Below are 72,089 nucleotides of genomic sequence, written 5' to 3' on the forward strand. Positions count from 1 at the left end.
TTGTTTCACTGTTAGCACCCTTATTGTAATTGTAACACATTTTATAAGCTCCACTGCCCAACGCGAGACTGTAAATGTTCATCACAGGTGTCCTGTTGTCTGTTCGTACTGTTCTAACTGCCTTTAGGCCTCACTGTGTACCATCTTATTTGCTAAACCAGTGAATTGATTTGCCAGCCAGTATTCCTTGATTGTATCTGTAGACTAAAGCAATAGGGTTGGCATTGCAGAGAGATGAGTTTATTCGCCATTCATCGATCAAGCAGTCTGAGCGAGATAAGGCCTGGATGCTGAGCGGCGCAGAGTTTCCCACCAAGAGGAGACACTGACCCGGTTATAAGCACAGCAGTCCTGCTGACCACAGGGTAGCCTGTTTTGAAACTATTATGCAAAACCTGACAGGAAAAAACACAATATTAAGTCACAGTCACTGTGTTATGCACACAGCACTCTTTTCTTGTTGTTCACTAGCAAACCACTGCAAAGCTTTTCTAAAGAAGCGACGACAAGTGCAGCAGCTGTCAAAAAAAAGGTATAAACATTGCAAGATGAAGATGGAGTGTAATGATGCTTTTTTTTTTGGGTTTTTTTCTTTTGTTTTATCAGGATCCTCATTAGCATGATGAGGATGAGCTGTTAGCATTTTAAACAGGTGCCATAGAAAGAATACTAAAAGGACAAAGCATGTTGGACTGAGTTGTTCGGGCTGTGTTTGCGAGGGACCTTTAATCTCTACATATAAGTGAATGAGAATTAATATGGTTTTAATGAACTTTTTCATTTAGGGTGAAACAAACCTAAAAATTGTTCCGGAACAATTCTCTGGATGGTCCTGGGACAGGGAAGATGAGGAGCACTCTATTATTTTACAAATATAGTTGGTAGAGATTTAGTGGTTTAGATTTCTTGAAAATGCGGAACACTGAATAAACATAATCTTTCACTGTACAGTTGTCCCTCGCTATATCGCGGTTCGCTTATTGTGGCTTCACTGTATCGTGGACTTTTAAGAAAACTATTACTAACTCTGTTTTGCAGAGTTTTCACTATATTTTGCAGTCTGTAGGTATTTCTGTAACGCCCCATAACTATGTTCATCACTCCGATGAAGAGAGAAGTCATGCCTACGCCTTTAGCAGAAATGGAAGTTACGGCCGAGGGCGAAGATGCTGCACCACCTTCATCGCCATCAGTGCTGCACAGCTACATAATTCATCATCTTCATCATTCAAGTTACAGTAAGAGTTTGGGAAAGGTTTATAAAGCCTTAAAATATATATATAAATAATAAAATAAATCTATAATAAATATAACACCATTACTTTGTGGATTTTCACCTATCTCAGGGGTCTCTGGGATGTAACCCCTGCAACAGGTGAGGGATCACCGTATTCAGCAAAGCCATGATAGAGTTGTGTCACTGTGGCAGCTGAGCTCCAATCCTGACCTTGCCTCATTCCGAGTCTTCTAATAATAAGAATTATGGCTTTTTTGCATTGTGCTGTAGGTCAGCCCCATGCTGTGTTGCTCTGCCACCAGGTGAAGCTTATTTTATATCATTCTTTCCAGATGTTTCTATTTATTAATTTTTTTTTGGTCCTCTTTCTTTATGCTCAGCTTCTCTTTGTCATCTTACTGTTATGACTCATACTGAAATAAGAGAGTCAATATAGTCTCTGAATTTCTCAGTGTTAAGTAAATATTCCCAAATTCGATGTTGGTGATATTTCTTCAGTTTAATACTTGTTTTGTTCAGTTATTTTTTAAAATTTTTGTTCCCGTTTTGTCACCAGTTAAGAGTGACTGAGCTGAAATTTAGGGAATCTTAACTGTGTGATATTTGAACCCCGATCCTAAAATCTGGATTTTTTTTGGTTCAGTGACACCTGAACACCAAATAGTAACACCACATGTCTGACTATGATCAATATGTTCAAATAAAGGTTGTGTATGAAGGTCAAAGTTTAGTTGATTGTTTAAAGTTTTGTTATTGGTTCAAAGGTGGAAACTGAAAGTATTTGTGGTCCCTGTAAAATACAGATTTATTGTATATTTGTGGAGTGGCATCATTTAGAAGGCAAGAATGAATGCACATAGTCCAACTTACATTTGGCTGCTTGTTTTTTGTGAGCTCCATTACCCTTCCTGATACAATGAAATATTCCACTGCAGTGACAGGAAGTGACAGTGGCACAGGCTGATCTGACAACACCAACTGATGCTGAGAAGCAACAGCAGTGCCAGTTTGTGGTCTATCAATAATGCCATACTCAGTGCCTATTTACTTTGGCCTGCAGAAAGTGGGAGATGCCCGGGTTGAATCTTTTATTGAGTTTTCTTTCAGGGGCCTTGAGAAGCTCCAGTCTGACAGATCTATTTGGCAGAGGTGAACACAACGTCAGTAGCAGATAAGTGATGTGTCTACACACCCTCTGCCTTCCTGCACACTTTATCACTCTCATTCACACCCAGTCCTTTATTCTTTGCTTGCTTGTTTTTCTAATCTGTGTGGGACTTTGGGAGGCTTTTCAACAGTTTTGGCATTTGGACTACATGACTGTGCAAGTCCCTCGCTTGTGCTTAGTTTCTGTATTCTGATGTAGGTACAGCTGTCTGATTAGCATGGGTGGTTTGAGATTGGTGAAAAGGTCAGCGTTCATTGACTTCATTGACTCGAGAGTTCATGGATTTTGTTTCTCCTCTCCCTGCTGGATAATTGATTGGATTGCCAATGCTTATGATTAATGGCTGCATTCAGGTGTGGACCTCTAAACAAGCAGTCTTACTGTGCACCTCACACAGTTCTGAGCCACAGCTTCGTACTGTTTGCCGAACTGCGTTAGCAGCACTCAAACAGGCGGCTCAGAAAGCTTGCAGATGTAGACACAGTCTAGGTTAGGGTTTGCTATACTGCTACATTCTAGATTACTGTCCTCATTAACATAACTTAATAGGTTACTGCTGTTCTGCACCAAATGTCATTTTTTAAGAAACATATTTAATGTCATATACTTTAGTAAAATAGATTTTAGCATTATCAAATCAACAGCCAAGCCAACCCACCTTTTAAAATTAAACATTATTAGATGATCATATGTTTTTATACTGCCTTTAAAAATGACCCGTATTGAATAAACTTTATTTGCACCTTTGCTATGATGCTTCCTTAGGTTTTACATGCCAAGGTTGACAGAAACCATCAGGCTGTCTCATTCTTACAGTACGGCACTCACTGTGCGACATTCCTGTTCGCTGTAGCTAAATTGCTTCTTAGTGTTTTTGAAACATGTTATCCATGTGTGATTCAGGCGGCGTTGACGTAAGCAGTGATGGTTTTCTGAAGGAAATGGAATGCCAGCAGCAGGTTTTGTGGACCAATCAATCCGCCCTGGGCTCTGTACTCCAAATCAAGTTCAGCATACTCAAGACTGCTTTGTGTTGTCTGGCTTCACTTAGCCTAACATTGCCAGTCTTTGCTAGCTACAAGTGCATTCACGTGAAAGAGGTGTCATTGTCAGCATCTGACAAACATGGAACACAGTGACAGATTTTACAAAGGAATATACTATAATTTTAAAATATAGGAAGAGGTTAAACACTACTATGTTAATAAATTCAGCCAGCAAAAAGGCCAACTCTGTAACAGACTGATCAATATCACAACTTTATCACTGAGATATGGAAGAATTTGGTTTATAATCAAGTCTTTAATTAAATTAATGTTTAAAAGACAGGTTTGGTTTTTATTGTTCTTTCAGCTGCAACTCTTGTGGTGTTTGAGAGTCTGAGGATAAAAAAAACATTAAATATAACAAATGAATTTAAACACAGACTTATTCTAGATGCAAATTTGGTATGAGGTCAAAAAGTACAAATAGGTGCACTGTTTCAGGGTTATAATGTTTATAGAAAAATAAAATTGCAAAGCTGTTTTCAGCCAGCAGGGGAGGAAAAAAACAAACAAGGAATACCATCATATATAAGAGTCTATATTTATTACTGATACTAATAAAGGAAAGGAAAATAATTTAGATGCTATTGAAAAACTTGACTTCGTGCTCTCTGCCCACAGAGGTGATCTTCCAGGAATGGTGATGCTATTTTTCCAGAGAATTGATTAGTCAGTAGGTGGTGATTTCCTACCTGCTTATCTTTAATCTGAACCAAAATATGCTCTGTAGCAGCTTCGCACCATGGTAACATATGGTGCAACCCTAAGCTTTGTAGTACAGAAAACCCAGTGTTAACCCTGAAGGGACATGGATAAGATACAATCCTGCTTTGTAGTCCAGGTCTCTGGCCTCCTTTGTAAAGACTAACTTCACCTAAATAAAAATCAATTTTTTGGTAGTGTAGATGTGCATACAGTACACCTACACTTCCAACTGATTTTGTTCCAGCAGTGTAACAGAATTGCCTCTTAAATGAAAGTGCTGGAATCTGGGTTTGCCACCGTGGAGCGCCTTTACAGCATATCTATTGTAATTTACAAGAATCTCAGTGTAAAAATATGATTTTTTTTTTTTCGGTAATGTTTTATGATTTTAACATTTACATCCACATGAGTCTTTGCACTTGCCTGCTTAGAGTCATCTGAGTCTTCTGTCTCCTATTTTATACCACGTTTCTATTTAAACTGCCAAAAGCAAGTAAAGATTGGGTATGCTACAGGCCATATTTTACACAGAAACTCAAAGAAGTACTTCTATACTGTCTGGATGATCACCAGATGTACATGATTGATGTTATCTGACAAAATCTATATTACAAAACCTATATTACAGGATTAAATTTTAGGCTGCTTTATGGTATCACCATGTTTGGACACATCTGGTTTGGGCTACTCATATTTAGAGAAACACATAAGAAAGCTGTGAAAAGGCTCAAATATTTTGGAGGGAAATGTACCTTAAAAAAACAAAAAAAAACCCAACAAACCCCCCCCCCCAAAAAACATGATTAATGGCATAAAGAATAATGGGTTTTTTTGCTGTGAGCTTACAGGCTGATAATATCATAGTAATATCTGTAAATATCTGCAAGAAGATACACAGCACATTGAAATCTCTGTAAGAAAAAATGTGTGTAAAGACTAGTGTTGGTGGTGGTGGGGCAAAACAAGTAGTCCTCCCATCACACTGTTAATGGCTTTGTAGAAGCATATTCCAAGCTTGTGCTTTTTACAGGACTTTTTTATAGCTAGCATAAAAAAGGTTTTGAGTGTATGAGGCTGCTGGAGTCTGTATACACAGGGCTCTGAACCCTATCTTGTTCTTTCATGTCTTCAGTTTCTGTTGATGTGTTTCTGCCGGATTAGTCTGCATAAAGCATCATCTCTTTTGCATTACCAATCCCATGATCTGAATGAAAAGCAGTGGTCATATATCTCAACTGCATTACTATTACTGCAGCCTTTCATTTGACTTTTTCGCAATAACTCTCCAGTGCCAAAGGATCTGGAAGCATAAATTTTGAATCAACCTGTATGAAGAATAAAGCAGTAGCCAGGAGTGTGTGAATACAATCATGCATACACATGAACGCGTGCACACAGACGGAAACAAACTTCCTCCAGGGACAGAAGAAATTAATAATTCACATACATTTCTGGCACATTTCATGTGTTCTCTTTTATGACATCTCCAAAAGCCTAAGAAACGCAGCCTATGGGAGGGAGATCTGTGGAATCATTATGGCCCAGCAATAACAGTGCTGGCCCCTTAATGAAGTAAAAGATGGATTGACACTGGGCTGGGTTATTGCTATTCAGAGAACCCCCTCCCCTCCAATCATCACTCTGTGGAGGGTGAGGCATCCGCTCAGAGAGGCATGAAGAAAAAACAGAGGACACAGAACCTAATGAAGGGACCTCATTGGACACTGATGGCAGCAGTAGGGCTGCAACGATTCATCAACATAATCGATGATGTCGACCTACAAAAATTAGTCGACGTGGAATTTTAACGTCAAAGTGTCATATTTTAAAACCCATCCATCCATTTTCTTCCACTTATCATGTGATTTTGTAACTGCAATACACTACAGGAAGATAAGGGGGCAGTATTACCTCCATTGTCTGCCAATAACAACAATGCCAACAAAGAAGAACGTAATGTGAACAACATAATGATGGTCATTTAAAAATAAAAATTGCATTCACTTTAATATGCATTGTTTATTTGATATTTATTGTGATGGTCACATTAATATTAAAAATAGAATAGAATAGAATAGAATGCCTTTATTGTCATTATACAGGATGTACAATGAGATTGGATACATTTGATTAGTTTCGTATTTTTATGGGTCAATTATTTTAATTGTGAGAAGAGACAACAAGGTGATGTTAACAGGTGGGCAGGCTTGAACAGGCGAGGGAAGATTGAAATAATTGTTGATTAATTGACTAATCGATGAAACAAAATTGACAGATCAGTCGACTACCCAAATAGTCTTTAGTTGCAGCCCTAGGCAACAGTAGGAAGTCTCCTTCACCATGGTACAGATTCTACCTTCAGCCTGTAGAAAACACCCCTCCTCCTCCTCCTCCTCCTCAATGCCAGCAGCTCATATTATCTGCTGTGCAACAGTGCCTGATTTAGGCCTGCTCACTGCTGCAAGGCCTTCTTCAGATGGGCCTTATTTATTACCAAGATTTTTCTTTTGAGGTCTCGACAGATGCACACACTTCCATGAAAAAAAGATGAGAGCTGTGTCCTTGTACTCTCATTAAAAACTGTATACTCCTGAACATACAGTGGCGTCTCCATGCATTCAGGCTCCACTCGGATAACAATTGCATGGCTTATCTTAAGAGTTCACTGTATGGATAGCAAAGCAGCCTGATGGCTTTTCAGAGTTTTAGATTCTTACTTGATGCAAGTTTTTTTTTTTTTCTTTTTCTCTTCAGCTATGATCAAAAACACCACATCTATTTCCAGATAAGGTCATTCTGAATTTAAAGTCCTCTCTTCTTTGCACTTTTGTAGGCATGATTGCATTACTATGTGTTCCCTTTATTCACTTCCAGAGTGCTCTTCTATTGAGTGATTACCCTCTTCAGACAAGGCAACAAATTTGACTTTGTCTGAGAATGGTGCTCGCCATTTTCAGTAATAGACGTGACCCAGGGTAGGCATTATGGAAGGTGGAAACACATTGTTTACTTAGCTGAGGCACCCACTGTATTTGTCTACTGTAGGCCCCATATTGTATTAATTATACATTAGTAGTGTCACAAAATTCAAAATTGGATAACCTGTCATTTTGACAGAATCATAAAAATTCATGAAGACATTCTGTCATGTTATTTTACCTTTTATTTTCGCTTTTGGAAGACAAAGAGACATTTAATATTGTTACATTATGAAGAGTAACTGGATCACAGTAACTAATATCAAATAAAATAAACACGAACAAAGGGTACGCTGTCATTTCTTGTGTCAACACCATAAGAAGCAGACGGATTATTTTTATCTGCAGCAGCAGCAGAGGCACTAAAACGCCACAGTCAGTGTGCCTAAACATGAAAATATAAACTAAATGGACTGAACCCAAGTCCTTGCTTGAATATATGCATCAAATAAGGTTGTTGCAGGAGTGACATGTTTTTCTGGGAGAGACTTTTTTTGTTTTGTTTTTCCTGTATCTGATTTTTGTTTTATTCTGAAGGCTGAACCTTCCCTCCACACTGGACACTGAAATTTCCAGCATTATTCCAGCCATAGTTTTATAGCCATGGAAACATTTCTCCTTTCTTATCTTTTTTCAATCATGCAAACACTTGGCCAGGAGGAAATCCGCAGTGTGTGCTCCTCCATGAGAGAGCAGCTGCACCTGGGAGCCGGTAGTGGTCCTAGGCACCGCAAGACCTTGATGAGATTTCTCCATGCTATTTTGTGAACGATCCAGACTGTGAGACTTTGTAAAGAACAGGGTACAAGAACATCTAGAAACTACTGAACATAGTAGCTGTACCTGCAGCATCTGTAGGAGGTATTGGAAGGACCGCACTGCCACTAACAGAAGGCAAAAGGTCATATATGAAAAATAGTAGTTTTCCAAGTTGTTTCCTTCCTTATCTGTGAAAACTGGTATGACTGTATGAGCCAAGGACAGTTGAAGTCCAGTCCTTGCAAGGCCTGCTTCACCATACACCATTCACATAACTCTGTAGTGCTGATCAGACCAGAGACCGGTGTCAGCCATGCCCAAGGTGACTGAATGTCACAGCTGAAAGGCCAATAGTTATTCTTTCGGACCCAAGTGGAGCACCACTGCAAACACAAAAGGTCGTCTTAGATAGTTTTATTTACTCAAAAGGTTCAGAGGCTAATCATGGGGCATGGGAGGAACAGGGAGGTCCTTTCCAAGCCAGGTGAGCGGGAGTCTATTGTGTTTCATGGAACGGCTTGTGGGGAGAAGTAGCAAGGCACAGGTTGTGCCAAAGGGAGGATTACCGTTGGTAGCAGGCAAGCGGCAGGTGAGCGAAGGTTTCCAGCGAGGGTCCGAGAGCTCTTCAGACTGCGAGGTCTTACGGAGGACGCGGCAATTAACACACAGAGAATCAAAGTTACAACAAGGAGCCAAGGGTGAGCCTGATGACCACACTGGGAGGCAGACCATAGCAGAGAGTTGATGCAGGAACTGGTTCTTTTTATATGGTGGCTGATGAGCTTAATGACACACATGTGGCCTGGCTGAAGAGTGAAAGTCAGGCACTCCACCCCAAAGGGGTGTGGCGGCTTGCTCAACCCAACAGGCTTGGTGGAGGAAGGAGGATCAACAACCATGCCGCACTATAACATTTTCTGTATATGTGTTTGTTTTTTGAGAGATTCAATGTCAATTTAAGAAAAAATAAACATAACGGACTCTCACAAATGAAGAGTGTGCCTCTCAGGCACAATTGTGCTCAAGCTGCCAATGTGCACACTGTAAAATGAGTAGCTTTAATATTTATGCATAATAGAGGACTTTGCAAAGTACTTTACATTATATATTTGCTGCTTAAAAGCCTGTACCATTAGGTTACATTTAAATAACATGCAAAAGACTTTTATTGTTGCCCGTTCATTACATCCCAATCTTTGAGTGGTTCATTGTAAAATGGTTGGCACTGGCTGAACTATATAGAAGTACGCAATTAAGGGAATCAGACGTGCAAATGCGCTGCAGGTATTGTTCCTACAGCTAGGCATTTGAACAGTCTGGTTATGTTGAATTACTACTGTATGCAGTACTTTCTCGCATTGTACTTTGGGGATTCTGCCTCTTTACTGTTAATTTCTTTACATGTATTTCCACATATGAATAAGCAGAATTTGTTGGCAAGGCGCGAGGCTTTTGGTACTGGAAGTTGTCTGGTTTTCGTTTGTAGTCACAATTCTATTAGCCAGTTAGCAGCCTTTGACTGCGAGGAGGTAACTAGTCCATGTGGTGTGACAAAGAGGGTTTGCATTTGTCAAAATGTACTGTGGAAACAGCAGGCTGATGACAGTTTAGCGTTTCATTAGCTTGTGTGTATCTGGAAGCCCTGAAATATGACCCATGGTCCCCGTAGGTTGAGTCCCCTTGTTTGGTAAACTGAGCAATTGTAAATCAAAGTGCTGAATAGCACCACAATGTGGTGCCTCCCTCCTTATTGTTTTGTAATGGAACATTTTAGCATATCGCCCAACCTTAGTTTACTTTATATTGTTTTAATATTATGTAAGTAGTGGATTACAAAAATATTGGTTAGCACAGTGTAGCAGACAGTAATGCACACTTCTAATGTCCTCCCTTTATACTGTAGCTAAGCTCAGCTTCACCTACTGTATCATTTTGTAACCATTCAAACAACTGCCCCCTCCTTTTTCAAGGAAACTGTAAAAATCTAACACATGTAGGTAAATCTTAGAAAAATATATATAAAAATAGTCCCATTGCTCTCATTCTATCACAAAAGATAGCACAATCCACGAGAATGTTTAGTCTTTTGAAAGCATAATTTGATTCATGCCCACACAATCATGTTTGTATTCATAAAAAATAAAACCATTATCTTCCACAAGCCAAACAAATAAAATGTCTCCTCTGCATTTAGCTAGGGGAAAAATGTGGGGAAACATTCAGCGACAAATCCAAGGGGAGAGGGTTTCAAGCTGAATACCTCTAGGTCTATTTATGTGGGAGATGAAAAGCTTGTGTAAAAGTGGCATGAGCCTCACTTTCCCAAGAAAAGACGACTCTTGAATAGCGGCATTCAGTCGTGAACTTGAGTGAATATTCTCAAGTCATGCCAATTGAGGATATTCAGAGCCTGCACCTGAAGCATTAAAAAGACCTGCGCTTCACTCCCATCCGTGTGCTCTAAAGAGATGGATGACGTAGTTTATACCGTCAACATGGCATAGCTTAAGCCTCCAAAGCCTGATTTTTTTTTTTTTTTTCCCCTCTTCCCCCACACTGGGTCTGTGTGGGATGGACACACACAAACACACACACCCTTCTTCATTGCAAACACTGGTTTCCAAGCTTTGCTAAGGCATTAATTCTTAAAGTTAAAATCTGACCACAGGCGACAATTATTAATTCATTTTGCAGCAGAAACATCAGATATCTTGCATAGTTAATATGAAGCTGAGAATAAGATGCAGCTACTGTTAACTCAATAAAATGCAAAGACTGTTTTTGGATCATTTGATTAGCTTGGGGAGAATTTGCTCTACATGACAGTTCTCAGCCTTCTTGTTTTTTTGTAAACATTAAGCACATGTGTAGGTGAGTAATGCACATCCTGTTCTATAATGGTCAAGTTGTTATGCATAATGGCAAGGCTATGTAAATGGCACGAGGTGTGTTCGTTAGACTTGGGTGACCTTTTCCCACAGATCGTTAGTTACCCTGACCTTTTGTCAATAAGGGCATAAAATTCTGAGTCCAGGTGAAGCTGAACTTTTGCCGGCTCACTCCATCACCACTCCGATGCCTCCGTTTCACACCGCTGACCTTTTTAGGCCGATACCAACTAGTTGTCTACACGGGAATTGAGATAATGTATGCCAACAGATGTCTGACATCCTTACAACCTGAGCTTGCTCACTTGATTAGAGCGATCTCTTTCCACACTGTGTTGCAGAGAGAATGTTTTATTTCCACAATCCCTTGTGCATGACAGCGTGATCATATTCTGTAAGTCAGCGGAATATGTTCACAAAAGGAATACATTAAATCTCACTGTCTAACTTTTTGAATAAATTCATTCGATTTTGTCTTTGCTTGTTCACACAACCAATTACTGGTTTTATAAATAGAATTTAAGATTTGAAGATTTTTTTTTTTTTTTAACTTTTTAATTTAGTTGATATATTGGGTTTATTAGTGTATTTGCATTTCTTTAACCCTGTCTTGGATATGTTCTTTTTCTAACTTCATTCTAAAGGATTAATTGGCTAAATAATAAATAAATTCTGGACTTGAGCCTACTTTGACTATAAAGCCCTGGTGGTTGCAAATTTGCTGAATTTAAGTTTACATAAATTACAATACTGTGTGAAACTTTATTACAAACGTCAGTGTTTCATTGTTATGCAGATGACTCTCAGATGCCACTGAAACATTAAGTCATGATTCCTCTGAAGGACTGTGTGGAGGACACGTGGATTGCTCTAAATTTAACCAAAAATCAGAAATCATTGTTTGGAACTCCTGACCTCCACAATCTCAGCCTTTTAAGGATTTATAAAAACACTTTGCAAGGAACCTGGAAGTGATCTTCAGCAGCAGCCTAACCTTTGATAAACTGATAAATGCTTCTTTCAACTTTGGGTACTTTCAAAGGTGAAACCATTTCTCAGCTTCAGACACTTGGAGAGGGTTATCCATGCTTTCATGTCATCTCCACTTGACTGTTATAACAGTCTTTATTCAGGTGTCAGTCTGTTATCGCTCGGTTGGCTGCAGCTGGTCCAAAAAATGTGGCAGCTTTGCTATTAACCGGCACACGCAAGCGAGGCCGCATATCCCCCATGCAGGCTTCTTTACACTGTCGATCTGTCAGTTTTAGAATTAATTTTAAAAATTTATTTATTTTTTTTACAGTACTGCATGGGCTAGCATCTCCTTACCTGCCTGATCTTTTACCTTTGTGGACATACACAAGATCAATGAGATCTGCTGAGGAAATGCTTCTGGCTGTTCCAAGGTCCAGATTGATTGACAATCTCAGCATTTTAATCATCATTTCATTGCTTAACATTAAAATAGCTAATTAAATTTCATTATCTTTACAATTAACAATTAATTTACAATTAACAATATAACTTAAGTCTTAAGTACAGGTACAGTAATAGTAGTAGCGGCGGCAGTGAGTAAATGCATATTAGTAGCACAGATTAATTTTCCTACATCTGTCTGCACATCTGCTGTACAAATAACAGAAATATAAAATCTGATATGATTTTCTTTTTAGCAGCTCTTACCAATTATAAATATAAAAATTTATAAAAATATATATTTCCACACATCCTGGTGTCATTTTGTAGCTCTGCAGTGTCTTTGCTGTGAGCCTTGATTGCATTACTTCTGTGAAAACAGTAACTAAAATGTTAATAGAAACTAACTTATGCTCAGTTCTTCAAACATACCTCTGAGATGTGCTGTAATTTATTGAATGTAATGCTTTGTCTTTAAACCGTGTAGTCTTACCTGCATCCACTGTTGTAATTATTTATTAAGCTCCAAAGTGTTTTCCTTTGCATTTTCAAATATGTTGATCAAATCATGTAATTATTGCTGCTGCTTAGTGTTGACTTAAATTAAGATTATTTTGTTTGAGGTCGAACTGTTTGAACTCTTTTCTAATTGTGTTTATTTTTCTTTTCTTTTTCTTTTCTGCTCCTGTTGATGCACATATGGATTAGGTGAGTACAATTTATTGCTTTCAGCTTCATGTCGTCTCACAAAATAACAATGAAGTCTTTCATTTCTGTTTCTGAGTATTCGTACTAATCTGTGGTTTTGTGAGTAGTGACCAACAGTTTGTTGCAATGTTATTTCTCAGGCTTCAGTCACTCCAAGTTTATCTATGCATTCGTGTTGACAAGTTAGACTAAATATAAAGGTGTAACAAAAAAAAAAAAAAAAAGACGATTAATTTTGTATGCAGTTGGGTGCAGTCAGTGGTGGTGGTCAAACGTTGAGAAAACTGACCTGCCAAAAATGAAGTCAGGGTTGTGTGGCATGTTTTTCTTATGGACTTCAACTGTTCTGTATGTTTGCTTGTATTCCATTAATATTGATATCATGGTGTTCATGTTTGGTGCCAGAAAGTCAGCACTACTTTGCATACCATGGAAATGAGGGATGCAACTGTTGCAGGTATCTTAAAGTCACATCTGGAACCCTTTAAGGGGTGACGGGCCATCTGTCAGATATTTATTTATTTTTTCATTTATTTATTTTTTTCTGGTGGCAGCAGCAGTTCTTACTAGTTGAATATTTATGAATCTGTTGGTTGGAATTTAGAAAGGGTGGGGGTAGGGGGGGGGGTTGGGGGAAGAGAAAAAAATTGTTCTGTATGTACCAATTTTTTATTTATTTTTTTTCCCTGGTGTTTGGAACCAGGGAGTATGTTGCATGACTGCATGAAATTCACTGGGGAAAAATACAAATCATAGTTTGAGAGTGAAAACAACAACAACAAAACATAAGCACGTCTTGATTTCTGTCTTGCACGCCATGTTCAGTATTTCTGCTAGGTAGGTATCATCTACAGGGCATTATTGACACTGACAGTAACTTCTGCCTTCTGAAGGCACTGAGGAGTGTGCAGTGCACAGGGTCAGCTGACAATCTAATTTCAAGATCCCCAAGAAATGTATACGTGCTGTCTCTCTATCCTTGTCTGACTTGTCTCTCTGGAAGTGTTGAGCCTCAGGTCCCCTCAGCAGGAGGAGGGCTGAGAGAAAGAGGTCAGAGAGATTGACTGAATCAAGATTAAGCTGCCATAGCAGCATTCAGGCTTAAATGTGCAGATGAGAGCACAAAGCCCACAAGTAATTTTACAGATTGCTCAATGTGACTAGATGTAACTGCTCTGTACTTACCCCTCCACCCCCAACTCCCCCAGTTCACAGACTTGGGAGGGTAATCAAAACTCTCGTACAAATGCACAGGACCAGCTGGATGTTGATGGTTAAAAACTTTTCAAGGTTACTTTAAGTAATTTCTCTGTCTGGGAGAACCAGGCTTGTGAGTTTTTGGTGTGTTACTGATGGACATTTTGCTCCTTTTTAAGTTTAAAGAACCTCTCGTTCTCTGGACAATAGTGAGAGCTGGGTCCCTGACTAAAACCCAGAGTTCATAGTTTCTAAAGCTGGAGGTGGCGCATCAAGTCAGGCGAATTACCAAAGGGATGCTATTTATTTATTTATTTATTACTGATATCTTGGGTTTACTGCATACTCATCTCCAGCACACAGCTGACCACACAAAGATTTAGGTCCCGTGCACTTGCAGCGCTGCTCAAGACATGACCTTTCAAGCAGGAATTGGCCAAATGTAAATTGGATATAATGTTTGTTTTTGAACCTTAGATTACTTTTAAGTTGATGTTTACACTGTTTGTGGTTAAAGATAATTAAGAGCTTTGAAAACTCATTGAATCTTTTTAAATTTTGTCTTTGTTTATACTGTATGTGATTTTTTTTTTTTTTTTAAGCTATTTTTTCGGTCAATTCTGTGAAGCATCTTGTAACTTGTTTAGGCTGGCACTGGCCAATATGATATAAAATTTATTGATAAATTTCCACTCTATTTTGTGTGAAAAATAGTTTTGTATTTTCCATAAACACAGAACAGATGTGTGTCTTGGCTTTTTTCAGTGATTTCCATACTGTTTGGAAAACACTGTGTAGGTACACATCATAGGAGGGAAATGTGTTTCTGTAGTTTTGCAATTTTATAAACCAATAAAATAATAATAACCTCGCAGGTGGGACAGTCAAGTACTGGTTGCTAGATTTGCCATTTTTTTTTTTTTTTTACTGTATTCTTCCAATTTACAATAATTTCTTCTGCATTAGCTGTAAACAAAGTACAAAAGCTACTTAAGTGTTGTGTTGTGTGAGGACCCAAATGCAGCACTCAGAAGCATGCATAAATACATTTAAATGAACAACCTTTTAATTGTATAAGGTTGCAGCAAAGTCCAAATAATGGCAACATAGGGGGAAAGTGTGCAGATACTGAGGCACTAATTGAAGGAGATAAGATGGTAGAAATACACAAACGGGGTAATCATGCAGTGGAAACAGGAGGGTAACTAAAAACAGCTGAACACAATCCAGGCAGAGAGGAATTAAAACTACAGACAAAAACACGAGACAATGAGTGACAAAGTAAAACAGGACAGAGCAAAAGGCCAGCTAACAGAGGCAAGAGCAAACTGAAAACTGACAACAGGGAGATCAACGGGAGGCTAGAAATAACATGCACTGAACTCAGAAACTAAAGTCAAAAAACACACTCCAGAAATCCTAACCAGAACTCAGATGTAGCACCATGAAAATAAACTACAGTCTACAAATGATCATTTGAAAAGGAGAAAAACACACTTAGAAATAACCAAACCCACACTTTGATAATAAGACGTTTATTACATTGACATACACCTGCATGTCTTCTTTCATGCACCCTGAATTTAGTTCCTTGTCTTTGTTGAACTCTAACAAGAAATCATTTTAGGCAAAAGTTTGACACTTATTAAACTAAAGCTTAATACTTTTAACAATAACCCTCGTAACTCTTCAGGAGCCTGCACAATATTGTTCCAATAATAACACTGAAATTAAAAAAAAAAAAAAAAAATATTTCTACCTGAGGTACCTCCTTTACCACTGCACAGCTGCATTAGTAGTTTCTATGCATGGTTTGCTCTTCTAGTCAAATGGAGTGCAACTAGCAAGTGCTCCAGCCATGCTTGATGGAGGCAATTTGTTTACTTTTGGGTCACACATCACCGCTGCGAGTATCTCGTGGGCCTTCGTAGCCTTCAATGGGTTGTAGTTAACGATGTGTTTTTGCCTCAAGTGGTGAAACAAGTTTGCAGAACATGCAAGGAAGCTGCTCCTGCTAAAGGTGGAAACAAAGCATTGTGCTTGGTACACAACATTGAAGTTGCGCCCTTCTGAGGAACGAAGTATTCAACTGTATTAACAACATGGTACTTTTTTTGGGAGGGGCTTTTTAAAAAAAATCTGTATGTTACAGCACATTTCTGCAGTGGAGGTTGGACCTCCTTTAAGTGATGGTTGACTTTAGATGAAGGTGTCTTCACTGCCGTCACAGAGCATGTGATGACGGTGGTTATCCATAAATCAGTGACAGAATGAAAAATGATGATTACTTTGAGGATATGCTCAAGATTTCTCCTCATTTAAACTGCTTTAAGTACCTGTCTGGTTTTTCTGGGTGTGACTTCTTCTTTTTCATTCTCTCTCCAGTTATAATGCTATTCAGTCTAAGTTTGAAGTTAAAATGTCTCTAATCCACTGAGTTGTTGCCATGTGACCAGTTAAACAGGTTGTACCAAGTGGCCGGTGAGTGTATTTTCCATGTTCTCCAGTCCAAAGTCAATTTGATGTGACTTAGTAAAATAGACTCTAAAGCTCTTTGGATGTCTTATGTAATACATGAAATCTCTGTGTGTGCATTTGTTTCTTTGTAATTTTGAGTCAAACTTGGGGCACGGGTCCATCTTAGGCCCTTAAAGTTCTTACTTTTATCTGATGTTAGCACAGTTTTTATTTACAACCATAAAATCTAAATTATAGCTCCAAAAAGTATAATTATCCTTATATATTATTAATTCATCTGGTAACCACCCAGCAATGGGCTAAAATGACAAGAGCATCATATTTCTATCCACTAAAACTTGAATTTTGCATTCCTAGCAATGGGCTAAAATGACCCACTTTAACATTTAAACGTCTACCACTTTTTTCATTGAACTTTTCAAACAGGCCAAACAATACCGTAACATGGACATGTACCAGTAAACCTAATACATACATTTTTAAAGCTCCTTCATCCCATCAATCTCCCATAAAGAGTAAGAATACTATAGTATTTATTTATTTTAAAATTTGTATACTCCTATGCACAATATTTCACTGTGTGTAGGAGTATACAGCCACTTTTCTACACAGAAGAAAATGTACCAGAGTTGACTTTCTTTTAAACAAGAACCCATTAGTATCATAATGTCGGATTTTTGTCATATTGACTGTATTTGAGCCTTTTATAATCACCCAATTTTTCCTTCCATCCAACCTTCGTCTTTGTCAGCTGTTATAAAATACTGGAAAAACATACATTTTGAATTTTGTAAGCTTTACATCATTAAAACTACCAGTAATTTATCATCAATCAGTTATGAATGTTTGAGTTTAAATTCCAGCCATCCTCTTCCACTTATCCAATTCAGGCTTGGAGGAGGGCGGAGCCTATCCCTGCTGCCGTAGGGGTGAAAGGCGGGGCACACCTGAACAGGCCCGCCAATCTGCTGCAAGGCTATCCCAGAGAGAGACACAACCATTTGCACTCACATTCACACCTAACCCCACTAAGTACGTGTCTTTGGACTGTGGGTGTAAGTCAGAGTACCTGGGGGAACATGCAAACTCCACACATAGAGGCCACTGTGCTGTCCGTTGTCCTGGAATATTTTCCCATATTTTAAAGAGAAGGGATTTGTTTCAATCACGGCCGTCTCTCTACCATGCTGTTTGGTTAGATTTTGTTTAAGCACAACCAGAGAATAGCTGGATGAACGATAATCATGTTGTATTTTCAGATTAATGATGATTCCTCTCACGTCAACATATTTTCTTTTTGTAGAGCCCTGTGAATCTTTTAAGAGTAACAAGCTTTATGCCCCCCCAAAAGCACTTGTTTTATTCTTGAAAGTTATCCTCTCTAGATTCTCAGTCATCCAGGTCATGGTAGTCAATCCTCTCATATACGTGTTACTCCAAATTATTTTTTGACAAATGGTTGGATTAAAAAGGTTCTACTGACTCATCTGTTTTTAAAAATCAGGTGAATGTTTGAAATAATAATCAAATTAATAATAAAATAATCTACATGTATTTTTGACAACCCACAGAAAAGTTTTGATGACAGCCATTGTATCCTGTGTCATTTGAAAACACGTTGCCTGATATTATAACTGAAATGATTGTTCAGTGCTATAACTGATTAATCATAAATGTATTAATCATCATTAAGATGTTATATTATGTCATTTTAAAGACGTATCATTCTTACTAATAGAGAGAGAGACTTTCTCCTAATGAGACATTTGATGGTCCTTGTGTGGTTTGGTTCTCTGTCTGCATTCTTGAATTACCTCCAAAATCCACAAAAGAATACCGACTGGAGGCCGTAATGTGCAAACAGAAAATAGGCCTGTAATTGGCTCGGCATAGGCCTTGCTGTTTGTTTGAGTGATGGTAATGGCTGTGAAATGTTCTCTCCTCCCTAAATAACCAATAACAAAAGCTCTGAGGTGGCTAAAAACTATTGCATTATAGCTTTCAATGAAGATGATTGAAATTTGCTTGGTTAATAACCAGTCAAAACTATGTTTCCCAGATGAGATGGTGTGTTTTCGTTCTATCAGTTATCAAGCGTCCTAAAACTTTGCAGCAAGGGGCACTATGGGTTTGAACTGCTTAACCTGAGGCACTTTTTCTTTCAAAATTCGTGTATGAGAGTAGCATTAAATATTTTTCTGACCATTAGGGGAAAACTGAATTAAGCTCAAAATTAGCATTTGCAATGACTTGATTCTTATCACTTAATACATTAATTTTGCAGTTTATCTAACAATGCTGAGTGAGATACAACTACAATTTTATTTATTTTTTGTTGCCGTCTCTTTCTTCATTCTTTTTTGCTTTCTAACATGCTGAGTGAGATACAACTACAATTTTATTTATTTTGTTGCCGTATTCTTCTTCATGGCACAGCAGAAGTACTCATGTACAAGCAGGACACAAGCAGCAGCTGTACTTTTTTTTGTTCTTCTCTTTTTTGTTCATCCATTTCACCTGCCGTGGAGAGGTGCAAAACCATTGTTTGGGGTCATGTAGGTTGAAACCACAGAGCTTTGTGCACTCTGTGCATGCAGTAGTCTCTTTAAACAAACTTACTATATTTGAATTTAAAATAACCTGCTGCTTCTTTTTTTTTTTTTTTAAACAATTCCTCACGATAGTGAAGCGGAGACGAGGACTTTAAATCTGAGCTGAGATGATAGATGCTGGTAGGTGAAGCATTAGACATCCTGGTCATGTTGTGAAACTGGGCCATATTCCAAATGAATTAAAATATTTCTAGCTGAACTAATTGATATGTTTTTTGTCGTTAATAGATCACATTATCAAGTGCACTGTGTATGAGGTCAATCCATAGAGAATAATTATCCAACTCAGAGCCAGAGAAAGACATACATTTTTATTTTATCTAGTTGGTCAGAAGAGCTAATTTATCCAGCTTTAAGCTTGAATGCAACTCAGTCAGTCTCCTGTCTGTGCTGCATAATCCCTGAAGAGTCACCAAGGACTACAAATAAGTTACAAAACAACATTTTGCCAAATAAAAGCTGTAAATGGATCGAAGGTCTTTGCTTATTTGGGTCATCTATTATCTGTAAAACATTCAAAGCTTATAAAAGCAGAGCTTTGACAAATACAATGATACTTTTCCTGCACTGAAGAATTATATCTGGATCACTGCAGAAAGAGGAGCTCCTTTTTGTTGGACCTACTTTAATTCAACCTTCACCATTGTTTGAGCCTTGTAATTATGATAGAGATTCAGCCAAACCAAACAGTGTTACACTAAAGCCTTGTAGTGAAGCAGGAACTATGCATGCATTTAAAGAGTGCAGTATTTATATTAAGCTGGTGAAGATGTGTCTGTGATTAGGAATGTAATAAACAGTAGGGCTGAATATTTTATACTACTGTATTAATATAAATGTTCGGGTAAATGTTGTGTTAAAGGTCATATTTATTAGAGAATAATGTTTTGTTTTAGTACTAGCTTTTTAAGAAGGTGAGCATTTGAGTTACTTTTCTCAAAACTGTCCTCAAAACTTACCTAAGGTTCAAGGCTTACGTCTGAACTTAAACATGCCGGGCTAGTGTTCACTGTGCAGGCTGCCTGCCTGCCTGCCTGCCAGCCGTTTCGCATGATGATCATCAAGCATATGTTAGAGTATGTGCGCCCTGGTGATTTCACATCCACTACCTGAGGGCTCGAGCTTGGATATGTGCTCCTCTTTCTAAGAAATACAGTACCAGAACAACGATTGACCTTTAGTTAATTTTGGGCTCTGTGTACTTCAACTAAGTGTGTGGTAGTAGTTGGCTCATTAATTTGGAAAGCTATCGAGGAGCTGTTTTTACCTGGGTAACTTGATTGTTATGGACTCCTCCCAAGAAAGGGCTGCACTCCACACAGTGCCGCTTGTGCAACACTGGGTTTCTCCAAAATTGGCAGACGATCTCTCTGCTTACCAGCCAGTTGATAATCTACCTGGATGTGCTCATGAACTCACCCACCATAAGAACAAAGCTGTCCTCCAGCCAGGCTGAAAGTGTTAAACTCACTGCTGTCGTGCCCCATACTGAAGTGAGAGTGCTACTCATGATACGTCTACTGGACATTATGTCAATTCACAAACACACGCTAAGCATGACTGACTATCTTAAATTCTGTATGTTATAAAGTTGCTGCCTCATCTAAAACACTGAAGATTAGCTTTATTAATGATTAATGTAGCCTAACTTGGTTTGCATTGGTTATTGCCTCATTTTGGGCACTCCTTAGAATTATACTATTTTACTTCAGATACAGATTCTGAAAGTGTAAAGATAAGCAAGTGTAAAATTTGTGTGCGCTTTTGTAACTCATAGTCTAATCCTTATTCATTTATTTAAAATCAAGCATTGCAATGCCTCATCATGGCATGTGCACCACCACAGTGGTTTGCATATCAAACAATCTTTACACAGTCTCTCATTTTCAGAGGCTCAAAAGCAATTGGACAATTGGTGGTGAGTCCTATTTTCTTGTTATTCCATGACAAATTAAGTAGATAAAAAATTTGGATTTGTTTCCATACATTAAGCATGCATTTGGTGGCTTTTCACTGGATATCTCAATGTAAGGTCCAAAAAGATGTCAGTGCAAGTGAAGGAGACCATCATTTGGCTGACAAACCAAAATAAACCTGTTGCAGAGAGAGCAAACATTTTAGGAGTGGTCATATCAGCAATCTGGCACATTTTTAAGGCCTTTACACACAAGACACGTAAATTTTGTGCAAATGTTTCTTGTGTTAAAACTATTTGTCAGATTCGCCTGTTCTTAACGCACCCGTTCACAGCAACCGCGTCATTTCACAGGACGATTTTGCGGCATTTATTTTTTCAGATCAAGTTCGATTTTTCTGACTTTTGCACGCGAACCAACAGGTCTGACCAATCAGAGTGCTGCGTTTAGCAACATGTGAGCTCATAGTTTAAAATGTGCAATGGTGTACTGAAAATACAGCTATGTGGGAACAGTAAAATCAAACTATTTTACCTCAGACACACAACTACATGCTGCTCCGGGTCAATCGGCTCTCTGAAATTGTTCTCTGCCTCCTCACATGTGGTCCCAACTCTGCCAACAAGAGCTCAAACTGTCCACTGATATCCTGAAATATGCGAGAAAGCGGCCATGATGCAGCTTCAGCTCCGTGATCAAACCATAAAACTCTCCCTGCTGCTGCTTTCTTATGAGTTGGATGAACCTAACTCTTCCTTCTCTTGTTTAGAAACATCATTACATCATCGTTTGATGTTGACTTAATTTCTTTCACAGTGCGTTTTATGAGGACGATTTATTCACAAAAATGCAACGTGTCTGGTGTGTATGTAGGTTACACTACAAGTTTGCATCCGAAAGATTCAGAATTTTATGTCTTTTTACGCAATGCATCCGGTGTAAAACGGCCTTTAAGAAAAATAAATGTACTGGCCAGCTCAGCAGCACCAAAGGGCTAAAAGATCACAGAAGATAACTAATAAAGCGGATGATCACAGAATTTCTTCCTTTGTTAGGAAAAGCTCCTTCACAACATTTAGTCAACTGAAGAGCACTCTTGAGGTTTGCCATATCATTGTCACAGTATGATTGTAGGATGCCTTCATGAATGTAAATTCAGAGGGTTCAGAGGAAGCTGCAAACCAGGAATGCCAAAATTGTTTAGAAGACATCTGAAAAAAACTGTACAGTTCTGGAAAAAAGTGTCAAACTCAAAAATAACTTGTACCAGAATGATTGGATGAGAAAAGTATGGAAAAGGAACTGAACGGCTCAAGATCTGAAGCACAGGACATCATCTGACAATGTTACAGCATGGGCACATGCGGCTGCCAGTGGAATCGGGTTACTACAGTAATGTTTCTTGATGATGTGACTGCTGATAGAAGTAGCTGAATTGTAAAGTTTACAGGGCTAAACTCTCTGCTCAGATTCAGTCAAATGCTGCAAAACTGGATGACGCTTCAGTGGAAATAGTGACCCAAACCATTCTGCAAAACCAACCTGAGTTTCTCAAAGCAAAGAAATGGGATGTTCAGTTCCCACGTAGGTCACCTGATCTCAACCCAGTAGAGCATGCTTTTCAATTACTGAACAAAACTGACAAAATTGAAGAAAAGCCCACAAATGAGCAGAAACCCATTGTGGCTGCAGTAAGAGCGTCTCAAGAGGAAATGCAAAAAATGGTACAAAAAACAGTCATTGTCCAAATACTTGTTAACATAGTTGTAGTTTCATCACAGCAGACCCACAGAAGTAGCTGAATTTGGGTTCTTTTATCACTGGGGGTCTCTCTTCTTATGTCCTTGTGAGCTCTCCTTAATATAAACAGTCTGGAGCTGTCCTTGGTCCTGAAAGTGCTCACACACTCAGGCTTTCCTGATCCCTTCCCTCTTCAGGAGGAGAATTAGTCATTCTGCTCGTCTAGCCCTCTAAGCTGGTCCTACTGGCTCCACTTGTGTCAGCTGTTGAATAAAGGTGTATTATCATGCGCCTACAGTTGTTGCATACAAGAACAACAGCAGACCTGCTGAGAGAGAGAGAGAGAGAGAGAGACTGTGTTAGGGATGGCTCTCATAGAGCTGGCATAATGTGTGCTTTATTTCTGGATTTTCCTCTATTACACTTGATTGCTTAGCCAAAAAGGACATTTTTCTTTTCTTGGACAATTTGGAAATATACAGTAAAGCGTCATCTTTTCCCCAATTGGTTTATATTGCATCATTTTCTAAAACAGTGTTATAATTCATGCAATAAAGAATCTAGCTATAGTGGTAATGCCATTTTCTCACAAATGCTGGCGCTGCTCTGTGGATAATGAATAATGAATTGAGTGTTTGACAACAGTCACTGTCATTTGCCAGAATACTGGCACATTTTGGAAGTCTCAGCTGGAACCCTAAGCTTACTTGGATGAAACATCTTAAACAAGAGCGCTATAAAAACATAATCAGTAAGTGATTATTAATGGCATGCTTGGCAGTAAACTTTTTAAAGTTGGAACTAACTGCTGACAAATAGACAGGCAGACGGTAAAATTAAAGGAACTTTAATGAAGACTGCACAGAGTTGGCAGGAAAAAATTAAAAAAAAAAAAAAAGGAAAAGTTAACAATAACTAACCAAATGCAGCGAGCCAGCAGGAGAAGAACAAGGGAAGTGGGAAGAACAGGAGGGATATGATGTGACAACAAGAACTAAATACACAGCAGTGGGGAGGAGGATAATCAAACACAGGTGAACTCTGATAATAACAAGGATGGGGTATAGAACAAGGCAGGAAGCAAAAATGCAATAAAGCACTTCAGAAATAGGGCTGTGTGCTAAAATCGTAAAGATTATTATCACAAATAACATTTACTCGATAGAAATATGAGACAGATCAGTTAAAGGCATCAGAAGGTGTTTCATCCATGTTTTGACAGAAAGCATGAAAGGCCAGTAATAATGAAAATAGCGCTGCGCTAAACCAATTGCGGCTAGAATAGAGTTGGAGCCACGTCAGGTTAGGCTGACACACACAGCACACAGTATAGGAGGAACAGTCAGCAGCAGCTAGTGTTTGGGGTTCTGCAGCCATAAATACCCACATGTTAGGATGCATGCAAGATGCACCCATGATCCATCCATTCTCCTCATCCGATTCAGGGTCACAGGGGCTTTGCTGGAGCCTATCCCAGCTGTCACAGGGCAAGAGGCGGGGTACACCCTGTACAGGTCATCAGTCTGTTGCAGGGCTTACACAGAGACAGACAACCATTCATACTCCCATTCACACCTATGGGCAATTTAACCTAACCCTACTAACTGCATGGCTTTGGACTCTAGGAGGAAGCCAGAGTACCTGAAGAGAACCCACACAGACACGGGGAGAACGTGCAAACTTCACACACAAAGGCCATGGCCAGATGGTGGATTTGAACCGTGGACCTTCTTGCTGTGAGGCAACAGTGCCACCGTACGAGCGAGATAAGAGAAAATATTGAAAAAAAACTGCAGCAGTGCTACCAAACATGACACTCTAATGAACACAGCACACGCTGAAAAGATGGGGACACTGTTGATAAGAAAAGGGTCTTAGAAATTTGTTAGTGAACTTTTTTTTTTTTTTTTTTTTTTTGTGGTGGTGGTGGGAGTTATTTAAACTCCAAAGAAAAGCAGAGTAGTGTACTGCAAATTATCAAAAGCATGATCCCAGAAGGCAAGTAGCACCACTGATTGAAGCTGTGCCATCCTTTTAAGCACTGCAAGGATTTTACAGTCCCAAACACTTCTCCCATGCCATGATTTGCAACAAAAAAACAAAACCAAGGGTACAGTGATATCACGAATGCAACAGAGTACTTTATTGTAAAATACATGATGCCAGTAAGCACAGCCGGAAATGTTGGATTTAAGCAGCTGATTAAAGTATCTGACCATATTTACCAACTCCCTGGCCATAAATGTTGCTTTTTATTTATTCCATGTTTAACACAAAACAGCCTTTTTTGCTTTTGATTATTGATTCCGTTGAAATTTTTATATAATCAAATGAAAATGACATGGACAAAAAAGATGGTGTCCTTAATTTAATATTTTGTGTCACCACATTTTGTAGTAATCAGTGCCAACAAGAAAGGTTTGCGCTTGATAATGAGACATCCGCATTTGCCAGCAGGTATTTTGGTCCACTGTTCTAGAGCAAACTGCTCAAGCTGTCTCAGGTTTGAAGGGTGGCATCTCCACACTGCGATTTTCAGATCGTTCCATAGAAATTCCATAGCATACATAACTGGACTTATGGAGCGCCATTTAAGAATAGGCCAGTGGGTTTTTTTTTTTCTCAGCCATTCTTGAGTGCTTTTAACTGTGTGTTCAGTTCAATTCAGTTTTATTTATATAGCGACATATCACACACAGTTGCCTAAGGCACTTTATATTGTAAGATAAAGACCATACAGAGATCAGGATCACAATCGCCACATCAGCTGTGTCAGGCCTCAGGAAAATATGGCAAATTAAAGAACTACGCTTCAAGACAAAACTCAAACTCTATAAATCTCTAGTCTTGTCCATCTTCCTGTATGGATGTCAAAGCTGGACTCTCTGACAGCCGAGATGGAAAAGTGGATACAAGCTTTTGAAATGAAGAGCTACCGTAGGCTCCTTGGCATCTCACCACCTCAGCATGACCCCAAGATCACCTGCTGTCAGTGTCAATATGGTTTGGACATATTGCAAGACACGACTCATTGTCCAAAACAATCCTCCAGGGAACAGTCAAAGGAGGAAGACTACGAGGCCGACCACAAAAATGCTGGGCAGATGATGTCGAGGCTTGGACTTTGTCTGAAGAGCTGTCATAGGGCATGAGGCAGGGTATAACCTGTACAGGTCACCAGCCTGTCGCAGGGCTAGCACAGAGAGAGAGACAACCATTCACACTCACATTCACACCTATGGGCAATTTAGAATCACCAGGTAACCTAACCCCACTAAGTGCATGTTGGAGGAAGCCAGGGTACCCGGAGAAAACCGATGCAGACACGGGAAGAACATGCAAACTACGCACAGAAAGTCCCCAGCCAAGGTGCATTCAAAACTAGGACCTTCAGCAACAGTTTATAATATATTGCATGATAATAGTGCTAGGTGATAGGAAAAGGAAATTTTCTTGTCACCTCATTTTCAAATTAACCCCTTCTGTGCTTTGGGGGCATTGCCCGCTTTTTGGGAGGCTTGAGCACTAAAGTACCTTTACTATGATTATCTAGGATCTGATTGAAGAGCCTGTGGTTTAGACAATTGCAAATTGCATCTGGCCAAAAAACCCAAACAAATTGTGGCACCTTCATGCAGATGTGCAGCAGCACCACCTGTATTCACTTTATTCATTGATTTTTGGTCCTGTAGGAGGTCAGTGTCTTCTTACAAATCCAACAGATTTCTTTATTGCCACTTAATCAGTACTGGATGGTATTACAAATCATCAAAAAGAATTGAGTACCATCAGCAGATTAAAAAAAAAAGTCTTTCAAAGTAGGGTCAGAGGGTGTGTCACTGAACTTCAGGCCACACCTACCAAAATCTGGTTATGCTCTCAAGTCTACTTAAGCCACATAAGATACATCAATTTTTAGTTTCTATCAAAAATGTAAGGGCATTTCAAAAATCAGTGGATGAAGTGAATCCAGGTGGCACTGCTGCAGATCTGAATGACGGTCCCACAATTTTTTTTTTTTTCCAGTTTTCCTTGTTTTTTTGGTTTTTTTCCCAGTTCAACCCATGTTTTAGAAACATTGAACTTTCTTGTAAAATGTATTTTTAGGGTAGGTTTCCTTTCAGTTGATTTACCTTGATTTAAAACCGTGTGTGTGAAAATAAATGACAATTAAAAAATAATGCAGAAACAAACCGTAATCATGTATATATGTTTCGTTGTATGTTACCACAGGCATAGTGTGGAGAGCTGCAGGCGTGCGGGCCTCTGAGAGCGTGAATATACTTTCATATTTGTTTGTGCTTGTTGCTCCCCCCTCGAGCGTCACGGCAGAATACAGAATGAGCGACCATTGTATTACCTCCTCCCTGGAACTCTTTAAAGAGCACACGGCTCCCCAGCTGCATGTTAATGCAATCATTATTTTAGTCTTTCTTTTGTGATACTACTTTGACCTTCAATGCATTCTTCAGCCCATTTTTCTCCAGGGAGAGGAAATTGGCTACATAACTGCAGAGCTTCTACTTGGCAGTTCTCTCTGGGCTGAGGTTGAGCAGTAGAGTGGCTGCACATTCCAAATGAAGGAATTTAAGTGGAAATCTGAGAGAATTTCTTTTCTTTTGGCAGCGAGGTGAGCAGACGGCTGAATTACACATGCTAACAAGAACAGGCACAGTGAGTGTGTGGGATGCTGCTGTGTTGTGAACTTGATTTATTGACTGCTTGCTCCGCCTGAATCTTCAAAAAATTATCAACTGAGGGTGCACATTACAACCTCATTCAGAGGAGATTCTTCAGATAGCTGACTTACAGCCTCAAGAGACTCACTGAAATGGTTCATTTTTGGCTATTAAGATATACAGTAACATCATTAGACTGTGTTGTCCTTGACGAGCAAGGAAAGTAGCTGTCACTCAGTAGGTCAGAACAACAAGATGCCTCGTTTATCTCTGACAACGCCGCCAACCTGTGGATTAACAAAAAGTAAACACTGTCTACAGCACCAGTCAAAAGTGCATCCAAACTTTTACTGGTACTGTATATAATATCTACAGTAATTCAGATTAATCCTGAAACACGAAAATCCCTATGCTTCTGACCTTGTTTACTTTAAACGGTTTTCCAATTGCCTGAGAGAGAAAATCCTTCAAGGACAGCCCAAGAGTATTTGCTGCCCTAATCTTTTTTGAAATTTGCTCTGAAATGAAATGTTTTCCACCATTCAAACACTGATGTATATGTGACCCGATAACAGAAACTGAACATAATGAAGGTTTTTAACCTCCTCCCTCTTTTGTTCAGCAACATAATGGCCCTTTTAATTCCTCTTATAAGGTCTGTCAAGATAATTTTGTATTTAGATCCCCTGGTTTTCCATTGAGTAGAACTCTCTGGTCTTTTCAAAGTGGAGGAGTACTTAAAGAAAGTTTTTGCCTTTGGTAACTGAGAAGAAAACGATTGTAATGTTCTCTTTTCACTTGATAAGTTACTCAAGCTGTTTGTATTTGTGCAGCATAGTGAGTCATCCCCAACGTTTTGAGCCTCCAGCGGGTGACCTATAAGGCCCTCGTCCTGCATCAGTTTTTTGACAGTCATTTGAAGGAAGTTCCAAATCGAGTCTTTGCACCATACATGCTTGGAATAGCCCATGAATCTTTACCAATCACCCTCAAGCAAGCTACATCATAGAGAGAGAATGCCTATACAGCTCACTATGAGCAGTGTTGGGTGTAGTGCGTTCCAAAGTAACAGATTACTGTAGCACATTAATGTAGTCATGTTATACTTTTCAGTAATGCGTTACTGTACTAAAAGCGGGGAAAAAAAAAGTCAGTTTGTGTGCAGGGAGGAGGAAAATGGTGGAGTCGTCTACAACTTTTTGAAGTGGACATATGGACATTTATTTTTTTTTCTTGCACAAAAAGACAAGAACACCGTGGTAAAGTACAAACTGCATCGAGGCCAGAAACGACCGTATCATAATACTAACACAACTTTGGCTCTTTGCAAACATCTGCACAGACAGCACGCTAACACAAAGCTGCCGAAGAACCCAGAGTGATGTCAAAGCTGAGCGTATGCAGACGCTAGCCGAGCAGCCGCACCATGATCTACAACAGGTAACAAAGGTAGTGATGAGCACTCAGCCTCTGTGGCTTCCATTTTCACCTGTGGAGACATGAGCCTTACTTCTTAATGGGACTGCTCAATTTATTGTTTCATAAAATCATGTTACCGGGTTTTAATGTAAATTGCATGTAATAAAATGAGAACATGTGACATTGTTCTATCCAAACCACAATAATAATAAATATATTATGCAATGTGTAATTGTAATTTGATGCAACAGATGATGAAAAGCAAAACTCAACTATAATGACATATTTTATTATTTCTATTTAATGTGATCTACACAACAGATAATTGCAAATACAGTCTGGATATATTTTATTCAGTTTATGTACCCTAATAACATCCTCTAAAGTAAATGAACAAGAAAAACAAACATTTGCCGAGATATGAATTGTATTTGTGTGAGATTTTTGTGTAGGGTTTGTAGTTCAGTTTGCACTATAGTGAGTAGAAAGACAATGAATTAGTAACTGTTTAAAAATGAGTACCAAATTAATTGTGATAGCTGAAAATTCAGTGAGATTAATTTTAAAAGTTTGCCATTGATAAGAGAGAGATTTTTAACATTTTTGTGATTTCATTTTCAAGGTCAGAACCTTAAAAATGAAATCACATGTTCGTGGGCCCCAATGGAATATTTCCACAAAGTTTCATAAATTTTGGTTTAAAACCTTTGGAGTTATATTTCTAACAATCAAACAGGAGCAGAAACATAACCTCCTGCCACCTATCGGTGGGCAAGGTAATAAAACTGTAGCCAACAAAAGTGTATAAAAAGATAACAGGATAGACACATAAAAACAAGCTATCTCTGAGGTAAAGGCGGTCATCAAAAAATAAAAAAGTTTAAAATAAAAAACACTGTAGTGAATAGTGAATATATAACTCCAGTGACCGTGGCGCAGTGGTTAGCACTGTTACGCAGCAAGAATGTCCTGCATTCAGATCTAGGCTGTTCTAGTTCTACTTGAGCTTGTGTGGGTTCTCCCTGGCTACTCCTGCTTCCTCCCACAGTTCAAAAGCATGAGTGGGGGAGAGTAATTGCTGATTCTAAATTGGCCACAGATGTGAAGGTGAGAACGGATGATTGTCTATCTTTCTGTGTCAACCCTGCAATAGACTGGTGACCTGTCCAGTGTGCACCCTGCCTCTCGCCCTACGACACCCCCCCCCCCCCCCTGAAACTGGATAAGCTGGAGTAGATGGATGAGTCTGATGAAGTGACTGCACTCACTTATTCAACATCCAGAACAATCTGTAGTTTTTTTTGCTTTGTTTTTTTTCGTACACACAGAATAAAGATTTTCTGCAAATTATTTTTTGTGCATACTGCATACAGTGTCATGCAATAAGTATTACGACCTTTAGTTGTTCATAAGAACTAGTTTATACTTCCATCAAATTTTCTGCCAACTATAATCCTTGTCAATCTAAAGCTGATAATCCATCAGTGAGTATTGCCCTTTGTTTTTTTTTTCCTCAAATGTGTCCTTATTCTCCAAATAAGGACAGACTATTTGGTTTTAATGAAGTGGTTTCTATATGAAATCCTTTATCTTTATAATTCTGGTCCAACTTATGGTATTCAAGATAAAACTGCACATAATCAGGGGACTACCTGTATAAATAAAGTTTAAATACAACCTTGCCACACTCTGTTGACTACTCAGATCTTAAGTATTCCGGCTCTTTTTCTCATGCATTCTGTATTAAACCCAGCTGAATTTGAATAGCTCTTCGAAAACATGAAGTGAGATTTTAGATTCACTTACAAACTCTTCACAAAAAGCAGAACTCAATATTAGCAAATACTAGTGTTTCATACCTTGAGTGTGTTGCATCAAGTATCTCCCTGTGAATGAAACTCTATAAGCTTTCATGAGATTAAATATGGAGGTCTGTGAAGTAATTAATTCATTTAGATGCTCATCAGTCTTTATTTCCATGGTTAATTTACGTACAGATTAATATGAGAATTCATTAATGGGACTGAACAGGGCAGCACACATACTGTGACTCTGAAAGACCTTTATATAAAGCTTACTTTGCAGATAAAACTCAACTTGAACAAATTAACGGTTTTACAGGGTTACTGTAGCAGTAATGCATCATTGTGTTGTACAAATAAATACACCAGTATATTGCTCGGTATCACTTCCAGGCTATATAGATTAGGAAAATATGAATTGTAGCTGAATGAGGGGGGAAAAAAAAGTCGATTTGGCTGATGGAGTGGTGCTTCATAGATATGTTGAACAATAAAAAGCACCATTAAAGTGATTGCAAGTGCCGAATTTGAGGTTTCTTTAACGTGAACTCAGCAATTTACCCCCCCCCCCCCCCCCCGGGTTAAATTTGACACAATGATCTCCATTTGCTTGAGAAAGCAATTTCAAGATGAGACCTGCTTTGAATCAGTGTTTGTGATTCAGTGCACTTTCAGGACTTCTCGGTGGTGGCTCTACAATGACAAAATAGCAGATTGTCACATAATTACATAATGATCATGAAGTTTAGGATGATCGTTTTCCACTCTCTGTTTCAGGGTTCAGTACTTCTTGGTCATGTTTGGTTAACAGAATAGTTTGCTAAGGGGTAGCAAGAAGCTATTGATCAAGACCAATCTACAGCCCAGCAGGTGGCTAACTTTGCTTAGGAAAAAGGAAATTCAAACACATGAGAGAGACTGTGTTAACGAGTTTTAGAGGTGCACGTACAGGTAGATGGATTTTGTTATATTTTTTTGGAGTAAAACCTACCGCCTGTGTACATTAGCTTCAGATTTATTGCGCACAGGCAAGTGTTTTCAACTACCTTTCCTTAGCGGAGGGAATAATCATACCACTGATTTTGGCTCATTTTGGGCCTAAAATTAATTTACTCCCGAAAATCTTTTTCATAACTGCATGCTTCGAGGCAGACTCAGAATGGTCACTTTCATATCTGGTTAGCTCAATATTTGAAGGTGCAAAATTATCATTTGTATCATATTCATAATTTAGCCTACCATTGTACATATAAAAAATAGGAAAAGCATAATATTTTCTTTAATGTTGGAATTTAAGAGTTTATTTTGAGTTTTGATACCTAAACTTCACAAAACAGCTGGTAAAAATGATACAACCCCCCCGACATTTTCAGTGTGGAAGTTTTCATGCCAGTGCCCCTCTTCTAGGTTCCATATGCATACTTAATGAAAAGCTGAAGCACTCCTTGTATATGTGTTTTCAGCAGTGCTGATGAAATGAGAAATTAAATGAGGTATTTAGAGCCAAGTGAGTCTAATAGTCGGGGGAGGAGGCTGACTACAGGCAGTCTGTCTACCTATGGGAGTGATAACCACTGCTAACAGCTATTTAATGGACTGATAACATTCATTTAAAGGCAATACAAGCAGCTAAATGACAGAAATTTTGTGATTTAATGACTTGGTTATCAGTGTATCTTCTCTAGCTACATGCTGCTCAGTAAAATGTTAATGTGGAAATCTTGAGCTTAATTTTTTTTACACTTTTTTTCTTTGGGAAAGTTAATTAAATTACATGTTCTATCTTTATTTTCATCCATACTTAATAATGTTCAGGCTGTAAACAGTTTTGTAGCTCTGAATCACTGTTTGCTCTTTGTTTATTTGCGTTTTGGTGTTTTTAACCCTCACTGCATGTTCTTCTCAGATGAGACACCCAAATGGAACTTTTTGACACTTTGACAATGTAAACCGGTGATGAAATGTCAAGTGGTAAAGGTTAGTAAGCAAACATAATCAGCAAATGAGTGTAAAGCACTTAAAGTTTCCATTATCATTGCCTTCTAAATAAAATTCACTTGTGATTTTGGATTAATGATGCCAGGGCAGAATGGGGATATCATTAAGAACTCAACCATGGAAATACAAAGCCTTGGGTTGTAACACGCATACAATATCACACAGTATAATGGCAACAGCAGAATATCATAGGTATAAAGAGAAAAACTTTGAGTTCAACCTAACAAGAACCCACATGAAAAGTTAGTTTGTGCTGACAGAATATCTGAAAAAGCAAATATTGATACTCCTAAAAATGAGAAAGCTAAATCTGGAGTACACTCAGTCCAGGGATAAATCAATAGTGAAAAAAATATTGTTGGTAGCAAATGCAAGTATTGTTTTTTTTTTTTTGTATATTTGTTTTTTTTTTCTTCTCTTACAGGTACAGCAGTTAATGAACCATGTTGGTTTGTTTACAGTACTTGTGCTCTATCCCCTGTTTTCTATTTTCTCCCTGTTCTTTTTTTCCCCTTCTCTCTTTCTTTTTCTTTTCTTTCTTTTTTTTCCCCCCTCAGCCTGTCACCTCTGGCACAGGTATATGTATGTGAAAAATAACACAAATAAATAAATAAAATAAAAGGACAAACATTAAAAAGAGGAGCCTATAGAGAATCTATAGAGCTCATCTTTAAAGAGCAAACATGTTTGGCACAACAGTGTATTCAGATCACAGTTCTGCTTGCAAAATCTGCCAGACATGGCATGCTTTAAAAAAAGTAAATAATAATAATAAAAATAAAATAAAAAATAAAATAGGTGGATCAATTGAAGGGCCAGACACTTTCTCAGTTCCTGTGTCAGGTCGAGTGTTTTTTTTGTTGTTGTTTTTTTCTCCCTAGTTCCTAAGGATGGGACTTTCAGATACTCTACATCTGCTTTGAATTTGTTTCTTAGACCTGCCGATTCTTTTGTCTTCCGCGAGTCCAGTTTCCCCAGTTTTTTTAAGACACACTGCACACCATGCAGAGATTTGCAAAGTTTTCAGCTAACAGCTCTTTGGGAATCATCTTGTTTGTGAAAAAATACCATTTTATGCCTGTCAGTCTTTGGTGCATTGTAGATTCGACTAATGAATTGGAAACCAATTATGTTCCCATCCCTTTAGTTTGGTGCTTTTTTAATGCTTGAGTGATTCATAGTTCAGTGTTATGTGGTTTAACAAACTGAAAATGAGTGAAAAACCAATGTCCAAAGAAAAACCTGAAAGACCTTCAGAAAGCCTGGAGCACTACAGTATTGCTGAAGTCCACTTAAAAAATTGAAAGAAGATCTGGGTTTTTGGTTACAAAATGCAAAGAAATGAGGGGTGACTCAACATTTTTGCACATTACTGTATTACTGAACATTTCTGCAAAACTCCAAGAGCTGCAACATTGCCTCCTTCACCAGCTGTTTTTGTTTTATGTGTTGTTTTAAATTTGCATCACACACAAATGAAAAAGTCCTTTCTCTATTTCCAAATGGCTAGGGACATTTCAGAAGGAGGCGCTGAAGGCAATAGGTGCCATCACAAAATTTCAGAACTTATCTTCCCTTCCAGATGATCTCTTTAGGCACTTCTAGACAACTTCCAGAAGTGTCACTCCTTTTAGATTGCTCTGTGGAAGTGCTGCTCTGAAATGTGCTTGTCTGTCATGTCAGTACCAGACCAAATAGTAGTTTTCAATGACTCCACAGTGTCCAAGGCCAGAGACACTGAATCAGGGCAGTCATGACAAGGAACCTGCCATAATTTTTGACATTCACAGGGTTGTGCATGTCACCCCTTACCTGACATACTCAGCTAGGAGTTCTGCTGTAATGTCCTGAGGTGCCTGAGGAAAAATATTCGGCCAGTAGGCCATGCACTTTTAGCCATACTAACACAATCTTCAACAACATATTGGACAAAATTGTGCACACATATGATAGGACTATCAAGCTACACATGTAGAATTTTTAAAACTTATTTGTTCAGTTTTGGCATTGACAAAATATATCAAGATATCATTGCCATTCTTTGCTGTTTCACAGACAAAATGTTAAATCAATGAACTGACTACCTTACATCTCTAATAATTAACATGACAGTTGGCTGTAGTCCTACAGATGTCAGCGTTTCTGTCCAGTTAAACTCTAAGACACGTCCAAAGGTCGTTGAGCTTGAGCACAAATAATCATCTTGTGTGATCGGTGATGGAGCGTAGAGCTTTCTTAAAGCACAAATCCCTTTGGGTTTTTGGCCTGTCAGCACTATCACCTGCTCCTGCACCCCCATCTCAGAAATTACACTTGTCAGCACTTTGACTAGAGATGACTGCATTTGGAGAGGAGGGATCAAAGCCACTCAGGGCACCAGCACATGGCCGCTGGGCCCCATTAAAGCTTCCTCTAACTTGAATTTCTTTTGCCCTTCTCATCTTCAAAAGACCTGTCCTCTCCGATTCTTCTGCACTTTGCATGGCAAAAGATGTGTTGTGACACAATAGCATCAAGATACAGCAAATATAAAGGGTACGGATGGTGGCCCTAGGCATTTTAGAGGAGTTAAGAATGTGCATGCAAAAACTAAGATATTAAATCTTTTGCATATCTCTCTTTATAGTTTTGATTGACTTTATTGTTTTGTTAAGGGATCTGTTACAAAAGCTTTAACATCTTTGTAATTAAACATGTGCATGTAAATGGACCGGTAGCAGCTTTCTCCTCAAGTTGAGCACTCAAAGCACATCCTACCACAAGTCCCATTCATCAAATCTCACCCTCAATCTTAGAGCACTTTTATCTATGCCCAAGTGCTTTTTCTAACTCTCACTCCAGCGGATGCAGCAGGGCCAACTCAGGGTTCAGTATCTTCCCCAAGGATACTTCGACTGGAGGAGCTGGGGATCAATCTACTGACCTTCCAATTGGTAGACGACCCACTCTTAAATCTAAACCACAGCTGTGTATGGTGACTTAAGTGAGCCAAGACCCCCACCCCCACCCCTTCCTTTCTAGCCCTGTCAATTTAAAAAAGTACCATTCAGCAAGCACACGACGAGAAGTATTGGAGAGATAAAAGTACAAGAATCTGCTCTTTTCAGTAGTGGACTTTGGAGTTTGAGACACATAACCTGACAAGCATCATCTATCACGGTTTCTTATCTTGCAGTGCTGTCAACAGGCTACTTTAAAAAAAATGATGAAGCAGTCTTCAGATCCAGGTGCTATCAATGTCTGGAAAAGCCTCTCAGAGAAGAAAACAGCGCCATTAATAAGATGTTCTAGTCTTCTAGTGAAAAGGAAGAAGTACCAAGATGGTCACGTACTTCTCCCTGGTGGGGATACGATATGGTTTTTTGTTTCATTAGATTGTTTGATGGAGCTCTGTTGTTAACACCAGAATGCAGCTTGAGGTTTGATCTGATGCTTGTGTGCTTTACAAGTTATCCTGCCTGCTATGCACATCTTCCTGTTACATCCTGAAACCCTGTGTAGACTTTAATTCCAGACATCATGACAACAAAAGCGAGACTCATGTTTAAAGCCGTAGAGTTAAATGTAAAGCTGCACCATAAGGCTATAGCAGAAGGCATGCTGGTGTGGATACAGAATTGACATCTCTGTTACCAGGATTTGATGAGACAAAGCTTGACAGTGAAGTGCAGAGAGCAAGTACACAGTGGAGTGAAAGCTGTATTACATTTCGAACTACCAGTTCAAGTCGTCAGTCTCTAAAAAACAGAATGAAAATCATCAAATTAAAATCCAAAATGTATTTGTTCATGATGTCAAAAATCAATTACAGTTCATTACATCCTCTTTGAAAACCTAACTGGGTTTGGGGTGTGGGGCTTAATTATGTGTGCAAAGTGCTAGATTTAACACAGGAAAAAAGTGTCCCAAATTATTCTATTTTTAAATGTATTATTCTATTTGTAAAAAAAAAATAAAAAAAATGCAGTTGAATATGTTTGTATCTCAATATAAAAAAATAAGGCCTGTATTTATTATGTTGTCTTAGGTAAATGGACTGATTCTTATCTAGTGCTTTTCTACTCTACTTTGAGCACTTAAAGCACTTTATATAACAAAAGAAAGACCAAGTGCTTTCTGTCTAACTTTCTCACACATTCATACTCCAGTGGGTATATCGGAGAGCAATTTGAAGTTCAGTATCTTGCCCAAGGATACTTTGGCATACAGACTGGAGCAGCCAGGGATCGAACCACCAACCTTTTGATTAGTAGAGGACCTGCCTCTACCTCCTGAGCTATAGCCACCCCAAGTAACTGTGACAGATTACTAAATCAACAAGAATCAAGCTTGAAATAATAATTTATTTAATCATACACTAGAACAGAATCGTTAGTGAGGCTTAAAATATAAAGTTTGTCAAGAGGGTGGCTCTACAAGAAAGACCGTGGGGTTGTTAAAATCAAAAGGATTGACCCTGTTTAATGCATGTGCGTGCTCTGTAAAGTCTGTGATAATCTGCCTATTAGGAAGGCCCATCAAATGTCCAAAATGTCTAAGGTTTCTTTTCTGAGGATCACATTAGCAGATATCGTATTTGCTTTGTAGAGCGGTAGAAGAAATGTTAGCAGCACCGTGACTGGGCAGCTGGTGATGTAGTGGTTAGCGCTGTTGCTCCACAGCAAGCGACAGTGCCTCATAGTAATAGGGTTCCTGGTTCAGCTGGCGTGCTGGGTCCCTTCTGTGAAAAATGTACAGTACACCTCCCTGTGCCTATGCAATTTCTCTCCAGGTTCTCCGACTCCACAGTCTAAAAGCATGCATGTGAAGTTAATTGGTGATTCTAAATTGACCACAGGTGTGAGTGTGAGCATGGATTGTCTATCTCTGTATTAGAGCTTGTCCAGGGTGTAGCCTCTTTCTTGCTCAGTGACAGCTGGGATAGTTTCCAACACCTCTATCACCCTGAATTGGATGGATAGGAAGCATCATGATTATTCCCAGGAAAAAGCTACAAAAAAAAAAGTGAGTGTCATTGGGAATGAGGCAGGAGATGTTATTATAAAGCCAAAGATTCATGAGAAATAAGAGGTGGTGGTGGATGGCTAGGCCAGCAAAGCATCTGAATTTGGCACTTGATTATTCTTGCTCCTGTTGGCCAATTTAACCATTAATCAACATGATCATTGCCTACAAATTAGACATTTCTACTCCAACCATCATGTTTGATTTTTTATTTTATTTTTTTTTTAATAAATCTCTTTCTAAACTCAAACCCACTGTAATTATGATATTGCCTTATTGTAGAACTTAACTATGGAGATCATCTTGGATGCAGCATTTCAGTGATTCGTATGAGTGATGAAATGTTTCTCCCCCGATAACGCTGTGGCTAAATGAACAGAATCAACTTTCTGGAATTTCCTTTCCTGGATTATTGAACATACATCAAAACAGACAAATTATTAAGTTGTGTTTTTGATGGGAACATCAGAAAATGCTTTAATGTGTTCTGAAATTGGTTCCTAATGAGGAACTTTCTCATTCAAGTTTAAGGACTTCCTGAATTCATCCCTCATCAGTACATTTGTCTGCAATGAAATCCTTCCAGTGGATGCTCTGTTGACAAAATGGGGCCAACTGCAGCAATTATGTATCTTTCTTATTATTTTACTTCACTGTACTACACAAATTTTAAGCTTTATAAAAGCTTCCATTAAGAATCACAGTTGTAACACCAAGTATCATGCATGACTGTGGATCTTTCAAATGCTGAGTGTTGAAGAGGAGTACATTTTCCCCATTAGTCATCATTGAGAGCATATAGTAAAATAGGTTTTTGACAAGTAACCCTATCAATCAAGGAGGAGAAAATGTGAATGGAACATTGCTTTGTTTGCAGAGAATGTAAAAGAACTTATTATCATGGAGGAGCACAGCTACATTGCAGCGCTTATTAAATTACTCTGTACCATGCTTTTACGTCAGATTTAGGGATGATAAAAGATATCGGTCCTGTGGGCTGAAGACTAATCATTTCAAGTAAAGTGAGGTGAAGGTCATGTTGGCTTCACTGCAAGCTCCAGATGGAATGTTTTCAAAAGAAAAAAATATCTGTGGATTTTACTACCCAATATATTACATGCTGTCAACTGCTTACTCTGAAAATAAGGCAGTATTGAAGAGTAAAAAAAAACAAAAAGGAAAAATGAGAAGAACAATGAGAAATAAATGTTAATATCTATTAACCTAATAATTAACAATATACTCTTTTACTCTCGTCTCTCAGTCCTTTAAGCAATAAAAATCAAATATGCTCTAAACATCTTTATTTAAAGTGGCTCATCTGGCTATTATGATATAAACTGGAAAATACTTGTAAAGCCTTAACAGAAGCAGAAATCTGTGTTGGGATCCATCCCTGTGCAAGGGACATGGAAAAATGAAAAAGTACATCCTCTGTCAATTCTAAGGTTTTACATATCAGGATACAATAAACCACACTGTGTCATTATTTTTAGTTTTTTAAATTTTATTGTCATTGTACATGGTACAACGAAATTGTGCATGCTCCACTCCAGACAAAGTCTGGTTCTCTGCACTAAATATAGGAAATTTAAAATAAAAAAAAGTGGAAAATACAATTTAAATCATTTTATAATAACTAAGTGAAAATGCAGAAGCAGTGTGTGAAAAATTAAGTAAACCCCATGTTGCAGAAGCTTCTAGAATAACCTTTATATGTAACCTTTTAATGTTTGTGGGCATTTGCTTATCTCAAAGTTCTTCCAAAGCATAGAGTACTTTGGTATAGAGAGGAGTTCATAGCCAATTCAGGGAGTGCAAGGTGCCCAGGTCCTGTGGCTGCAAAACAAATCCAAATCATCATTCCTCCACCACCGTGCTTGATGCTTGGTATGAGGTGTTTGTGCCAATATGCTGTTTGGTTTTCTCCAAACATCTCTGCTTTGGTCTCGTCTGTCCAAAGGACTTTGTTCCAGAAGTCTTGTGGTTTGCTCATATGAAACTTTATGAGCCTAAGCCATACTCCCATGCTCTTTTAAGAGAGAAAAGGCATCCTTCTGGTAACCCATCCAAGCAGGCCTAGACTTTTTCAGTCTTTTTCTAATTATACTGTTATGAACTTTAACATTTAACATACTAAATGAGGTCTTTAGAGTCTGAGATGTGGCTCATGGGTGTTTCTCTGAGCATTGAACACTTCCCCAATTGATGGGCAGCAACAATTGCTTCTGTAAGATCATTGCTGATGTCCTTCTTCCTGGGCATTGTGTTAACACAGACCTGAATGCTCCAGACTGGCAAACTGCCAAAACGTCTGTCTTTATAGAGGTGGTTACACTTGCTGATAATCAATCAATCAATCAAGTGTACCTGGCTGCTACTTACCCTCTTAATTCCTATGAAAACACTATAATAATTCATGTTTTTATGGATGAGCTGGTGGAAGTGGTTGGGGAGCGGGAGGGAGGGATAGATGGATGGATTTTTTTCTTTATCTGAGGTTGTATTATCTAATTTTAAAATCTGCTAAGGACCAAATTTTATTTAATTATGTCCTGGTATGTTAAAGAATTTAAAGAGGGTGGAGTTTCTTTATTGCCAGGACTGTACGTTAAGATTATGGTTATTAAGTTATTTACTGATGACTTGGCCAATTGGTGGAAGCTTATTTTTTAAAACTTTGTAGGTAACTCTAGAACACTAACATTGGGTATATTTTACCCGATATAATATACCAGATAAAACATACTTCCCATCAAAATAAATTAAAGTACAATGATACATGGCAATTTGAAGTGCTCTTCTTTTATTTCCCCAATACAGTGTCTCATAAAACAAAAAAAGGGTATCATTGGGGGACCCTATAAAAAGGAAAATTAGGGAATTGTCAATGAAACCATATGAATTCTGCATGCAGCTCAGACAGCAACAACACAATAAAAATTACGTGACTAAAATCGCGTAGGTGAAAATCACCCAACGTTCTAGGGTTAAATGAAAACACTCACGCTGAGTCAGACATGCCAAACCCACAGGTAATCCAGTCAGTCCATTTACACACATTTTAAAAAAAAAAAAAAAAAAAAAAAAAAGCAGATAGCATAAAAGCATGATAATTACTGTACTGAATAAACACTTTGTTTTGAATATTCAATCCCTAATTGCCAATGATCGCCTCTAACTTTTACCAGCGGTGTAGACTGGAGGTCACAATAGGTCAAGTGTATGGGGAGGTATAAGAGACAGTAATTATTGATGTTGTTGCTGTTCCTTTGTATCACCAGTAAATGTTGAGAGATGTCATAGAATACATTATGCCCGACTCAGTATTCAGTTCGTTCAATAGAGCTCCTTTTTTATATCGCCCTCCTCTTCGATCTATCTTTCTTTTGTCCTTCATTGCTCCCTCCGCTATCTCCTTTATTCTATCTTTTCATGACATTCTCTATAATCCATTCATTCATCAGCTGAATAAAATAGAGGTGCATTTAATAAGGGAACTTGAGAAGTGGGACTTCAAATGAACTTTAAGCTCAGTGAAGCAGATGTCTCTATTTCTAATTCTACAATATGTTTTCTAGTTATTTCAATATTAATATACTGTCAAAATAAGGCATAAAACTGGCTACATTTGTAGACAAATAATATATTAACTAAAATTAAGAAGCTATTTAACAAACCTTTAAGGCCTACACATTTTAATTATAACTTATAACATATCGTATATACATTTTATCTTAAACCAGAAAAAATCAGAGCAAGAATGAGCAATTTTATTTGGACTCTGATTAAAGATGCTTAGTGCCATTCTGTACTTACTGCTGAGGCCCTCTATGAAAGCAAGTTGGTGAGATTACCTGGATATTGGTCCTATCTAATCATCCAACCACTTTTTTTTTTTAAACTCTATATCTCTTTAATAATGTCTTGTATAAGTTAAAAAATATGTCTGTTGTTTTTCTTTGGGGAATTTGGGGATAGTTGCATCAGATGGCCTTGTCTGCCACTCTGCTGATGTGTTTGATGCTGGGACCCCCCCTCATTATGATACTTGGGGCACCCGAAGGACAAACGGCTGACTCCACTCCATTAACTCCACTCTGCTCTCCTCTTTGCTCTACTCTAACCCGTTCTACTCTACTGTTGACTCCACTGCTGTCAACTTGGTTCTGTTCAGCATTCAGTCTCTTGAACCTGTGAGTTAAGAGTTTGTCTAAAGCAAGGGACTTGAAAGTTGAACTATCTATAAAGCTAAACTGGCTAAATGTATCGCTAAGCTGTTGGGCTATGGAATCAGAACTTTAGTCCCGTATGGCATTGATTCTACATGTCTCTGGATCTTTGATGGGTGGATGCACACTAGTGTTCCAAAAAATATTCGCTCATGTGGTGTTTTGATTGTGATTTTGTGCAATCTCTAACACACATACGCTCCAGTACATGTTGAATTGGACTGAGATGACTGAGAAAGCAATAGTATCTGATTCACATCGTTTTCATATTCATCACACTGTTCAGTGACCCTTCGTGCCCTATGGATGGGGAAAAAAGCCATGGAAACCCCAAACTATAAGGGTCAGAGGTTCAAGTTTTTCTTTAAAATTCCCCCATCTGTAACGGTTCCTTTTTGAAATCAAGACTGCCTTCATAGAATAAAGTGCTGCAGCATCATTTGGAATGGATAGACAATGTCTAAAACCAATGCATTAAAAAATAATGACTGTATTCTCTACAGAGCCAAGTTTTTAAAATGTTTCATCGATCCTCATTATGTAGACTCCCTTTTCTGGAACATTTTAATCTCTTTAGCATTTTAAGGGTTTAACTATAACAGACAACCAGGCCAGGCATTGTTATGTGGTCAGACATACACTTGGGTAAATTCAAGAAAGAAAATATTCTGATAATGTACTGTTTCAAATGATAGACTAATAAAATTTGACTGTATGCTATAGACCTTAAAACAAAAACAGAACAGTAGACATGAGAAACTGTTCCAAAAAATGGGGGGGGGGGGGGGGGGGGGGGCTTTTGAGTCTGTGACAGCGGTGTGTAACAGTACGTTACCATATTTTCGATATGTTTCCAAATAAAACATGACAATCTCATTGGCTTTTTTTCTGCTTGAGAGATTCAAGTCTTCAAGGTTGAGCAAATTAATTTAAGAGTCACTGTATGTGTATAGCTGTAGCTTTTCTCTGCCCCATTTACTATATTGAATGAGCCATCAGTGTGGGTTTGGCAGCTGACATCAGGCGGTGTGTGTGTTTGTTTGTTGTGAGAGCCTAGGAAGAAAGCACATCACAATGGTGCTGAGCACAGTGATAGGATTGGTAACTCCTTTTTTAGAGATACCGAAGTTTCTTACATGCATCTGAAATCCAAAAGCTTGTACTAATTTGTCATATCACTCAGGGTAGTAAGCTTACCTCCCCTCGCTCACTGATGTGAATTAATGCCACTGTACCTTCATATTCCTTGCTGAGCACTGACAAATGAATCATAATCCCAAATAAAATCCAGGAAGGTGGAGACGAGAATTAATTCATGCTAAAAATGTGTCCATGAACTACTGGAAGATTAATCCGAAATAACTGTAGCCGCCTTCTAATTTTGCTGAATAATTCTATTCATTATGTTCCACTAGAAATCAGTTCCCCTGTAATGATTCTTACAAAAAGTTAGTTTTTAAGATACTTTGAAAACCGATTTCCGCTGTCACCCACAATGAGCTGACAATGGGTAGAGGAGAAAACATGCCATAATATGCATATATGAGTTATAGCTCTTTCCACTGTAGAGGCCATCTATAGTGCAGTGACACTAAGCTGGTCTGAGCCTTGATCCAGATAAGATGTTTTTTTTTTAAATTTTTTATTTAAGTTAGTGCTCACTGCATAACATCCTAATTTTGTCTCACATGCAGGTACAGGCAGAAGCACAGAGCTAATTTCAGGTTAGTATAATATAAATCAAAGAAATTTTTATGCTTATGTTTTTATAACAATATTGTATTTACTACATTTTTAGTTTTAAATCTTATGCAGTCATTTCACAGTGTTTATTTAGAAAGGAGACCAAATGTAAGCCTAAATAGTTTTTTTTTTTTTTTACTTTCTAAATGATGACCATTATCTTGGGAGGGGTGGGGGATGGGGGTGGGGGTGGGTTGGTTGGGGGTAGGTGTTAGAGGATTCATTTCTATCTTTTAAGATCATTTAAGGACTTTTTAGATTCAAAAAGACTCTCACTGATTAAGAATGTTCCCGATAAATTCCCTTGTCAGTTTTAAGCACTTGAAAAGACTTTTCCCATCGTGAAGATATTTCACCAAAGTCTCACCAACCCCGACGTCACAGTCCAAGATGCCAGCAGTGCATGTAAACAGTAGTAACTGTGAAGCTTGTAAATGGCACTGCCACTGAATGGCTCTATCATGTTAAGGAGCAAAACAAATGCTGCTCTTCTGACTTTATTACTCAACTCAGGCCCCGTTTACACAACGTTTCCAAATGAAAACGGCACAGTTTTGATGTGTTTCGGCCTCCCGTTTACACGAGAACAGCGTGAAAAAGATACTTTTTGGAAACTTGCTCCAGAGTGGAGTGTTTCTGAAACGCTCTGGCCTCTGTTTCTGTGTGAACACACAAAAACGCTGCTTTTTGAAAACGAGGGCACTCACACATGCGCACTATGGTTGCGGCTCCTATAATTCACACCGCCAACTTGTGGCCTGGCAATAGGAACTGCAGCATTCTGAGCGGTTTGCATTTCCGTGTAAACGGAGATCGTTTCTGAAATGTTTCTGTGTGAACGCGCTACTTTTTTCTAAAACGAAAATGGCAAAACAACACCGTTTCCACTGGAATTGCTCTCGTGTAAACGGGACCTTAAGCCTTCCGTATACCCCCCAAAACATCAAAGATGAGCGCAGTCATGTGAGCAATGTTAAACATTGTGCATACAATTTTTCTATTTGAGCGATTTAAACTATTAATAATATTTTTGTAGTTTGCTAATCAAGTCTGAAATACTGTTGAATTGTGTGGCATGTGTTAGCAGTGCTAACACCAGTATCAACACACTGCCATGCCATGCTGGATGTACACACTGCCATCTATCCAACTTCCTAGCTTGCTGGTTTAGAACGTCCTGTCAGAACAAGTGGTGCTTCCATCTGAGCTGACATTTACTTGACATTGTACATTAAGAAAATATTAATGATTACTGTAACCAAATGTTGACTTCTATTAAGTCTTACACCAGGGCTCTCCAACTCCAGGCCTCGAGAGCCCATGTCCTGCAGGTTTTAGATGTGTTCCTGATCCAACTCACCTGAATCAAATGGCTGAATTACCTCCTCAGTATGCAGTCAAATTCTCCAGAGTCCTGCTAATGACTTCTATATTTGACTCAGGTGTGTTGAAGCAGAGACACATCTAAGACCTGCAGGACAAGGGCTCTCGAGGCCTGGAGTTGAAGAGCTCTGTCTTACACCATAAGAAATATGCAAAGGGTGTTAAAAGAAATTTGGTAACATTCATACAAACTACACGGGGCATATACTTCCAGGATTGACTGTGTCTGTCAAATGAAGCAGGCTGAAGAATGTCCCTCTATGGAAATCTGTTTCATTGATGAAGGGCTGTTCGTGGTAAAGTGCCAGTAAAAAGCAGGGAAGAAGCCTGCTAACAGGATATTGGCTTTAATATAGAGGATTATTCTGCAGACTTGAAACAGGAACAGACTGCTTTGGAAAAAGACTATCTGAAGAATTCCGATTAATCAGTAATAGTCACTACATACAGCCCCATTTGTGTATATTTGACTTGGGGAAAAAAATCACAATATGATTAACAAAACTGGAGAACTTCAACACCACACTGGCTAAATATCTCATCTCTTTGATCCCTGGGAACGTCTAACATTCTCTGTTTTCTAATTAGACATCAACTTAACATCCGGCTCTGTTCTGCTTTGCTTTCTTTCTGTTTATTTACTGTCTACAATTAAAGTTGCCTCTGGGGCAATCAATACAGTCAGTACCTCATGTTGGAATTATAACAGCTTTTCACAACATAAGCTCGTCTCTGGATTGGCTTTCTCACCTCTGAATCCCTAATCCTCACTTTTGAGACTCCCATCCTTCCTAACTCAGCCTGCCCTTCTATTTGGTGTGCTGGTGTTGCAAGGAATGCCCATGATATCACTCGAGGATCAATACAGTGCATAGGGAGTTATTACTTTACTCTTAAGGCTGTAGATCACACATGAAGATCCAGCACAGGTTAGCCAGAGAGGAATTGTGTAATCCAGTGGGCCTTACTGTTGGAACATTCAAACAGCCCAAGACTGAATAGGGCTGCCCTTATTGTCCTTGTCATCATTAGAGCAAGGGCTTGAAATTCCCTCCCTCCCTTTTGGCTGTATTGGCTTTAACAATAAAAAGAAATTCTTATTTTAAAGTGTAAAGAGCCACATCTGCTTCAGCATCTGTGTCATAGCCTCCTTTCAGCTGGACTTGTGCGTTCAGAAAAGCACATCTCTGTGGTTCTTAGAACTGAACACGTGTTTGCTTGCATGCTCTGTCTAGCATGGGCAAAAGGTACCTGTTGGTGAGAAATCACGGTTCTTCCTTGATTTCTTGATGAGAAATCAAGGTTGTGGTCAAAATAGTCACCTCCTTCAATTTTTGCCATAGGAATGAATTAGTGCAAACAACTGAGGCAAATAAGCTCTTTTTTAAATTTGAAAATCTGTGCTGAGATACGTGGTCAGATTGGGTCCCTCTGTGCACTTTTTTGCAGATATCACTACAATATCATTGTGTTACTCAGTATCACACGATTGTCCTAAGAATGCAGCAACGGGTACAGTAGCACAATCTGTTCCAACATAGCCTTTGTACAGACAGAAGTAATCAACAACAGTTGGGACGTCTGTATAAATAGTTTGCTTTACCTCATATGGCCTTATTTATTTTTCTTGTTATAGTAAATCTGTAAGTTAGCTCATGTTTTAAACTCTGGAAAAGGCATATAAAATCTATACAATCAACATGAGTTTACAGCTTACCTTTGGCCCTTTTTAAGGTTATTCACTGGACTTTTTAAATTGAAAAAGAAAAATTGAAAGATAGAGTTCATGACCCCTCAGTCATAAGTGGAATTTTGTCTTTTGAAATAAGAAAATATGCACTTTACTCAGCATGGCCTATTCCTGACTGGATAAAATGTTGACATTTAAAGTTTGACTTCTTTAGTATATCAAGCAAATCTGAATGCACCATGACTAATAATACTGTTGGTGAAAATGTCTGAATGTCAGTGTTGAGTGACCATTCCTGAATACATTTCAAACACAACTTAAAAAGAGGAGGCAGTATTTTTAAGACAAAAACAAGATGTCCCCAATCTTAACATATTAGTCTAAAATTATAACATGTACCTAGTATCTACAGCATACTTTTATCTTTATTGTAATGTAAGGAATTTTTGCATTGAAAATGGAGTTTTTCCCAATAAACTGTAACAGTTTTGTTTTGCCTGCCAGATGAATCATCCAGATTGATGATACACTTGGAGTGAAAGATACATTGTTGTACATCAACATCAGAAGCTGGAATTTCTTGTGCAAATTAAGAATCCCATCCATCCATGCACTGAAATACTAACAAGAATATTTAAGTGTCAGTAACTGTTTATGATCCTCCGACATATTAGAGCTGTTGTCATACATGAACTTTGAGTAATTTAGGGAGCGGTAAGATGAGATTTTTATTTTTTTATTCGCACTGCTGGAAATACTCTGTGGTTTTAGTGAGTGAGCTGCTTGGATACAGCTTGGAGTGGCTAAGACACATGACCCTCTTGACATATGAACCTGGATATTATCCTGACATCTCAAAGGGTAATATCTTTTATTAGGCAGCTAGACCGGCTAATATCTTCTCCGACTGTATTGGACATTTGCATTCTCACATGCACGTCTGTTGGGCAAGTCCTAGTAGTTCAAGCCTACAGAGCAAAATCTCCTATTACAACATAAGGCAAAACAGTGGAAAAAAGATAAAGGTAACACTGGGTTTTGTTTCAACACTACTTTCATTTTAATTGACCAGCCTTATATTTCCAGACAGCATTTTCCTCTGTGGCCTGGCAGTAGGCCACACAGGGCGTGGAGACAGCATTAATACACCCGACTGCAGCGATAAGGCATTACGGCAGGGACCACAGAATCTACTAGCTGCAGCCGTGTTGGCAATGAAGAAAGATTGCTGATGCTCTTAAACCTTGAAGAATGAAAGTGAAGATAACTTGATATCCGGCCTCCCTAGGCTGATGTGTAATGATCCTGCATGACTGACACTAAAAAAAAGAATTTTCTATGAACTGATAGTCTGACTCTCAATATAGTGGCTTTAATCAGGCCCACTGTGAGTAATATTGCCTATCTCCTTTTCAGACTCAGCTTAGATCTTATATCACCGCACCTTTGGGGAAAAAATAAATTAAAATGTTGGCAATGCCCCCCCCCCTGCCACCACCACCATTGTGTACTGATGGCAGATATCAGAGGCTTCTTTGCTTTTAGCTGGGATGACAAGCACACTCATTCAATGTCAAAGCCTCCAGGGCTGTATTAATCAATGGACATTATCCCAAAATCACATTAATGGTTCTTACTTACAGCTGGCCAGTAGAGTAATCATTCAATATAGCTGCTTGTCACCAGGGCTGTCACTGAAGGACTAATACTCAGCTGTACTGGTGAAGAAAGAAGGGTGACATACCCAGACATTTCCACCCATCGAACCAAATCCAAATAGAAATATTTTAAAACATTCAAATGACAAAATATTAATTTGGTGATTCAGTAGATGGGTGTGACAAATAGGCAGTTTGTTATTCATTTCCCAATGTGAAAAATCACAGGCTACTACTCAGCCACAGTGGAATGACCACTCTTGGGCCTGACACAGATATCTGCGGTCTTTCGTGCGCAAATACAAGAAGGCATGTGTCAGTGCCGACTAGTCATAGCTCAGTTAAGATATGATGAAGTAAAATAGAGAAGATATTACATTTCAAGATGTCCACTGAAAGTTGTTGCTTTGCTGCAGATCTTTCCTTTAATTAGAATAATTTATTAAAATAGTTTTCTGCTGTATTTTGCTTCTGGCTTTGTCTAATGCAACTATTATTGTACACTGCTCAAAAAAATAAAGGGAACATTTAAACAATACAATATAACTCCAAGTAAATCAAGCTTCTGTGAAATCAAACTGTCCACTTAGGAAGCAACACTGATTGACAATCAATTTCACATGCTGTTGTGCAAATGGAATAGACAACAGGTGTAAATTATTGGCAATTAGCAAGACACACTCAATAAAGGAGTGGTTCTGCAGGTGGGGACCACAGACCACTTCTCAGTACCTATGCTTTCTGGCTGATGTTTTGGTCACTTTTGAATGTTGGTGGTGCTTTCAGACTCATGGTAGCATGAGACGGACTCTACAACCCACACAAGTGGGTCAGGTAGTGCAGCTCATCCAGGATGGCACATCAGTGCAAGCTGTGGCAAGAAGGTTTGCTGTGTCTGTCAGCGTAGTGTCCAGAGGCTGGAGGCGCTACCAGGAGACAGGCCAGTACACCAGGAGACGTGGAGGAGGCCGTAGGAGGGCAACAACCCAGCAACAGGACCTCTACCTCCACCTTTGTGCAAGGCGGAACAGGAGGAGCACTTCCAGAGCCCTGCAAAATGACCTCCAGCAGGCCACAAATGTGCATGTGTCTGCACAAACGGTCAGAAACCGACTCCATGAGGATGGTATGAGGACCCGACATCCACAGATGGGGGTTGTGCTCACAGCCCAACACCGTGCAGGACGCTTGGCATTTGCCAGAGAACACCAGGATTGGCAAATTCACCACTGGCGCCCTCTGCTCTTCACAGATGAAAGCAGGTTCACACTGAGCACATGTGACAGATGTGACAGAGTCTGGAGACGCCGTGGAGAGTGATCTGCTGCCTGCAACATCCTTCAGCATGACCAGTTTGGCAGTGGGTCAGTAATGGTGTGGGGTGGCATTTCTTTGGAGGGCCGCACGGCCCTCCATGTGCTCGCCAGAGGTAGCATGACTGCCATTAGGTACCAAGATGAGATCCTCAGACCCCTTGTGAGACCATATGCTGGTGCGGTTGGCCCTGGGTTCCTCCTAATGCAGGATAATGCTAGACCTCATGTGGCTGGAGTGTGTCAGCAGTTCCTGCAAGATGAAGGCATTGAAGCTATGGACTGGCCCACCCGTTCCCCAGACCTGAATCCCATTGAGCACATCTGGGACATCATGTCTCGCTCCATCCACCAACGTCACGTTGCACCACAGACTGTCGAGGAGTTGGCGGACGCTTTAGTCCAGGTCTGGGAGGAGATTGTCGGGTTTTTTTGCGGCTCTCTCCCCCTGTTGCTCTTACCAGGCGGAGGGGAGACCAATGGAAGCAAATGCACCTTGAGAAAAGCTCCACACTTCACAGGAACTCACTGGAGATGAGCAGGTTTCGTTCCCAGGATTTATTGAAGCACAAAGTTAAACAAAGTTCGAGATAGCAAAAAGTTAAACAAAATACAAGATAGCAAAAGTTAAGCAAAATGTAAGAAAGCAAAAAGCCTCCCGAGAGTGAGCGCCTTGGTGCTGTTATAAGGTGGTAGAAAAGCAAAGAAATAAACGTCCAGAGTTTAACAGAATATAAAAACAGAAGCCCTCTCGGGAGTGAGAGCCTGCAGCCGCTGCAAACACGGGTGAGAGGAAGAGCAAAGAAGAGCGCTCCCTCCCAAGTTTGCCATGCCCTTATATAGCCCAATCTCACACCTCCTGCAGCTGTTATCAGGGGAGGGGACATATTAAGATGCTCCTTTAAGCAACAGTTCTATGAATTGATCTCAGGGGGCTAGCAAAAACCCATCTTTCCCACGGTCCGAAGTCCAGGTGCGCCTCCGCCCCTCCCCTCGGGAGAAGCTGGGTCAAAAGTGCACTGGGTAAAAGGTGAAGCTCCTCACAAAGGTGGGGGCTAGCATTACTTAATGGAAAAATCCCAGGTTGCCTGCAGAGCAGGCCTTTTCCACCTACCTATGCAGTGCTCCAGTGTGTGAGTGACAATATAGGTGACAAATAATACATAATGTGACCATTAATTAGAGTGTGTGATTAATATATATATAACAATACATGATATAAAAATATTGATATAAAATACTGATGTCATCAAGATAAAAATACACGACATTTCCCCCTTTGATGCCTACTGGTATCAACACAAAGTATTTTTATCAATTCAAGAGTAAATATTTGTTTAAACAAGGTGAACATTGCAAAAACACTGCGTGAGCTGTTTTTATTGATATAAACATTTGCAAGCTTCAAACTAAATCTTCTCACTCACATGGTGTGCTCGTCACTCTGGATGCTAGAATAAATCTCAATCCAGAACAAACTAACTGATCTCACCAACACAACATCCTCAATTGCAGTGCACACCACACAGGTCAGAGGCACCTATACTTATGGGCACAAAAGATAAGGCACTCGAGATATAGTATATATGTGAAAACACAACAATAGCGGCAATAGCAAAGACAATTTCAGTGTTAGACAGACTTCATAACATTGTCAGCATCTTTTAGACGATCATTCAGTCCTCATGATGTTGTAGCATCTTCTTCAGGCTCCTGTGAGGACCACTTCCTCCATTCCACCTGTTCCCCCTTCGTTGCTCTAAGCAAATCGTTGATGATCTTCAATTTCAATTCTCAGCAGTGAGCTTCTGAATCTCACTGGTTTGCTCTCCATCGACGACCCTGGCCGTAGCCCACTTACTGGTGACAAAATCAGTGTCACTGTCGAGCTCTGCTGCTTCATCCGTTAGCTGACTTGTTTCACAGACTTGGTTGCTTGAAGATGCGTTAAGCACTTCCTGAACTGGGGGACCTCTCAGATCCCCCTAGTTAGCGTTGTTCCCGGTGTGCCTCGTGCCACGGGTGTTAGGAGGCACTGGCTATCTGCTGTCATAAGAACTCCCACTGGCTGGGGAAGCAGCTCCCAGGAGTCACGTAGGTGATGTCATCATGTCGTGAAGGCCCCTCAAACGACTCGATTCCAGTCCAGGTGGCGTCCTCAGCCCACAACGCGTTCTTGTCGAGATGGTTCCTTCTGCTTCCAGAAGATCTAAGAAGATCTGGGTCCGTGCTGGATACCTGCTCTGCTGAGTCTCCTCTCTCCTTTAGCCGTTCCACAACAGGGCGAGCCTTCGCTGGTCACGGATCTCAGCAAGATTTTCTCCAATACGAGGCCAGGCTCGGCAGCCTCTTGGCTGGGGGAGGCTGAATGGGACTGTCAGAACCTTATCTTCCATTCAGGTTTTGTTGTTACTGCTTATAGCATAAAACATAAGATTAATAATATCCATAACATGCAATGTTAGATCTTCTTGAAGTAAAGCACTCCCTTTTCTCCCTTTCTTCTTATTAAGTTGTTTTTATATTTACACTTCTCTGCATTTTTATGCTTTTATAATGGGTAACAGAAAGGATGGCATCTACAGTTGTTATCTTACCTGGGGAGTCCTTGCCATCACACGGTAGTGTATTTCATAAGGCAGAATATACTCAGTCTATTTTGCATTATCATGTACAATATTTCATGCAGTTACCCCTTGTAGTTAATCATTTTGGTTGCCATATAATCTTTTATCTTTCAAATTTAACATAGGTTAGAATAATACTTTGACCCAAAGCAAGCTTTGTTTGCTTTACAGATGGACTTCTAAAGCAGATGAGCATCCATTATATTTGTCTGATAGGAGTTTCTTCTGTTCATTTAGGACAGTATCTATCATCTGTATCCCCAAACAATTATGGGGTTCCCCAGGGTTCTCTATTGGGGTCACACTCTCTTTTCTTTATATTTGCTTCCTTTGGGTTCCACTTTTGAAAGGCACATCATTGCCTCTCATTGTTTGGCAGATGAACTACAAATATACTTATCTTTATAATCTGACTGCTTCTGCTTCTATGCAGACACTAGTAAACTGTCTTAGGGATATGTACTCATGGCCGGAGACAAACCTTCTTAAACTGAATAAAAACAAAACAGAAATTGTTTTATTTGGACCACCCCACCTTGGTTGGGTATGAGAGCGCTATTGATCGTTTAGCCTCCTATTATCACTCTGTTATGTGGAACCTTGGTGATTTTTGATGGTGTTCTAAAACTCAATAAACACATTAGTTTTGTTGTTAAGATGAGCTTTTCCAATTAGTTAAAAATGAAGACCTTTTTCCCACAACATGACTTAGAGAGAGTAATTTATACTTTTGTTACTTCTTGTTTCAACCTAGTTATAATTCTTTATACGTTGGATGTGATCAGGCGTTACTTAGTTATTTAACTGAACTTTTGAAACCCTATATTCCTTTCAAAGCCCTGCGGTCTACAAACCAAGTGCTCCTCAGTTTGCCTAAATCAAGGCTGAAAAGCAGAGGCAACAGAGCCTTTACAGTGGTGACATCTGATCTCTGGAGTGATTTACCCTTTCCCATGAGAGTAGCCCAAATTCTCAATCATTTAAAAAATTTAAAAATGTTATATTGGCTTACATACAGATTTATTTGAGTTTAGTACCCTTGGTTTTACTGTGCTAACACAGCTTTTTCTTTTTTTCTGATTGATTCTTAGTATATATTTATTTATTGTTGGTTTAGTGACTGATCAACAAAGCATGTTTTATATAAACTATACTGCACTTAGTTCACTTGAGATTGTTTTAATATTCTATAACATAAATTTTAAATTAACTTGATGCACCCAAGCATATTATCATATTTAGACAAGAAAGACCTCACTTTCTGCACTATGTTACCTATGTGGAGCGGTATTAATACTATTATTATTGCTAATGACATAGCAAATCATCAGCCTCACTTTCTAAATTCCTCCAACAATTATTCCCCCTTGAGGCTGATGAGTGCTTGACCATAACTTCCTACCTCGGCTCCACTGTCTGTTCTCCAGCTTCATGTTGACCCCCTCTGTATTCAGATTACTTATGTCCAGTGAAGTGTCACCCTTTAGTTCTCCTCCTCCTGGAAAGACAAAGTTAGCTCTGACCAGGCTATGCCCTCGATCACACCTTTGACATCTCCTGGCCATTTGATTTTAAAATAATGGCCACTGTACTGGGAAGCTGTAAAGCATCAATTAACTGCAACACAGCCTCTCCATATACTAGAGGATTGCCTTCAGCTCTGTGAAATCCTCTCTATTTCTAAATATTAGCATTAGCATGACAAACCTCATTAACCTAGGCTGAAGCAATGTACAAATTAAGTCTTACCTGTAGCCAGTGTACAAGCTGCTGTTAAAGCTTTTTGATCTGAGATCAGCGATGAACTCAGCAGATCAACCTTCTGAGCTTCTAGAGTAGAAAAACTTACACCTGCAGAATTTAGTTAAACAACTGTGCAGCCCACATTACAGCCACACTCATCCCTAAAGCAAGAACCATCCAAAGGCAGTGTTAAATTATCTGTAATAAATTCATTATGCACATTAATTTTCTCAGCTCCTGAATTTGTCAGTCTGTGGCACAATCATGAGGAGTTCATTTTGGAAACAGGGTTAACATTATTACATCTTTAATAGTTCAGGGGCAGATAACCTTACCTCCTACCCCGTAGTCTTATTTGGGTGATAACAAACCTCGGGCAAAAAACAAAACACACAATTGATGTGGCATACAAAGAGTTACAGGATGACCTGGAGTTAAAATCCTAGTTTCTGAAAAACAAAGTCTGCTGCCATCAAACCTTGATAGCAAGGTGAGAAGCCAGCTTTCATGTTATCCAATTTTATATTGTAATAAAGCAGGAGCTGCTTACCTACTGGGAGATCCTGCGTAAGGGCAGCTCTTACCTAGCCCCTGCTATTAGCCACATATAAATGGAAAGGTTTCGAGTAATCTGATTACCCAATGCCAGGTCAGATTGCGTGTCCTGCTTCAGTGCATCAGATGTTGCTTCAGCTCCCACCGACCACTGCAGCTAGGGATCAGAGTTAGTTTGTCCTGCTGCTTTATTGAAGCAGCAGAGATGCAGTTTTAAACACATAGTCACAAATCCACCGTCTGCTGAATCCTGTCATTCCCAAACACGTCAACATTCACCAACCGTTTGCGGTTGTCAGGTTTTAATCACAGTTTCTAATTGAGAGAGAACAATTAGCTTCCTCTGTCCACCAAACTGTCTTCCTAGATATTCAGTGGTTTGTTAGCACAATTGCAAGAATTCTTCTCATTTTGTTCTTTTAGAGGACGACAAATCAGCTGCATGCTGTGAGACAGTACTGAGAATATTCAGATACTTCAAGTCTTACACTAAAATTTGGTTGAAGATGTTAGGGCTGTTAATCACAATTATCACAGTTATCATAGAATGTACTAAGTACTAAACATAAATACCACTTAATATCTGGTGCACTGTTAGAAAGCAAAGATATGGATCAGGAACCACAGGTGTATCAGAATCTGTAATTGCATCAGTATGTAACTGTCTGAATTTGGTTTTAGTGTATGAGCTTTAAAAGCACTCCAGCCTTCAATAGCTCATCAATATTAATCCTGATAGCTTCAATGGCATGTGACTTAAATGAACTTTGCCTAATTTAATAAGGTAATTTGACCCCAGGTTTCAGCTCAACTGTATCAGGCTGGACAAATTTGAGCCTTCCCTCATTTCAAGGATTCAAGGATTTTAATTTGCCATCTATGCATGGACCGAGGTCCAGACACATTGGAATTTTTTGTGCAGGGCTCTCTCGTAGTCAGCCAAGTATACTGCGTTGTTTCGCTCAGTTGAGATGGAACCTGTTTCAACAACTACTTATGTTCAATGGTAATTGAATTTGATCTACACATGTTTATCTAATAAACTATCCATTCACACTTCAATCATACTTGGTGGTGGTAAGTGTTTTGTCCTTAGAAATGTGCATGCATTTATTGTGTAGTTAGATTCCCTCTAAAATAAGCTTTGTCTTGTTAAACATCAGTGCAGTACATGAGAGTATGTCCACGAGCAATCAGCAAAGAGATGTGGCCCAGCATTTGACACTTGTTACCAGTTTTTCAGTCCATCAGGTGCAGCAGCCACACCCTGTGGAGCAAAGTAGATGTAGTCACCAGTAAAAATGAACTGATCAACAAAAGAACATTTTTCTTCTTACGTTCCCCTATTGATCAGCTCATCAAATCACAGTCCATAGTCTTTGGACTCCAGTTTCTCATCAAACAGTAAATGTAGAGCAATCCAGGCTCCTCAGCTCCTCAGTCTCCTCCTTTGCATTCGTACCCAGAGCTCCCACATTTCATCCATCGTTCATTTAACATGGAGTCTTCAGTCACTGGCTGCAACCAAAACACCTCAGGTTGAACCCAGACACAGTCTCTGTGTCTGTTGGCACATCATCACTCTGTGTGCTTCCTCAGTTGACAGTTTGCATACAGTTCATCACTGTTGCACATGATTTTGCTTCTAAAGAACACAGAATGTCTTTTCTCATAAGACTTATTGAAATGTCAGCTTACTTAACAAATTAAAGGATGCGTCAGGTTGCTCCTTTTCCTCTTCAGGCCTTTCTGGACCTCCTTATGGCCAACAGGCTGATGGTCTAGCCCAAGAGGTCATGTGGCAATCTCTCTGGAGGTGACCTGTGAAGTTACCTCTAAGCAGGTGTTTCTCTGTTGAGTAGGCTGAGTGAGTCCAAGCAGCGGTCCTGGCTGTGACAGTTTTCTCCTTCCTCCACGCCAGGTCACTCTGCTTCTCATCTGCTTCTAGTTTCTCCCTCTCAGGTGTACAAGTCCAGATTGTCACCTTGATTAACATGCATGTGTACAACAGGCACAGCAGATTCAGTTAGAGTGTTAGGAACAGTTGGTGCAGGGAATCCACTCGTTACCTGTGTAGTGCTGACAGCAGGAGGAGCTGGCTGGGTGAACGAGAAGAAGCTGCAAGACTCTGAGCAGTGTTAGCAGTCAGCACTGCAGCCTGAGCCTCAGTGTGCAGTTATCAGAGGTGTTTAGCCTTCTTCTTCCTCTGATTGGTCAGCTCTCAGTCTCTCCTCCGTTGGAATGTACGCAGCCCTTTTGTTGGACTCTCCTCCTCTGTCAGGATTTCTCCTATCTTAGAAGAGCTCTGCTATCAGGATACTGCAGCCTGAAAAACTCCACTATACAGTGTGTTGCATCTCCAGTTTCACATCATCAGGCAGGTTAGTCTGGAATACTCTGCTCAGCTCACTGGGATGTCTCCCAAAGAGCTTAAATGTCTCAAAGTGCAGAGCAGCTCCTGCAGCATTTTCTCCAAAGGAAATGATGACTTACTTGGTTTTTTGTGTGATGTTGAGAACAGTCCATCAGCCAGTCTCACCATGTCCATAAGCATCCATGGCTCATGGGTAGACACACCTCACCCCCTTCACGGTGGAGCACATAGACACATTGCGCTCCCCCTTCCTCCCATTCAGGAGGTAAGAGTTCTTGTGTGTCTGGACGTCACTTTGCTGGCTGTCCGTCTGGTGTATTATCTTCCAGCCTCTGCAGCCGTCTCCCTCTTGCTCCTGCCTCCTTTGCAGGAAGGCCATCCTCTTCCTTGTCCAGCTGTTGTTATTGTTGTTGTTTAGGAAGGTTGCTGTGGAGACCTGCAGCGTCATCTGTAAATCATCTCTGGACACAATGTTAGTAGAAGAGAACAGATTGCATTCTGCTCATGTACTCTGCTCATTATCTTCATGGTTTTTGTTTAAAAGTCCACCTCTTGTGTGACGTCACTCACTGCAGTTTGCTCAGAGGACATGCTTCTCAAAAATGATCTTCAAGCACTTAAAGAATAAAGTGGAGGCATTTTCTGCCACAATGGGGCAGAGAAAGACACTTCAGGAATTTTCCTTTTTTTTTTTTTGTTTCACCTCCACTTTATTACATCATTTATTTTTACCATAAATTTTGATTTAATCTATTTCCCATCTATCATAACCCCAAAACCACTTTCTATCAGTAAACGCATTCTCATCTCTATGTCACTCAGCAACATGCCATGTTAAAAGATACCAGGTGAAAGTCAGAGATGGAAGTCCATCATTGTCATTGTGCATATACCACACTCCTGGTTGGAGGTGGATATTACCGTTTTATTACCGTGTGCATGGGGCTGTGGATCACCCCCCTGTTTTAGAGGATCTCCATGGGTTCCTGCTCCACACTCGCTCTCTGAGAATAACACAGTGTCCACTGTGAACCAATAACTGTCTCTCTGGCTATAATTTTTACTCAGAGTAATCTCTCAGCACCATCAAATCTATTTAATTCATTTGTTATTTATTTTAAATGTGTTTATTTAATAATTTGGTAAACTTACAGATTTACTTCTATAACTATGTTTGGAACCAGGCAGATATACAGCAGAGAGGTCATTACAACTCAATTTACCCCCTTCTTCTAAACCCTCCGGTATTCAAAGAATGTGCTGAGGTGAAGACATCATCTGCACTGAGAACACACACACAAATATCAAAACAATATTTCCCAAGGACCAACTTACAGATTTTTCTTTTTCTAGGAACTCCTTTTGACTTCATCTTGAATTATGTTTTAAATTAAGGTTCTTGTGAGGTGTCAAAGCTTCAGGTTGATCAGCTGGGTGTCCTGCAGTCTCTCAGACCTGTTACACAGATGTGTTTCTAATAATCAGATTATCTGTTTCTGAAATTCCTTTATCTCCTCAGAGGCTCAGCTGTTATTTCATCCTCTCTAATCTATTCTCACCACTCCTTTACCTCACTCACACCTACTACATTTATATTTTCACTTAAATCTATTTATTTTAGGCTCAGTTTGTGTCCAAGCTATATTATTATCATTACTATTTTGTTATTATTTATTATTCATACTATTGTTGTTATTATAGCTATTTTATTTAATTCTCTCTTAATTTTCTCTTCTTTCCTTTTCTCCCAAATATTTTAACGTTTATTTCCCCTTATTCTTCCAAGTTTAGGATTCATCCTTACCCATTCTCTTAGGCTTTTTAATTTTATTTGACTCTTTTTCTAGTTAATGTTACTTCTATTATTAGCTTTAATCAATCCAATTATTCTATCAGAGGTTTTTCAGTTTTAAATGGGTTATTCTTTTATTCAAATGTATTTAAACTGTTCCTGTTTTCCCCTTTTGGTCTCTAATTTAACACTTCTAGCCCCTCCAGATTATCTACTTTTAAACTTTTTACACTCTTCAATATTAACTCTAAACCTCAATGATTAATTTTCCTAGTTTGCACTTATTTCCCACAAGTTTATGCAAACTTTAATTCACCAATTGTATAGAAAAGCAGACAAGCTCTGCTTTTAATATACACACCAACAGATGTATGCTGCTGCAGGCTGAGGCCTTGCAGCCCGCAGCAGGTCCATCTTCACAGATCACTCCTCCACTACACTGACCACCAGTTCATGAACACATCTATTAATTTATTTGATCTACACTCCGATTATTTCCCAGTTATTTTATTGTTACCATTACATAATGTTATCTATTATTCTACTACAGCTGTTAGAGATTTTATTTACTTTCCCACTATCTTCTAGTTTTCCCCAAGTATTTCCTCCCTTATTTTTACCAATTTCTCCCAATTGTGTCACTTGTTCTCACTGACCTATTTTAAACTTCTAATTCTAATCTACTTCTTTTCAACTTTTCTTTTGACCAATATCAAATTTAACATTGTTTGAATGACTTCTGGCTCCGGCAGGAGCTTTGTTTTGTTCACAGGGCTATTTTTATTTGAGCTCCTCCCGATTATCCTTAACCTATTACTGGTTACAAAGTTGCTATTAATCCCAATTCATAAATTCCTTATTCACATATACACAACTTCTTTTCTCTTAGAGCAGAGAGAGAACTGCCCAGCGACAGCTCTCTCTCTCTCTCTCTCTCTCTCTCTCTCCCAAACTCCCTGCCTGCTCGCACACACACACATCCCAGGCTCTCCCACACACACACACACACATCCAGGCGGGTAGACACACACACACAGGTCTGCAGCCAAGGCCTTTGCAGCTTGCAGCAGCCTCTCTCCTCCTTCTCCCACAGCAGGTTATATTCTTGAAGCACAATTTACAGCAATTAACAACGATAAATGAGTTATACTTTTCAAAAGCAGAATATACAGCAGGGAATAACTACAAGCCCAGGCAATATGTACAAAACATTACTTAAACACAACTTAACCAAGTGGCACCACTCATCCAGTGCCTGACGTCATAATCTCCCAGTCGGACCTCGATGTCTTATTATCAAAGGTTTCCCCCTTCAGAGAGCTACCCCTAAGAGCTTATCTCGATCCGCCCCTGGTTGTCGACCCCGACCGTGGACCCCCGCTCGTCAGAGCCCGAACCTTTAGCGGATTCTGATGAAACGTGCGGTAACCGCCGTGCGACTTTCTGCTAGCTTCCTTTTTTTCATACAGTGAATCCTCCAGGCCGAATCTTCAGTGCATTGTTACCGCAAAGGTCTCAAAATACTAATCATGGGACCCCCAATAGCTTACTTCCGATACACGACCTGGGCAGTATCGCCCGCGGCAGATAGCAGCCTGAGCTCGTCCGGCCCAAGATAAAGGTTTGGACCGGATAATTCTCAGCGGTAAATCTCCGCGAGGACCTATCACTTTATTCTCTTCAGCGCTTCTCAATAAATACCACAGAACAGATACGACAAAACGAACAGACAAGACAAACACCATTCACAGCTGCGATCTCACACACAACACGCATTCATTCCACTCCAGAGTTCAGCAAAGCAAGAAAAACCCCAAACACAACACCTGCTCAATCCAGGAGTCTCCTTTTATCCAGATTAGACCATTTTAGCTCAAAATAGCCGACCACAAAACCCTTAAATTTTACAAATTCTTTATCCAGAGCAAGACAGCTGTTTTATTTTGAAAGTGTAACCAGGAACTTGGGCGGAAGTCTCAGTCACCCGGACAACACCATTGTTGCAGAAAACTGCTTTACTTACTTTTGCGCGCTTTTGGTGTTCTCCGTAGCAACGTGAGGCTCCGTCCAAACCCTAGGTACCTCTCCAGCTGTTCTTATCTCGGAGTCCTGCCGCGGTCGCCAAGATGTCGGGTTTTTTTGCGGCTCTCTCCCCCTGTTGCTCTTACCAGGCGGAGGGGAGACCAATGGAAGCAAATGCACCTTGAGAAAAGCTCCACACTTCACAGAAACTCACTGGAGATGAGCAGGTTTCGTTTCCAGGATTTATTGAAGCACAAAGTTAAACAAAGTTCGAGATAGCAAAAAGTTAAACAAAATACAAGAAAGCAAAAGTTAAACAAAATGCAAGAAAGCAAAAAGCCTCCCGAGAGTGAGCGCCTTGGTGCTGTTATAAGGTGGTAGAAAAGCAAAGAAATAAACGTCCAGAGTTTAACAGAATATAAAAACAGAAGCCCTCTCGGGAGTGAGAGCCTGCAGCCGCTGCAAACACGGGTGAGAGGAAGAGCAAAGAAGAGCGCTCCCTCCCAAGTTTGCCATGCCCTTATATAGCCCAATCTCACACCTCCTGCAGCTGTTATCAGGGGAGGGGACATATTAAGATGCTCCTTTAAGCAACAGTTCTATGAATTGATCTCAGGGGGCTAGCAAAAACCCATCTTTCCCACGGTCCGAAGTCCAGGTGCGCCTCCGCCCCTCCCCTCGGGAGAAGCTGGGTCAAAAGTGCACTGGGTAAAAGGTGAAGCTCCTCACAAAGGTGGGGGCTAGCATTACTTAATGGAAAAATCCCAGGTTGCCTGCAGAGCAGGCCTTTTCCACCTACCTATGCAGTGCTCCAGTGTGTGAGTGACAATATAGGTGACAAATAATACATAATGTGACCATTAATTAGAGTGTGTGATTAATATATATATAACAATACATGATATAAAAATATTGATATAAAATACTGATGTCATCAAGATAAAAATACACGACAAGATCCCTCAGGAGCCCATCCGCCACCTCATCAGGAGCATGCCCAGGCATTGTAGGGAGGTCATACAGGCACGTGGAGGCCACACACAATACTGAGCCTCATTTTGACTTGTTTTAAGGACATTACATCAAAGTTGAATCAGCCTGTAGTGTGTTTTTCCACTTTAATTTTGTGTGTGACTCCAAATCCAGATCCATTGGTTAATAAATTTGATTTCCATTGATGATTTTTTTGTGTGATTTTGTTGTCAGCGCATTCAACTTTGTACAGAACAAAGTATTCAATGAGAATATTTCATTCATTCAGATCTAGGATGTGTTATTTGAGTGTTCCCTTTATTTTTTTGAGCAGTGTATATCAGTCAATACATGCTAACGTATACTCTCCTCCAAAAGGATTGGAACAGTGAGGCCAATCCCTTTATTTTTGCTTTGGACCGAAAACGTCTGGGTTTTACATTAAAAGATGAATATGTGAAAAAAGATCAACATCTCAGCTTTAATTTCCATGTATTTACATCTGGATCTGATATACAGAAGATGGCACCTTTGGTCAGAACCCTTTTTTAACCACCCCTCTTTTTTTCTATTTTGCTAGGAAAAAGGAAATAGGTGCAGCATTATTGAAGCATGTGCAAACATATATGGAAATACAGTATATAAGAAAAAAAGCAGAGTTTGTACAAGTCTTATGAGCTTGAAAGTCAATATTTGTTTTCTCCACTTTTATTCTTCAACATAGTCTAAACTCTCTTAGGCAGCTTTCTTGTAATTTCTTAAAGTAGTCTTCAGGAATAGTTCTTCAGGCTTCTTGACTTCTTGAAGGACATTAAAATGTCTTCTTTGAATGTTGGCTGCCTTTTGTTGCGTTCTCTGTCAACATGATCCCACACTGCTTCAATAATGTTGAGGTCCGGTCTCTGGGGAGGCCAGTCCATGACTGATAGTGTTCTATTTTGTGTCTTTCTGTCCAGGTATGCTTTTACTGCATTGACAGTAGTTTAAGATTATTGTCATGCTGAAAAATGATTAATTCCATCAAATGTAGCCGTAAACTATGACAGAACCTTCACTGTGTTTTACAGATGGATCAAGTCAAGTCTTTGCTGGATTCTTTTTTTTTTCTTTTAAGGACATGACTTACAGATACTGTTCATCTGGTGTAGATGATTTTCTTTTTTTAGACCTGCCACTTCTTTTGTCCTGCAATTGTCCAGTTTTTTTCCAATTTTTTTTCGTTTATGGAAACACTGCACACCATGATGTTTTAAAGGATTGGATGTTGCAATTCCTGATGATTCAGCTCGGTGTTTATGAGTGGGGTATGAAGAGACATCTGAGATCGGTTGACCTTTATGATGACCACTTATCGATGTTTACTCCAGCATGACACATCAAGTTGTGTACCATTGCCTCCTTGGGTGTTTTGGCCATTTATCACAGTACACACTCAGGTGGGGCAGGCCCACCACAGGCTGATCAGACCTGGATGTGTGTTATTTGGGGTGGTCTATTAGCTCTCCACGCTGTCTCCTTTTGTCTCAGCCATAGCCAATGACTGCTTGCTTTGACCTCTGATGCCAACTTAATTTAGAAGCCTTGCTGTGGAGCTACCAACAAAGCCCCTGCAACCCACCTCCACTGGGTACTCCTTCACAGTCCAGCCCCATTCCTCTGCTTCAGCTGCCAAGCTGGCATAATGCAGCTTTTTCCTTTCATGTGCTTCATCGATGGCATCCTCCCAAGGGACCGTCAGCTCAACGATGATGGCACGGTGCAAGGACTTGGACCAGAGAATCAGAGCTGGGTGCAGGTTGGTAACAGCAATTTCTAAAGGAAATGTGAGTCTCTGGGTTAGGTCAAAACACATTTCCCAGTCCCTAGCTGCATCCAGTGGCATTGGTCCGCTGCTTATCCCCTTCCAGAATGAAGGTTGTCTGTGGAAAGAGGTTGGGCAGCTGGTGGAATGGCATTGATGGTGGTTCTTCTGTTCTCCAAGGCAGAGGCTAGACACTTGAGCACCTGATTCTAAGTCTGACTCTTCCCTGAGTCAGACTTACCTTACAACCCACCAGGATGTGTTTGAGGGTTGCCGGGCCTGCACACACAGGGGCCATGCTGGATCCTCTCTGATCCAAAGATGCAAGTTTGCTGGAAAGGGAAGAACATCATATGTGGCCCCGATTAGCCTATTGGTCTCCATGTTCCACATCTCATGCCAAGTGATTTTTCTTTCTCTCAGTACCCCTCCCACCTCATCCACTGCTTTTGCTGTGGTTGGGAGACTACTTTGGCACATCCGGCTGCTTCTTCTTGGTTCTTGGCTGCTACCACCATGTGTCACCATTCATTCAGTGTGGCTGTTTGCCATATGGGTGTTGTTCTTCCTAAACCAAGACCTCCTCTGTCGTATTAGACATGATCCACTATATCCGGGTGCCTGAGGGCATCCTGTGCATCTACCACAGCAGCCTGTGGCTTCCACTTCTTTTCTGTTGCCAAGGTAGGAGCCACACTTCATACCAGGAAATCACAGGATTCAGCGAGTGCCATCTGCAGTCAAACATTTGTACTCCTCCGCCAAGCTTGAGATAGGTAGGGAGAAAGCTCTGTTCTTGTATAACCCCACACTGCTTGGGCGTCTCGGCAGCCCGAGCCACTTCCTCAGTTGAGCGTTCACCAGTCTCTACAGCCGTATGGCATGTGATAATGTGACCTCATAGATTATAATTGGCTACATGAGGCGGGGCAGGAGACTAAACTGGAAACACAACAACTTCAGTTTCCCCGGGAGAGCAGTTCTGTGGATCTGCTTGAGGCCATGTATTATATTTTGCTTGAAGTGTTCCAGCTGTTTACCATCCTTGAGAGCTGCATTATACCATCGTCACAGACTTTTGATTTCTCTAGGATTGTTGATATTGGCTCCCCACTGATGCAGAATCTCTCATTGGTGAGTTGGCCTTTGATAATGGAGATGCTGCAGGATTTGCAAGAATTGATTTTCATTCGTGCCCAGATGATATTTTCCTGGAGTTTATCTAGGAGATGTTTGATGCATGGCTTTGTTGTTGTTATAGTCTTCATGTTGTCCATATATACCCTGATTGGGGGAAGACACAGCCCAGTCACCATGCGTTCTCCTCCGATCACCCACCGTGATGCACGGATGATCATCTATGTAAGCCTTGACCAGCTTTGTTATGCCTTCTGGGACATGGAAGAAGTTGAACACCATCCAAAGTATCTCACTATATCCTCAAGTTCTCTCACTGGTACCATTAAGGTCCCAGTTTTCTCTTTAAAAAGAGACTTTTGGTGAACTTGTATGGGTCCTTGTAGAAAGCAGCTCTCGATCACTCTTATTTCGTTGCTTCCTTAAGCACACTGCTCTTCGCATTGCTGCTGGCCTCTCCCTGACATCACTCTGAAGTGCCTCTAAGCCTATCTTTTCCACATCTCTGGCCTTCTTCCACTGCTTTCTAAGCTGCCTACTTTGCTTCACAAGTCTCTCCATCTCCAGCTGTCTTCTGGACTTACATTGAGCTGCTGGTGCCCTTGCTATTGGTTTTTAACTTCTCACTCTGAATCTCTCCACTCCATAGTCTCTCTCATTTTCTCCATTCTCTTTTCCACATCTCCTTTCAGACCTTCTAGGAGCTTGGCAAGGTCTGTAACGATGGTTGTCCAGTCTTTCTTCCGGCAGGATTTAGGCCACAAGATCTGAGGATTACGCCCATTCATCCTTAGTTCTACCAATGGTTGTGGCTGGGTCAGCTCTAATGTGTTAGACCAGGGGTGGGCAACTCCAGGCCTCGAGGGCTGGTGTCCTGCAGGTTTTAGATGGGTACCTGATCCAAAACATCTGAATCACGTATAGAAGTCATTAACAGGACTCTGGAGAACTTGACTGCGTACTGAGGACATTCAGCCATTTGATTCAGGTGTGTTGAATGAATTCTACTTTTTCCTGTCATTTCATAAACAATTGTGATCTGATATTTTAGGTAGTTTAGTACAACTAGATACGATTATACAAGAAAATAGAAAATGCAGTTGAAAAATCCATAATGTTGTTTTCTGTTGAGCTTTAGTATGTTAATATACACTCACCTTTTCAGTCTTTCTTCTTTGTTCTTTTTTATCTGGCACATTTATGGTATTTTCACCTCATTATGTAGAAATTGAAACACATTAAATTGACAACACATAAAAAGAGATTTTACTGGTTTTAATTAACCACTACAGCCTCAGGCTTTTCTTTTGAGTGTCATTATGAAACCACTGTTCAAAGGACTGAAAATAAACATGAATGTTGCATAAATGTGAACACTCGCAATTAAGTATATACCAATTATCCAACTGTCTGTGTGCTAATGAAAGTAAAAAAAAAAAAAAAAAATTGTATGATTGAATATGACCAGATTGCGATTAAAAAAAATAAAATCTCTTTTTGTCTATCTATTAGCATTATATGAAAATGTCTGAGTGGCCTCACTGTGAGAAACACCCTGCCTCCCAAGAGAGAAAAACATTTCTGTCCTGCACCACTGAAACACTCAAACCAATTAGAGCTGGATGAGTCATATGCAGTGAGCTGCTGGGTACATGAAATGTGACATAACTTCATCCGCAGCAGCTCCAATCTGATTGTCTTGGTACAAATTAGATAAACAGCATGTTATGCATTTTGTCATTCAGCCACCAATATTCTAGGCTACTGTAAAAATCCCATATCCCACAAGTCGCAATACCAGGCTGCAGTGATGATAGTTATTACAGTATATGTATGTAGGTCATTTTTTATGCATGCACTTCAAAAGCTTGGCAATAGTTACTTGTCATGCATAGTTGTCATGCAGTTGTTAATTGGGTGTTGATGTCAAATTGAGAAACTGGAAAAACAGAATAAGTAGCATGTTTTTTTTTTTTTTTATTGTGCTGTATGTGTGTGTACAGTACCAGTCAAAAGTTTGGACACACTTACCCATTTAAATGACTGGGTAACTGTATAATTCTGCATCATGAAAGTAACAAAAATTAGCTATGTTAGCAGGTATGACGTACATGCTAACAAACACATGTGCAGTAAATGGAGTTTACTTTAAGTTTTTCTGGCTTGAATTAAATCCTGTGGTCTTTTATAGCTTTGTTTTGGTTGCTACTAACTTCTATCCTGCTCTTTAGAACTTTTAATGCACCATCACCAGGCTTTCCTGGAATCCTGGAAAAGTAGCGCATAGCTGTTGACATACGTAAACATTTCAGTAAAAACATACTAAAAATTTGACCTATTGGAACAGTAAAATAATGGAGAGCAGCACTGCTTGCACTTTAATTTTAAAGCAGTGTGATGAATTGATCTGAATCTGTTCTTGGTGGAGCCTCTCCACTTCTGTCGGACATGCACGTGGCCCACATTCAAATGCAACATTATATATCTTTGGCCTCTCAGCCCTGGCTTTCACCAGAGTAAAATCTAGGACATCACAGACCTGGCTGGGTAATAAGCATGAATGTTCTGTGTGTAGTTCACTGACATCATGGCGCTGGCTGTACTGAGAGCAAATAACACTATTACTTTGCTCTCAGACCCATTTGCAGCTCCTGTGATCATGAGTACTTTATGGAACATAAAAGAAAAGAAAAACACACCAAAACTTTTTGCACTTTATTTTTTTCCATGCATAGAAATACACAGTCTGAACAAATATAAGCAGTAGTGCTGAAATAAACTATAACCATTAAAAAAAAAAATCATATTCATAGTTGATATTTGATTTAAATAAGTGGAGTTAATGCCATCGTATCCTGTTTTGTAACATGTTAGATTGTGTTTGAATTTTGATTAGATTGTTTAGATTCGAGTTTTGACATCTGTTGTGAGTTAAAGCAAAAACATTTGAATTGGTACCCTAGACTCTGATTGACCTTCTGCACTATTTTATTGATTTAAAGTCAAAAATCTTTCTTCTAAAACTGTAAAACAGATTTCTGTTGATTAATAATACACATTAGGAAGTTTTTACTATGAAATAAATTACTTGATGACTAAAAATTGGAAAATTTGTTGCATTTTGTAAGTATGAAACTGTATATATGCAAATTAATCCCACCTCCCACTCTGACTGTGGCCTCCACCTGACTCTCCCCCTGAGAAACTCAACTTCTCTTGCTGCTTAAAAGGGGGGCTATAACGTTGCTCCACAGTAGGCGTGTTTTGATAAACAGGAGAGGAATACTCAGTTTGCAAATCTGGACGCTTGAAGCAAAATGACAAAAATCAGCCAAATCTCAGCTTTCTGTCATTTGCATATTGGACAACTACTTGGTGCTAGCTAAAGAAAACTGCCATGCACAGATAGCATTGTAATGAGCTGTCATCAAGAGTCAAATTATTTTAAGTTCACCCTTCTCTCGGCTCTCCTCTTGCTCGTGTGTGTGCTGAACTATGCACTGTGTTTCTGTTTCACCACTCGGAGCGGAGCAGAGGAAAAAAAAAATACATGCAGGTTCAACAGAGAGCAGAGGATGGCAACAAAAGAAATCTTTCCCTGAGCTGAAATAAAACAAGCGCACGTTGGTAACATGAACTCTCGGCTTGACTGTGGCCATCTACTTTCAGCTTTTTTCCCTCTTTTTTCTGCCACAGTACTCCTAATGTAACTTTAGCTTAAAGAAAATGAATATATTCATTTCCATTTCTCAATTCATCACAGGTCCCTTGCATTTGTAGTAATTGATTTGTATGCTAAGTGCTTTTTCTCTCATCACTGGCCTTGAAGTATTTCACCAGGTTAAAACATCTCAGCCCTTATTACAATATAACATAATGTATGCCCGAGGGAGGGAACCTCTGAGCAAATACATCTCTGTCAGCTGCAGCTGCAGGAACAGTTAATGCCATATTTTATTGGTGTACTTTGACTCTTTGAATTCCCCTCTTACATTTTCTTTGTTTGTTTTCTATTGCAGCTCGCTGTTTATTTTTACTTCTACAGTCTAGATGGCATTCATATGTGCTGTGTGGTGCAGACAACAATGTTGATGAGCATCATTAGAGCGTTTAACCATCCAGTTCAGTCATATAAATAAATCAGTGAATGATACGTTGGGGGGCAATCAACACAGAGATTCTCCTTCCAGTGCACACAAACAAACGTCATTTCCACTATTCAGCACCACATCTAAGAAAAGGAGAAAATCACCGTCATCACTCGAGTCTTCCAGAGCAAAAGCCCACAACATAATGTCAGCGGTATAATATCCAACAACGGTGGGTGATGAAACTCCACACAGATTACTCCAGACAGTTGATTACTGCATTGCCCATGATGATGATTTACAACATCTCTGACAATGCATTCATCAGTGTTTGTTTTACACACACCGACTATCAGGTCTTCATGTACTCTTTGCAGCTAAACAGGGGGGCTGACACACGGCGGCTCGCCTTCACACATCCTTCACACATCCATTTAAGAGATGACTCCTAAAGACTGAACAGTGAACAGTATGTTTGCCTGCCTGTCACTGACTGTCCTGCCGCTTGTAAATGAGAGCAGTCTGTGCCCCCCCCCCCCCCCCCCCCCTTTCTCTTATGAAATCAATTCTCATCCACTCAACAGTGTCCTGGATATTAAAACATGAAAATGGTTTGCATAATGGATCACTTCAAAACATCATTAACAATGCATGCATTCACAATTCATTGAATTTGCCATTATTCATGTGACTTATATAATTATCTGATGGAGACGTCGTATTTTGCAAATGTCATGTTTTTGATGGAAATAATTCAAAGGATTTCATAAGATTATAAAAGATATTTTTCCTCCCACATAAAAAAAAAGCACCTTTTTATTTCCTTTGGAGTCACAGACACAAGGCTTCCACTGGATCTGTGTTTAATACAGCTGTGTATTACAATCCTGTGACAGACGCAGAAGGACAAAACGTAATTACAGCTTGACGGTTCCAGACAAGATGAATCCTCTTGATCTGATTTTGTCTGAACTGAATTTCATCTACTTGACATCTCTGCAGTCACCCACTTACGTGTGATGGCAAATTAAATTAATTTGAGTAATTTGTTTTGATTGTTTCCAAAGTTAAATTCACTTTTTCTTTTTTTTTTAACTTTGCTTCTGTTCCTTCACACTTAATGCAGAGGAGGTTTTAATTTCTTAAAGTTGTTGCTCTTTTACTCATCTTTTAATTCAACACTATAATTACCATTTTCTGACAATTTTTAGAAATTGGCACAAGCCTTTAAAGGATCTTATAAAATGTCTTAAGCGTCTTATAAAATGAAAGTTGAGTTACCATTATCCTGTAATTGCAACTTGCAGCTACATTAACAAAAAACAACCACAGAACTGTCATTAATTAACTTTGAGGGCTGCGTTAATGCAAAAAAGTGTGTTCTGTTAAAGAAAACACAGTGAATGGACCTATTCTGAATTAACAGTGTCAGTCACACACACACAAAGGTCATAACTAGGAGCTTTTATTCATCCCTTTTCTCAGTTGTTTGTTCTGATTTTAGCACTGAACTTTTAAGAGCAGGCAACATTTCAAACAAATTAAGTGCAGAGGAACACACAGGGACACAGTTTGTTCTCTTCATCTGTTCAGAAGTATAGTTTTGGTCTTCAAACAGAACTTCTTTGTATGTTTCAAAGTCTAGATCAAAGAAAAGATGATCAAGCATTTTTTCTCTCCTGTTTTTGCAACGTGAGCCCTTAAACTTTAAAACAAGATGCCTGGGGAAATGTGGAGAACCAACTGTAACTTTAAAAAAACATAAAAGTCATTCTGCTAACTTGGATTGTGATGATGATATATTACGGCTGTGCCAGTATGCAGCCAAGATTCAGTATTGTTACTTTTTTGTGTGTGTGTGTGTGTGTGTGTGTGTGTGTGTGTACGTGTGTGTGTGTGTGTGTGTGTGTGTGTGTGTGTGGGGGGGGGGGGGTTGGTCTGTTATGTGTTTTTGTTTTTTTGCAGTGTTGAGGGCCATTTTAGTTTAGACCACTGTTATTGCATTAAAAATCAGAGAAAAATGAAACATATGATTAATTTATACAATCAGCCAGAAATGCATAAAAAAATATAAGGGTTTTATATTTAGGACCACTTTTTGATTTACTCTTGAAAATGCTTTGACACAAAGACGACCTGTAATATTCATATCACAAATTCACATGCGTGTTAACAGTACAGCAGAAGTGTGCGTTTTCTCGCTACGACTGCACTGCTTTTCTGTAGTGCAGCTTTCTTAGCTTTAATTTCAGTACAAAGACATGCAGCTGAGCTGAAATGAAGGGTCTAAATTACCCATACATACAGGTATGAATAAGAGCGTGTCTGTCTGTGCTGGTCTATTAGTTACAAGTGTGCTGACAGGAGTGTAATAAACTTGATGCAGTCTGCAAAGTGTCAGCCCTCACTGACTTTAGTTTGAATCAAAAGAACACTTGGCAACTCTTTTCAAACCTTCACTTGTGTAAAGTGCATTGCTGTTTTCCCTGTCTTTTTCCAATCCACACCAAAACATGCAATTTTTCTTTCCTTTTTTTTTTAGATTCAAACGAGTCCGTGTGCTGTGTTTTAGCTGAAAACATTTGCAGAAGTGCTCGTGTCGTTCTCGGCAGCTACGAAAAAAGCGAGTCAGTGCTGTAATTTGATAATGTGATAAAATAAACTGTCATTACCGCTGTGTGTGCCGTGTGCGTGACGATGCTGCTGTTTGAAAGCTTCTTTTCCTTTACTTTGAAAAAATATTGCTGTGGAAGCTGAAAGTATGGTTGAAGCAATGAGCAGTAGGACAGCAGAGTTCAGCCTCCAGTGCTCTCAGAAAGTACACGGTGCTTGTTCGCATGTTAATTGTTTAAGGCCGCAAGGCTTAGAGCACAGGAAGTCCTGCTGACTCTGTCATGTTGCTACAGAATGCTACCTACCATATTTTTAAATGCCATGTACAGAAACATCAGAGATAAAGAGATTGATGTGTATTGGGCAGAGTTTGTGAATAATAATCCATTCAGAGTGCAGCCAATTACAAATATACAACAAAGTGCTTGCTGTAGCTTGTCTGAAGCATTGAGTAGACTTACTGCCAAAGTCAGAAAAGATTACTCATATTTTAAATGTTTGCTTATCTTGTTTGCAAATTAATGAGCATCACCAATATAAAAGTGACACAAATCCAAAGAGACAGATGCCAAATTCAGCTCCAGCTGGATCTGGGA

This window comes from Archocentrus centrarchus, chromosome 14 (genome assembly GCF_007364275.1).
Source record: "Archocentrus centrarchus isolate MPI-CPG fArcCen1 chromosome 14, fArcCen1, whole genome shotgun sequence".
NCBI classification, from domain to species: Eukaryota; Metazoa; Chordata; class Actinopteri; order Cichliformes; family Cichlidae; genus Archocentrus; species Archocentrus centrarchus.